The sequence below is a fragment of the Tachysurus fulvidraco genome, chromosome 9 (assembly GCF_022655615.1).
Source record: "Tachysurus fulvidraco isolate hzauxx_2018 chromosome 9, HZAU_PFXX_2.0, whole genome shotgun sequence".
Classification (NCBI taxonomy): domain Eukaryota; kingdom Metazoa; phylum Chordata; class Actinopteri; order Siluriformes; family Bagridae; genus Tachysurus; species Tachysurus fulvidraco.
Window position 1 is genome coordinate 1650929 of NC_062526.1, and position 72089 is coordinate 1723017.

The window sequence follows — 72089 nt, forward strand, 5'->3', positions numbered from 1 at the left end:
TGGAGTTTGCATGTTCTCCTCGTGCCTCGGGGGTTTCCTCCGGGTACTCCGGTTTCCTCCCCCGGTCCAAAGACATGCATGGTAGGTTGATTGGCATCTCTGGAAAATCGTCCATAGTGTGTGAGTGTGTGAGTGAATGAGAGTGTGTGTGTGTTCTGTGATGGGTTGGCACTCCGTCCAGGGTGTATCCTGCCTCGATGCCCGATGACGCCTGAGATAGGCACAGGCTCCCCGTGACCCGAGAAGTTCGGATAAGCGGTAGAAGATGAATGAATGAATGAAAGATGTCACGCGTTAAAATTCTGACCCTCATTATTCATGTTCCAAAATTATTGGAACAAACATTTGAAAGAAAAAAAAAGATTATGTGAATAACTTTGACGCTACGTAAATAACCACAATGGATATTTATTTACCCGTTAGCGTTCTCTGGACCTTAAAAACATGCATAATAAAGTGGACGGCATTCGTTTTATATAACGTGTTGATAAAGGACATAGAAAGCTACCGAGGTGATGAGGAACTTCCTCACACTGGTCTGTGAGATGATTAAGCTGTTTGCTTCAGACTTCATACACATTTCTGAGTCCTAGAGCATTAAGGGAGATAACCACATCCTCCCACTTATTTATGATGTGTCATGCATGCTTTTGGACAAACATGTCCATCTCTTACTTTATTATTTGTGCTGGGGTTAGTGAGCTGTGCCACACTTCACTGACATTTTAATCCGAGACACTGCAAAGCAAGATTTTGACACCTTGTTTTAATATTATGTGATAATGATGGTGACACGTCTGTGCGAAGACAGCCTGTGTGAGAGAGACACCTTGTTCCTACTGCATGGGCATGTCAATGTGTGCCTGAGCCTGAGGTCTGATTTTAGTTTATTTATTCTCAGTTAATGTAACCGAGGAATCGTTAGCGTTCGAGTCAAGTTCGAGACCCTGTCAAGACACCACTGAGGATCAAATGTATTGAGATCAAATCCTTTTCGACACCGATCCTTGACTCGTTCAGCTAACCCGTCTTATCCAGAACAAGTCTATTCATCAATACTGGATCAATAGGTTTTAGACGAAGGATGTCAAGGATCTAAAACTCTGTTCAGACGAAATATAGCACACAAATAAGCGTAAGGTTAAGTAAAATGTCCATCATCCGTTTTCACCAGTCGTTCGAAGACGCACAGGGTCTCGGCTGCTCGAAGGAAATTCTAGAGGAAGTTCTATCCACCACCTCGGTGCCAGATCTGTGAAAAGATGGTGGGACCAGTGGAGAAGTGCAAGATCAGAGGAACCAAGGTGCCGTGAGAGGACTCATATAAGAGCTCGAAGTAGAGGTCTTCACGGGTCCACTTAGATCCGAAAACCCGAACGGGTTCGAGTCTAAAAGTTTCACGTGTACCTCGGACACGGGTCGGGTATAATAATAGCGGCGTCGGGTCTCGGGTAATTTAAAATTATTGTGTTTTTACCGAACGGACCCAAGAAGACCCGAACTACTGTATCTCGTGTGTGTGCACCGACTCGAGTCCTTTTCCAACCTCTCGTCTGTTTGCCAAGACCGCTTGCGACATGTGGCTGGCGACGTGCGGCTGGCGGTAAACTAATTTTCGTTAAAACGGACCTGTCAATCAATTTTGAATCCACTCTGTACCGGTTACAGTAAAGTAACATTCGGGTCCAGTCGGGTTAAAAAAATTGCCGTCGGACTCGAGTCTAGTTTTTTCGGGTTTGTCTCGGGTCGGGTCTTTCTTAAAATATATATATATATATATGCACGTTGGGTTCGTGTAAAAAGTGATTCGGGTCACTTCGGGTCGGGTAGATTTCTTTAGAACCGAGAAGACTCCTAGCTCGAAGGTCAGATGGAGCTGGACCATTTTTAGCTTTGGAGGCAAGCATCAGTGTTTGAATCTAATGCATGTAGCTACTGGAAACGAGTGGACGAGTGCAGCAAGAGGGTGGTGTGGGAGAATTAGCAGGTCGAAAGTAAGTCGCAAAATAAACAGCTAAATTTCGGATAATTTGCAGAGGATGAATTAAGCTGAAGAAGAAGGAGAGCAGAGAGTCCAGTGTCAGTATGACGAGAGAACTGAACGAGCACCTGAGCAGCCTGTGTGATTAAAAACAGCTGTAATCTTCTTGCCCTTAGCTGCATCTTGATGTGTACGTTAAAGATGTTATTACTTCATGTGAAAAGATGAACTTTTTTCCCAATACAAAAAAAAATGAGACCAGTTCAAATATATAAATGCTGGTAGGTCTGGACTCGAGATCTTCAGCACCCAAAATGTTAGAGAAGATTTTCTCCTCCAATGGTCTCTTTCCACTGATCCGTCTTGTGCCTGAAAACAGCTTTGTATGGCAGACCATGTGTGTGTGTGTGTGTGCCCATAGGTTTCCATTTATGTGGAAAGAATTAGAATTAGAGTTCTTCATAAAGCATAAGGTCATAAAGTGTTAGCGGTAGTGAGGAGGTCATAAGGTCATAAAGTGTTAGCGGTAGTGAGGAGGTCATAAGGTCATAAAGTGTTAGCGGTAGTGAGGAGGTCATAAGGTCATAAAGTGTTAGCGGTAGTGAGGAGGTCATAAGGTCATAAAGTGTTAGCAGTAGTGAGGAGGTCATAAGGTCATAAAGTGTTAGCTGTAGTAAGGAGGTCATAAGGTCATAAAGTGTTAGCGGTAGTGAGGAGGTCATAAGGTCATAAAGTGTTAGCGGTAGTGAGGAGGTCATAAGGTCATAAAGTGTTAGCGGTAGTGAGGAGGTCATAAGGTCATAAAGTGTTAGCAGTAGTGAGGAGGTCATAAGGTCATAAAGTGTTAGCTGTAGTAAGGAGGTCATAAGGTCATAAAGTGTTAGCGGTAGTGAGGAGGTCATAAGGTCATAAAGTGTTAGCGGTAGTGAGGAGGTCATAAGGTCATAAAGTGTTAGCGGTAGTGAGGAGGTCATAAGGTCATAAAGTGTTAGCGGTAGTGAGGAGGTCATAAGGTCATAAAGTGTTAGCAGTAGTGAGGAGGTCATAAGGTCATAAAGTGTTAGCTGTAGTAAGGAGGTCATAAGGTCATAAAGTGTTAGCGGTAGTGAGGAGGTCATAAGGTCATAAAGTGTTAGCGGTAGTGAGGAGGTCATAAGGTCATAAAGTGTTAGCGGTAGTGAGGAGGTCATAAGGTCATAAAGTGTTAGCGGTAGTGAGGAGGTCATAAGGTCATAAAGTGTTAGCGGGTAGTGAGGAGGTCATAAGGTCATAAAGTGTTAGCGGTAGTGAGGAGGTCATAAGGTCATAAAGTGTTAGCGGTAGTGAGGAGGTCATAAGGACATAAAGAGTTAGCGGGTAGTGAGGAGGTCATAAGGTCATAAAGTGTTAGCGGTAGTGAGGAGGTCATAAGGTCATAAAGTGTTAGCGGTAGTGAGGAGGTCATAAGGTCATAAAGTGTTAGCGGTAGTGAGGAGGTCATAAGGTCATAAAGTGTTAGCGGTAGTGAGGAGGTCATAAGGTCATAAAGTGTTAGCGGTAGTAAGGAGGTCATAAGGTCATAAAGTGTTAGCGGTAGTGAGGAGGTCATAAGGTCATAAAGTGTTAGTGGTAGTGAGGAGGTCATAAGGTCATAAAGTGTTAGCAGTAGTGAGGAGGTCATAAGGTCATAAAGTGTTAGCGGTAGTGAGGAGGTCATAAGGTCAAAGTGTTAGCAGTAGTGAGGAGGTCATAAGGTCATAAAGTGTTAGGAGAAGTGAGGAGGTCATAAGGTCATAAAGTGTTAGCAGTAGTAAGGAGGTCATAAGGTCATAAAGTGTTAGGAGAAGTGAGGAGGTCATAAGGTCATAAAGTGTTAGCTGTAGTGAGGAGGTCATAAGGTCATAAAGTGTTAGCTGTAGTGAGGAGGTCATAAGGTCATAAAGTGTTAGCAGTAGTGAGGAGGTCATAAGGTCATAAAGTGTTCGCAGTAGTGAGGAGGTCATAAGGTCATAAAGTGTTAGCAGTAGTGAGGAGGTCATAAGGTCATAAAGTGTTAGCAGTAGTGAGGAGGTCATAAGGTCATAAAGTGTTCGCAGTAGTGAGGAGGTCATAAGGTCATAAAGTGTTAGCAGTAGTGAGGAGGTCATAAGGTCATAAAGTGTTAGTAGTGAGGAGGTCATAAGGTCATAAAGTGTTAGCAGTAGTGAGGAGGACTTTAAGAGGATGAAGAGTTTCTTTAACAGAGGAGAAAATGTCTGAAAGGTGAAGAAGGAGCAGAAATGTATTGTATATAATATTTAATAACGATAGTGAGTTAATAAGACGATACAGATTAGATGGTGTAGGGATTATTGCTGTGACCTCATATTAGAGATCACATCTCAGACTTTATATATATTCTGTCATTATGTCATTTAGTGAGACTCTAACATCTCTGAAACAGAGCTGAAATGCCACAGAGACAGAAACCATATCATTTGTCTCGATGACGTTTCTGCTCCGTGTCGGAGACGTTTACATTTACATTATATTTATTACATTTATAACATACAGATGTTATAACATCTCTAATCTGATCGCTCACCAGCGTAATAACTACACCATATAACCTCAAATATCTAAACATAGAGACAAAGTGAAGGTTTATAATAGACCAGATTTTAAAAGCGCTACTTTTTTTAATAAATATTAATAAATTAATAAATTGTCTTGATTTAAAGACAATCACGGTCTTTAAAGGAACGTGTCACCTAGTAACAGGCTTAAGCCCCGCCTCCTCTCTAAGATAAAAGTCGTTGTATTTTTCTTGTCTCGAGTCTGAATCACTCTGAAGATAAGATTCATAGTTAGAAATGTTTAAGCTCTGAGAATTCTTACAATCTTTATAAATACAGGCTTTTGTCTTTTTTTTTTTTTTTTTTTGTAATTGCTTTTGGATGTTTTAATGTTTTTGTAGATCATCAGTTTCTAACTGTTTTCTTTATAGTTTATCATTACAACAAAAATCTAAATTCACTCAGTGTAAATAAAACGAAATGCATGAATCCAGAAGTGGGAGTAAGTCACACGTGTGCGAGTCACAAGTAAGTCTCGAGTCATGAATGCCAAGTAATGTCAAGTCAACGTCAAGTCGAGTCGTTTTTTAATATCCGTCAAGCAAGCCTCAAGTCTCAAATTCAAGTCTGACTCGAGTCATATGACTCGAGTCCCCCATCTCTGCACGAATCAGCGAACACAAACAGACACGAACGACGACGCAGACGCTCGGATCGCAAAACCTCATTTATTTATTTATTTTTCTTCAATACAAACACCGTGTTTTACAATCACAGACACTCTCACACACAATCAGACGCCACAAAACTTTAGATCAGACACAAACAGCTGGATCACATCTGCTACCTCTCGTAATGAGGTTTAAAGCAACAGCAACACTTTAACAGACCAAATGTTTTCTTGCTGGTGCCATAGAGAAAAAAGCTGGTTTAGTCAAACGCACTGAAACCATCGTTTTCTTTTTCTTTGCTTTCCTCTTCTCTTCTAGGAAACAGGAAGCAGGAAGTAAAGGTTTCGTTACAGATCTTTTCCCGAATGTTATTAAAAAAGAAAAAAAGAAAAAAAAAACATAAAAAAAAGCTGTTGTGCTGTTTGGGGAGAAAAGCCTCTGGATACGGAAAGGTGTTATAAGAGATGTGATATGTCATAATACAAAATCTATTTAACGTTACGTACAATCACGTTTAATGTTTGTGAAATAATTTAGGTGTTGTTCTAACCTGCTCACAAACACACACACACAAACACACACACACACACACACACACACACACACACACACACCTTGTCACGTAATGCTTCAGAATTTAGTCACCGCTTTTCCTCTGACACTCGAGACACTGGAGACACTGGAGACCACTTCCATATATATTACCTGAACACCTTTGAGCGTTTTCGAACTGTTACTATGGAAACGATAAGATTGTCGACGGAGCGCTTGTCGGTCTCGACGCTCGCTCGATCCCTCCGGCCGTTCTCTCTTCGGCGAAACGGATCGATTAGAAACGACTGATGATTAGTAGGAGAAAACGAATAGTACAAATAAAATAATATCTGGACATTTGTTTGGTTCGCTTTTTTGTTTTCCAGCTGATGGATATTTTTATTTCTCTCGTTTACTTTAAAAAAAGTTTTGTCGATTTTGATTGAATTTGATTGATGTTTATAATTATAAAAGTTTTACATAGTAAAATTCCGCCGGCGTTCACGTGTTGTAGCACGTAATTAGAATTTAACGCAGAAACACAATTTAATTTGTAGCGCGTTTTCTTCGGTGTTTATTAATTTCTTAACTTTTTTATTTTATATATATATATATATATATATATATATATATATATATATATATATATATATATATATATATATATATGTTGTTTTTTTTTACACATTTTGACCGATTTAACTACTCCGAATCCAACACAGATAACTTTCTGCCAGTGAACCGGACACTTTAGTTCTAAATTCAGACTTTTTTTTTTTAACTACATAATATTTTATTAGCTATATTTCAAGAAACAAATTTGACGACGTTTGGAATAATACACAGAAAATCAAGACTAACGGCATTGAAAAACCGCTTCATTTCCATTAGGACAAGAAAGCCCTCGTTTTTAAATGCGCGTTAATCAGCAGCAATCAGCAGAAACATGTAACCTTCCTCTTATGTCCACTGATCTGATGCTTCCTTACGGTCCGATCGCTGTTTCTGAAACTAAAACAATATGACAATGAGAACAGTAATTAAATAACGGTCGCTAAATCAGCGTGATCGTCACTGTTAGGTGACTCGCATACGGCACCGAGTCTTAACTGTGACGCAAATACGTTGTACGGTTTTGTATAATTAAATAATACCATTTACACACCGGGAAAAATAAAGGTGTGGTTTATTGTTGATTACTTTCCTTAAACAGCACATGCTGAAGTACTTTATTTCCTGTTCTCGCTTAATTACGACAAAAAACACGATATGTTTCATATAAACCACGACGAGTACCGACCGTTACGCGGTGCTGACACCGGAGGCTCCTTCCATAAACGTTCAACATCTTTTTTTTTACAAAAAACTTCACCACATCAACAATAACAATCACATTTTTTAAATCCGTTTTTTAAAAACGATAACGCATCGAAACGTATTACTACGGCAGGCACTTATTTCCAGCGATTTCAGTACAGCGTAACAGATATTGCGTCATCGAGTAGGCGTGGCCTATTTGATAATCTAACCCTTACCCTAACCGTAGTTTTTGGTTGCTTATTTGTTTTCTAAAATAAATCTCTCTGTATGACTGTTTCGTCCTTCATAGTATGCTGTTGTTATTTTTTTTGAAAGAAGACGTTTTTCCAGGACCTCCGGAAACACGGCCGCTTTACGTCGTGTAACGAAACCCCTGGAATTTAGTGCCTGCCGTATTACTACATAGAGTAATAACAATACACCGAGCACAACAACACTGATCTTTATTCCATCGTGTTCCCTCTCACAATAAACCCGATGTAGTCTTGCGTAATCACAGCAGCTCTCAGGTCTTTCGCGCACTTGTATTCATTTTTCACTGCTCGCTGCTTTAATTACAAACTAATTAACGACAGTCCTGCTTTTGTCCTGAGTTTGACGGCTCCGTGCTCCACTAAACACGGCATGACATCTTCAATACTTGCAGAGAAATCAAGAGACTCGTTTCATTAAAGACAAATCTTGCTCAAAAAAAGGAGAGGGGGGAAAAATAAACCTCTTTTTATCGTGCTACATCTAAAACACGTTCATGCATATAATTAAAATTCAAAACAAATTTCATGGAATTTGTGAGAGACGATACTGCGTGACGTTGCTGCCTTCTGAACTCAGGATTAATGGGTCCTGAGCTCGGCTTAAAGTCTGTGTCACTTTTCTCCCTGAGTCTCTGAAGGTTTGCTCGGGGTTCTCTGGTTTTCTCCTACCTCCCAAAAAACATTTGTAGCTGGACTGATGACGCCCCAAAGTATCAGCATGTTTGTTGATGCCATGCAATGGACTAATGTCTCATCCAGGATGTATTTCTGCCACACCGCCACCCTGACCGAGATAACCAGACTTTTTTTTAAATTAATTAATTAATTAATTAATTAATTAATTAATTAATTAATTAATTAATTAATTAATTAATTAATTAATTAATTAATTAATTAAATAAATAAATAAATAAAAATCTTATGGTTTAAATTTGATTCTAGGAAATTCACACATACACGGCGACTGTATGATGTATTACACCCGTCGTTTACCCGCTATTACTATGGCAACCAGTAGCAGGAATGCCAACTACCGTAGTTTCATGTAAACGTACCTTTCTAAAAAGAACTCTGTTTATTTGTGGGGTTTATGAAAAAGACCTGAGTGAAGCTAACGATCAACTAACAACTAACGATTTATAACTAGCTTGGGTTTGTTTAGCGCCTTTTTTTTTGGTCCCTGCAAAATTCTATATATGAATAACTGATTGTCATAGACATTTAGTTTAAAGCAGTTTTTAAAGCATTTGTTTTACTTCATACAGAATCCACATCTTTTTATTATATAATAATTTTTATTATACAATATGTGATTTAATTAAATAAGGTGAACACAGGGGAATAAGTGAATACACAATAGATGGAAGACCTGTCCATCTCACGGCACCACAAACTCATTACCAAATTGAAGAGGTACCCGCTAGTGGGATTTCTGTGAGAACTCCAGAAAACACTGCTAAACCTCCCACAGTCACTGGGAGAACATGAACAGGAGCTTGAACTATTTTACAAAAGCCTCGAAAGCTACAACAACAAACGCGAACATTTATTAACGAGTCGAGTGCAAAACTTACGGTCGAAATCTTTAATTGCTAGCCAGCCAGGTTAGTAGTGAAAATACTCGTTTCATGCAAGTCATGCACATTACTGTTTTCCCACCTACTGTAGCAACCTGGTTTGTTAAACGCATGCATAAATGTTTCGAGTAAAAGAAAAAACTAAATAAAGATACAGAGCTGAGCAGGTGAACTGTCAGAGCCTTGATCGAGGGCACAGCTTTGGCTCCTAGCTGTCAAAAGCCATGACGCACCAAGCGGACGTCTAAAACCGCTAGGACCAAGTTCTTTGAAAAAGATGCTCTCGAACCCATTCAGAAAAGTTAGCATTTCAGCACTTCAGGTCCGAAAGTTAAAAAGGTTGATAAGCTTCTGGTTAACTGCCCAAACATCATGTTTTTAAATAAAAACCAAATGAGTCAGAAGCTTAGTGATGGTGGTGATGTTAAGCTGTAAGCTGTAGTTTGTTTGTAATCTCAAATTTAACGAACTAATCCAAAACCAGTGGAGAAATAAATACTAACAAGAGAGATGATCCCTGCTGAGTTGGTCTACAAAAATACATCAAACAGTATCGTGTGCTTACACGGAAGGAGTTAACATGCTGTGCCAGTAGGGGGCGTTGTACTGTATTTATAGGTTGTTGTTTTTTTATAGGTTTCGCAGACAAAAGAAAACATTTTCACAGAAAAAAAGACATAGTCACTAACCACACAGTGGTGTAGTCATTTCCTATATCGTTAAGTGTCATCAGATGCAGTTTGGGACGGAGCTACTCTACTGTTCTTACACTCTTACCGTATATCACGCCGGACGGTCTTTTACAAAGAGTCGACTACCAGAGACGACGCATCGCGCCGTACGGCGGGTGGAAGTTTATTGAGCTGATTTTATAACTTTTAAAAATACCGATTAGATCAATATTTATGAGACGATTCTCTTCATTCGTAATCGGGTTACGCAGGTAGCTTCAGCTACAGACGAAACGCATACAGACGAAGCGTGTCAATAATTAAAGAGGGAAAGATGTAAATAATCAGAGTTGGACTTCACATGCTTTAAAGGTTGAAGGATTTTCGATTAAATAGAAACATCTGAGGGTTTCGATAGCAGAGTTTTTGCCTTAATGTCTATAACGTGGACGGGAGAAAAAATAAAAATTTTCTTTGCTGTCATATGTTTTACTCTGTAGCATTAAAGCTAGTTAAAAATGGAAGAATAAAATAGAATAATTTGGTTTTATATGAATGAGAAAAGCATTTCTATTAATCCAGACATAGTCACTAGTTAATAGGCAATAGTTAGTGAAACGAATACTTATTGTATTAATTGGTTTAATGTAATTGTCAGGGTTGGGGGTTGGGGGTTGAGGGTCTAAGCTTGCCAGCATTTTTACTGGTGACCGTGGCTTGGTGTGTCACGGCTAAAATGCTAAAACACCACTGACCCTTGGCAATGAAGCTAAAACTCTTGCCACTAGACACATTCACGAATAGTCAGAGCACTTATTTCACAACACATTCAGCAATGCCAAAGCATTTTTTTTTTCACGTGTGTGTGCGTGTGTGTGTGTGTGTGTGTGTGTGTGTGTGTGTGTGTGTGTGTGTTTTCAGGCTTTATAGTGAATGAAACAGGATATAAAAGATAACCACAAAAGGCACATAAATGTCTATGTATACATGTATGTATATGTGTGTGTGTGTATGTATGTATATATGTATGTGTGTGTGTGTATGTATGTATGTGTCTATGTATGTGTGCATGTATGTATTAATATGTATGTATGTATGTGTGTGTATGTATATGTGTGTATGTACAGTATGTATGTATGTGTGTGTGTGTGTGTGTGTGTGTGTGTGTGTGTGTGTGTGTGTGTGTATGTATGTATGTATGTGTCTATGTATGTATATGTATGTATGTATGTGTGTGTGTGTGTGTGTGTGTGCATGTATGTATGTATGTGTGTATGTATGTATGTATGTATGTATGTATGTATGTGTGTGTGTGTGTGTGTATGTATGTATGTATGTATGTATGTGTGTGTTTGTGTGTGTGTATGTATATAATGTATGTATATGTGTGCATGTATGTATGTATATGTGTGCATGTATGTATGTATATGTGTGCATGTATGTATATACTGTATGTATGTGTGTGTATGTATATAATGTATGTATATAATGTATGTTTGAGAGTCAGAGATGCTCTCTGAAAGTATTGAAATAGCAAGGAGCAAAGAGCAAATTGCGAAGCTGACAAAAGACAGTACATCGCTAACAGGCATTGCGCGTAGCCGATACAACAATTTGGAATGTCCTGAAAAGTAAAGAAGCCACTCGTGTACTGAACACCAAACAGGTTGGCTAAGAAACACAACAGCAGCTGATGACAGAAGCCTTGAGTGAGAGCTTTGAATGTGAAGAGAAGCCCAAAGAGAGCAGTCAGTGACCACTAAACACCTCCATAGGGCAGAGGTGAAGGTCTCACAGTCCACCATTTAAACAAAGCATCCAGAGCAAAAATATAAACTCCAGATACTTCCAATACTTTTGGAGGTGTGTGTGTGTGTGTGTGTGTGTGTGTGTGTGTGTGTGTGTGTGTGTGTGTGTGTGTGTGTGTGTGTGTTCTTCAAATTCTTGCTCAAGTTCATGATCGGTTCATGATTTGTACCTGAGAACTTTTTCTTGTTTTAAAAAATTAGATACAAAGACATAGAAAATCACAGCAGTAACTAATGATCACTTAGTGCTGTCATTTCCATTGTTTGCTTTTTCAAACGATGAACAAAAGCTCTGTAATCTACATAAAATTAAATGTCAGCATTGTAATGCACCATTGAAATGTAGCAAAATAGAAAGTACCACACAAACTTCACCAATGCTCTGGTTTCCCTCTGAGATACCATCATGCTCCTGACCAGATAGTTAAACGTATATGAAGAACATCTATTAGTGTGATATATATTTAGCAGATGCCTACAATGTTATACCTTTCTCTGAGGATTCTTCTCATCACTTTGTAATGTCATTCAGAATTATCCAGCTGATTTACACCAGGATTTCTGCCATTTGGCGAACGATTATCCGCATTGTTCTTTCTGGTTGCTGAACTGTATAATTAGGCCCGTTACTGGCCCCAAGCCTGGCTCATGGTCACAGCAATGTGAGTGAGAATGTCCAGGTTCTCCATCTGCAGTCCTGTTTTATCACACAGCGCCTTTGTCATTTTGGACACCAGCGTCATCCTTGCCGTTATCACACGGCTCCACGGACCTGGCGCCGTCCTTGCCGACGTAGCCGCTGAACCTGAAGCTGTTGCCTTTTTACCGAGGTGTCCACGTTTTGTAACTGCTCGGGTTACAGATGGTGTTTGCTGATGGTCTCACAGCCGATCTGTGGTTGGTCCTGTTAATTAAATCGATCCAGTAAAGGGCCGATCTATACACGATCTTTCGCTTCGTGACCTTTAAAGGTGTAAATGTTTGTTAATCACAGAGATAACATTTAGTCATTCCAGGAATGTGGGTAGAATAGCTCACTGCCACATACAGTAGCCCCTCCGATCCAGACCGAGGTGGGAAAGAGTAAAGAAAAATTTTACTTAAGTAAATTCATAGGCATGTTATTAAAAATCTCAATTCAAAATTTGGTGGAAAACTTGAAAATATACTTCAGTGAATATTAAATACTACGTACATTTAATGGCTCGCCAGGGTTCGGATTATGTATATTTAATGAAATACTTCTTAAAATATTTTGCTAACTCTGACAAGTTATTATAGGGTTAAATAATATTATATAACCCTGTTTGAACGAACGCTTAGATCGCATTAGCGATAAAAACCACAACTATCTAGCAAATGTTGCGGACTTACAGTATGTCTAGCTTACGTCGTTCTACATGCTTCTTCACATGTGATGGCAAATTTTCATCTTCAAGCTGAATATGTCTTTTTTTTCTCCTTGGAAGGCAAAGGAGTGAATTCACTGCGATTGAATCATTGGTGCTTGATCGCAGATGCAAATTAAGCTTGTCTATTTCTTTGTGTCGCTTATGATTCCGTGCGGCCGAGCGTAATATCGATAAGTCGATATCTCGAGGCGTTTTTATGCACTACTTTAAGATCAGAATGAAAATGTCTTGAACATTTACTTCTATATTTTTAAGTAAGGGTTTAATATTTGCGATAATACTTGAGTGATGTACAAATCGAAAATCTTACTTAGGTACAGTAACGGTACCATTTCTTACGTATTATCCACCCTTGATTTCGAAGCCTGTTTGGTTTTTGGTCGCTTGATGTCTAAAACAATGTAAATTACAGGCTAAATTCTAAAATCATATCCATTAAATGCCCCATGATTGACTCTTGATTCTGCCAATGGGATTGATCCTCTATTGGTCCTCTATCTCCAGGTACGATTGGTTTGTAACCCTGGATGCATCGTGGTAATGATGGTGCACAGTTTTAGGCTTTAGTTAAAAAATAATTTATAATTTTAATTTACTGTTGCTTTAGGCTAGTCTCTACTGGTCCCAGGCCTGACTCACAGTAATGCCAATGGGACTGATCTTCTCCAGGTCTTCCATTTGCAGTCCTTTTTGACTCGCAACCCCTTTTGTCTGAATGGCCATCTCGGATCTGGCATCGTCCATGCTAGCAGAACTACTGAGCCTGCAACCGCCCCTCTTATGCTCTTCATCCATGCTGGGTCTGCAGTTTTTTAAGTTCCCATCGGTGTAAACCCTGTTTCTGGCTCCAAAGGCCAGAGTATTTGAGTTCCCCACTGTTTCTCTCTGGCCTTCCCTGCCTGGTCTGTGAACCCTTCTGCTTCCTGTAGGCAGGATAAAACAGCAGCAGCAGAACGAATGGGTCCTGCAGACAGCCTGGAAGCCTCGCTTGAAGTTTTCGTTGTAGTAGCCATAGATGATGGGGTTGACGCTGGAATTTGAGAAAGCTAGCCAGTGTGCAAATGGAAACACGTAGCCAGAGAGGAGCTCGAGTTCCTCCTGCTCCAGACCTCCGTAATCTGTCAGGAGCATGAGGATCCATAAGGGTAGCCAGGAGAGTGTAAAAAGAAGGGCCACCATAATCAACATTTTGATCACTTTGATCTTTTTGTGCGAGATCAACGGCCTGGCAGCGTTCTGACCCCCACCACTTTCTGGCTGCTCGTTCACGGAAATGACGGATGTGGTGTAGAGCTTGATGCCGATGCGCCCGTACATAAGCGTGATTATCGTGAGTGGGATCAGGTAAATGTGGGCAAACAGGATTGTGGTGTAGACTTTCCTCATGTGGGGGTCACCCCAGTTCTCAAAGCAAGACAAGAGTGGGTATGTCTGGTTGTAGTTGTTGTGCACCATAAAGTGATCCTTGACATGCTCCACAGTCAACATCACTGCAGAAGGGCACATAATCACCAATGCCAGCACCCAAATCATTGCTATTGTCACCTTGGCAACCAGCAAGGTCAGTTTAGGCTGGAAAGGGTAGACGATGCAGCGAAACCTGAAGGGAATTATAAGACACACTGATGATTAATTAGAAATGATGATGTTCTACAACATTCTTATGAATACAGACAATTCTTGTTTTCTATTGACTGTCAAGATTCTATTGACTGCAGCAATATTAAAGGAGCTGCAGGAATATCTGGAAAATACTGATCTCTCTCTGCATGTGAAGACAATCTTTCTAATTCTTCACACATGGCTGGAGTTACAAAAAAAATCCTTAGCTCGATTTTCAATCACATAAGCGATGTGGTCAAGTGTGTCCGGGTCTGTTGAGAACATCTTATAAGAACAGAACATTAACAGGACAGCTTATGACCCAAAGATCACCGTATCCATGTCGAAGCATGGATCAAAATACCAAAATAACGGTTATGTTGTTTTCTCTTTTTTCCCCCTAAAACATTTCTACTTTCATTTTTTTTCAATTTTCACAGTTCACTGTATGTTTCCAATCCACTTCTAGTTTTTCGACTTTTCCTGTTAGGGGTCGCCACCCCATTTCTTTTCCCATCCATGCCATAATAAAACAGGTTGTACCCCCCTCCAATACTACGTAATTTGCTCCCGTTCCACCCGGTCTCCTGCACACACAGTATATCTACCTTCCTTCTCTCTATTATGTCCACCAGCTCTCTACCTTTCTCTGTCGTTGTACCAACGTTGAGTCCCTATTCTCAGACCTATACTCCTCCCTTTCCACTTTATGTTCCACTACAAAGGTTTCAGAAAAAAAAAATCCTAAGATTTTTCTTTAAATTCTGCTTATTTCATTTGACATTTTATAAAACTGCACAATTGAGGGTTAAGGGCCTTGCTTGGGGGCCCAGTGGTGGCAGTTTGGTGTATTTGGGAATCTAACTCAGAACCTTTCAATTGACGGTCCACCACATTATCCACTAGACCAATGGTCCCCAAAGCCCGGGCCGCGGACCGGTACCGGCCCGTGGACCAAATGGTACCGGGCCGTCCAAGGAACATTATTTCCATTTTATTTACTGTAGTGTATTTCTCTCGGGTTTGTGCGATTTTCCATGGACGAGAGGTTAACCGGGAGCTGAGTGACGTCACCTAAAGCCGCACCAATACCGCGCATGCACAAAATATCATGATATCGGGCTGGGTTTAGGTGACGTCTGGAGCCGAGCGGCTGCAAGCGGCAGTGGCGTCGTAGCTTATAAATTTTTATAAATTTTATTATAAATTTTAATTTAATTGTATAGACACCCACCCCCACCCCCCAGCGGGCCGCGGTAAAATGATCAAAGATTGCCCGGTCCGTGGCGAAAAAAAGGTTGGGGACCACTGCACTAGACTACTATACCTTATAACCCTAACCCTAACCACCAGTCCTCGGATTTCCTGTAATCATTTTAATAAGCTGTTTTTAATAATTAAATCCTCAAGAAGGAAACAAAAGGGAACCAGACGAGTCAATTACAGACCTTGGATCATTTGACCAATACTGTAGCTTATGTACTGTATGGCCCTTACCCTTATGGATCCCCCTTGACTTACAGTAGGTCTAAATGTTTATGTAGACCAAAGTCAATTAAGATTTGTCCTTATTTTCAACCTTAATATTATTATTTTTATTTTAATATCAAGTGCTAGAACGTGTAAGAACAAACCTGTCCACAGCGATGGCGACTAGAGTGAAGACGGAGGCTGCGACGGACATTCCCTGCACTAAGCCACTCAGCTTACACACCATGTTGGAGAAGGGCCAACCTGAGGAAGAAAGAATATCAATATATAAAACCTTTTTCCCGAGAAAACAGACATCCGATCGTGACCGCGACGGAGCCGAAGGAAGAGGCACGTGCTTGTTTACATGCAGCCAGCAGACCGTGGAGACTGCAGTCTGATGTTCTTCCACTTGTCCTTTTATCACTCCTAATAAAGACACACAGCGGATGGAGACAAAACACTCAAAAATCACTTCTATGATTCACCAGCTGTGGCTCGCTCTGAACCACGTCGTCAGTAATTTCCAGTCTCGTACCAAATGGAGTGATGTTTGTGCCCTGAGAGAAACCGACATGCTGAGCGGTCGAGTTTGTTCGATATTACTTTATGGGACGGATGGAGTTTGTCACTTGGTGCTCAAAGAGAAGATTTTAACACTTAAACTTAGAAACTTCAAATATTTTCTGCTGTGTTTAAAATATTTTGCCTCCGTTACATAAGTGTCTGCAAACTAGCCTTTTCTCTCAAGTCCTAGTTCTTCTCTCTATCTCTCTCTCATTCTCTCTTTTTCTCTCTCTCTTTCTCATTCTCTCTCTCTTTCTTTCTTTCTTTCTCTCTATCTCTCTCTCATTCTCTCTTTCTTTCTCTCTCTCTCACTCTCTCTTTCTATCTCTTTCTCTCTCTCTTTCAGTCTCTCTCTATCACTCTTTATCTTTCTTTCTCTCTCTATCTCTCTCTTTCTCTCTCTTTCTTTCTCTCATCTCTCCCTCTCTCTTTCTTTCTCTCTCTCTCTTTCTCTCTCTATCATTCCCTCTCTAGTATTCTCTCTCTATCATTCTCTCACTCTCTTTCTCTCTCTCTTTCTCTCTCTCTCTTTTTCTTTCTCTCTATCTTGCTCTCTCTCTTTCTCTCACTCTCTTCCTATCTCTCTCTCTTTCTTTCTATCTCTCTCTCATTCTCTCTCTCTTTCAGTCTCTCTCTTTCTCTCTATCTCTCTCTCCCTCTCTCTTTCTCTCTCTCTATCATTCTCTCTCTCTTTCAGTCACTCTCTTTCTATCTCTCTCTCTTTCTTTCTCTATCTCTCTCTCTCTTTCTCTCTCTTTCTTTCTCTCTCCCTCTCTCTCTCTCTCTCTCTCTATCATTCTCTCTCTATCATTCTCTCACTATCATTCTCTCTCTCTCTTTCTCTCTCTCTCTGTCTCTCTCTCTTTTTCTTTCTCTCTATCTCGCTCTCTCTCTTTCTCTCACTCTCTTTCTTTCTATCTCTCTCTCATTCTCTCTCTCTTTCAGTCTCTCTCTTTCTCTCTATCTCTCTCTCCCTCTCTCTTTCTATCTCTCTCTATCACTCTCTATCACTCTCTCTCTCTCTTTCTTTCTCTCTCTTTCTATCATTCTCTCTCTCTTTCTCTCTCTCTTTCTATCATTATCTCTCTTTCTTTCTCTCTCTCTCTCTCAATCTCATTTTTTAAAATTAATTAAGTGTTAGAAAAGAAGAAAGAGAAGCTCTGACAGGAGTTTGAATGCTTATATCTACAGGGTTCATTATAATATATATATATTTCCCTGCACTCGCTGTGGGGACTGAAAAACAGATGTCCTTGATGAAATAATGAAGCTAACAGATGTATGGAAGTCATTTTTTTTCTGACATAGAAAGTAAGAACATATTTAGCTCACTATGCCTGAAGTACTCATTAAATAGATTACATAAACAGTTCCACAGAAATCCACAGCGTTCCACACATCATACAATGTAGATGCCATAAATGAAACCTTATTAACGTCATCTATCATCAAAAACCTTATATTAATGTCTGCTAGCATATTTAAGTAGAAATCACTTGAGCAATTACACATCATCATACTTAATTATCAGTTTATGTTTTATGTTCAGAGACGTGTATAAAACGTGGCGTCAACTTTACGAACTCTGTTTCCTTCGTAAAAGCTTGTCGAAATTTTGCTAGTCGGGCGTTAGCGTCGATTCTCGTAGCCGCCATAATCAGCCAGGCAGCAAGTCAAACTCTAGATAATGGTGAATATTAAACAATTAGTCCTACACATGACCAGCAATACCTACAGGGATGGAAAGATGATATTGATAGTGAAAAGACAAATCAGTGTCACTCTGAAAAAGAAATTTTAGATAATAATAAAGAGTAAGTTTTTGACACCTTAGCTATACTTTCACCTTCAGGGAAATTTTGTAGTAGATATTTTTCTAGTTGATGAACATAAAAGTAGAGCTTTTATCCTTAACTTTCTCCTAATTTTTATACAGTATTTTATAACATGCTTTATTTCCTAATTTCTATAGGTTTGTGAATTTAATTACTGTACACTGCCTTATTTATTACACTGCCACTTGTAAATAAGCTATCTATGCACTTCTGGCTAGATGCTAACTGCATTTCATTGGCTCTGTACATGTACCTTGCACAATGACGATGAAGGTGAATCTAATCTAATCTAATCTAATCTAATCTAATCTCAGTGAGATGAACTCCATCACCCAGAAAATCCACAACTTTTGAAATAACAGCTGTAGTTCCTTATCAACTCATCCACGATGTCTCAGAATAACGATTAGTCCGAACCGGAACGTGACACAACGTTCTCCGTGTCCTCAAATTTACACCATCGTTTCTTTCGCACTTTAATGTTTAATTGCTTTATAAAGTTAAAAAAAAAAAAGTTAAATCTCTCATTATCACACAATACAGTGTTAGACAAATAACAGCTAACAAAACAGGAACCCAGACAAACAAACCGAGCAGAAATTAAGACTTACATTGCACTATAATTACTATCATCTGTATTAGTGGTGTATCAAAGCGTATCAGGTTATTACCACCAAATTACTACAAGTGTGTTATTATGAGAGAAACCATAATCTATTACAGGTGAGCGCTGAGAGAAGAACGGGGTTATTTAGTAAAACAACAAAGATCACAATCGAGATTCCAGATGACTGACGATGGAGTAAGTTTTGTATTAAAACTTTGCAAACTCCAAAGAATTTCTCTGTAGTAGGTTTTTAAATCATACTAAAATTACTTTTAGTCAATGTTGGTCATCTACAAATTTGAATTTAGATTTCTTTTTAATGTAGAAATCATTAGATTAGGAACAATACACCGGGACATAAAACGTCACGTCTTCCGCCGAAGCTCGGAACTGGAAATTTCCGACTTTCAACTAGGAAAAACAAAACAAAGTGAACTTCGGTTGTCAGGGCACTGATCAAGGAGTCGGTCGTTTTAATGTCTGTTTCTCTCTCGATCACAAAATCCTTCCAGGGTACAAGTCTGTATCTTATCGTCTTAATCTCGAATCGTGAAAAATCTTCGAAATGGCGCACACAGATAAAAAAATGCTGTTTAAATGAAGTCATGCTGTTCATGCAGTTTATTTAAAGAATTAACTGAACAAAAAAATAGTAGTCAACAAGATTAATAGTCTATAAAAAATAGGTTAATTACATCACATCACTATTAAAAATTTTAATAGCGTTAATCTTGGCATCTTCGTTACTCGCAGGCTGTTTTTATTTTGGTTTAAGCGGTGGTGTGTCTGAGCATCTGAGATGAAGCGTATGATAATCTTTCAGCCTTTTTGTCCGTTCGCTCGCTGAAGCGCTTTGCCCTTGAATCGGTTTGATGAGTGGCGCTGTGTAGGATAATAGCGTAGAAATTATTCACACGCTTGTCACACAGCAGGAACCGACACCTGCAGTTTGCTGTTTCTCTCAGCCACACATCCATCCTCTTCCCCAATTTCTCACTGTATAGTTTGCCATATTTAGCGAGAGTCGACACATTTGTTCTAGAAAGCAAGCTAAAAAAAGTTTCCTTTACAGTATAACAGGTGGACGAGTCTCGATTGTAATTTAGTGTCATTTTTCTATTGTGAAATCGGTCGTTCGTTCGTACAGCCTACACATTAAACAGAAGCTAGCTAGCTTCTACGTAATTCTGGAATAATCCAAAGTAAGACTCGAGTTTGATTTTAAGTTATTTTAAAATTCAAAGCTGTTGAATTCTTGATTCTATTATTAGCCTGTTTTTTTAAGTATTTGAATACATTATCGAATGTATAGCCATAGACTAAACGTAAAAAAAAACGTTTCTGTAACATTTACTGAAGGAGTCTCTAGTTACAAAAGACGACTTCTCCCTAACCCCAACTCAAACCCTAACCCTAAGCCGGTGCTTTGGCGGTCGAATAACAAAGAACTGGTTCTAAATTAGGCTCCGAACCTGCACTCGAACTGCTTTGGTGGAAAAGGGGCATAAGAGGAAAATTAAGTGTGGATACAGCTACATCACATCACCCTGGTACGTTGTAACCCAGTGGGGTTTTGGATTTTCTTTGGATCGTGTATGGGATTATTAGCAGAATATTACCTGTGATTAGATTATCCACCAGCGTAGTCGGGATGCAGAAAACCCCCACCAGCAGGTCGCTCACCGCCAGATTAAAGATGAACAGGTTGGTGACTGTTCTCATGCGCCGGTTCTCCAACACGATGAGGCACACCAGGCCATTTCCTACCATGCAGAGCAGGAAGATGAATAGGTAGGCTATGGTCAGGCTGGCTGCCACAGGCAGAGAGTGCTGGTAGTATGGGTAGTAGGTCATGCTGGTGAGGTTGGTGGTGTTGCTGGTGGAGGTGTTTAAAAGACTTGAATTCATATAGAGTTCCGACCGGTCTGATAACACCTCGGGTTCTGTGAATGCCAAAGGCATGCTGTCCCAGATATCCAGAGAATTCATCACTGTATGTGTACGAGATGGGACCTGACAACACACACACACAGAGTACATTCAATAAAAATAAATATATATATATATATAAAACTGCACCAGTGCTATTAAGAAGTGCATCTCACACATGCTTTGGTGTGGAAATTTGTCCAGGCTGAAGTGGAGACAGACAGTTTTCTCTAAAGAACTCTGCCCTTGATGTGCTCGTGTTGTAGGGAACTTCACAGCTTTCCAATAAGAGTGAATCGGCACGTCTGTGCTTCTAGAAGACATTTGACTGAATTCGGCAAAATTTAGGATCCTTTGAAGACCACAAATTCAAACCTCAAAGGCAGAGCTTCATGTTTTTGGGGTTGTTTATTATCTAAGCAACATCCTCTTTGTCGAACAAACCCGAATACACCCCATCGTCCCTTTTCATAACCCCACAAATTGCTTTTTTACAGAATCCTCTGTACCTCTTTTAGCTAGAAATAGGCACGGTAATGAGTTTAGCTTGTTATGCAACTTACAAACAAACTCACTTTTTACTTAATATATACTTAATTATACCGTTGTTTTTGTTTGTTTAGTGAATGTTTTGTCCTTTCTCGTGGTTCACAACATTCATCATCATTCATCTTCTACCGCTTATCCGAACTGCTCGGGTCACGGGGAGCCTGTGCCTATCTCAGGTGTCATCGGGCATCGAGGCAGGATACACTTCCTGACGGAGTGCCAACCCATCACAGGGCACACACTCTCATTCACTCACTCACACACACACTACGGACAATTTTCCAGAGATGCCAATCAACCTACCATGCATGTCTTTGGTCCGGGGGAGGAAACCGGAGTACCCGGAGGAAACCCCCGAGGCACGGGGAGAACATGCAAACTCCACACACACAAGGCGGAGGTGGGAATCGAACCCCCGACCCTGGAGGTGTGAGGCGAACATGCTAACCACTAAGCCACCGTGTACCAGTTCACGACATGTTAAACAAAAAAGGTAATATTATTACGATTAATTCTATGCATTTATCTGTAAATTTGTTCTCTCCATTTTGACACTGAGAGTTTGCAACAAATAATTTACTAGGCAAGTTAAAGTGGACTTCTTGGGTTCTTTAAAAAGAAAATAAATCCAGAAAAATAAATATACGATAAGGTTCTCACGTATAACGAATTCTAAACGTTCAGAAAACAAATGTGTAACATTTCACACGAGTTTGTATGTGCGGTTATAACGATTAGCATTACCCTAGACCAGGGGTCGGCAACCTTAAACACTCAAAGAGCCATTAGGACCCGTTCCCCACAGAAAAAATACCACAGGGAGCCACATAACCCATTTGACATCTAGAATGAAGATAACACTGCATATATCGTTTTTTACCTTTATGGAAAGTATAGAAAAAACTGTAGTGTGTTGCATTTATGAAACCAATGAACTGCTACAGAGTAAACACAATTTTAATTCTGCAGGCAAACAAAAATATTTTGAACTAACCTTAAGAAAAAAGACGCTGGGTTGAAGGTTACTTTCAAATAAAATGTTTATTATTTAATTGAGTCATTCGTATTCATGACCAGGGCTCTCAAGTTTTGAAGACAGGCAAGCGTGACATCTCCAACCCTTCGCTTTTTTTCATTGGATGTTGCGTTAAATCTTACACAGATAGTGCTATTTTCTGATTGGCTGTTGTGTAGCCTCTTTTTTGATTGGCTGATAAGTGTCAGGCTCGACTAAGAACTGAGACGCGCTTGATTCCTGCCCGTTTCCATAGAGACAGCGGTGAACGCCCTGCATGACATAAAAAATTTAACTTGCCGGCTGCAGGAAACCAAAAATGTGCCTGCTTCTGTGTGTCAGATTTCGCAAGTCGGTAGTTATGACGCATATTTTGAGCGACCAAAAAATAAATAAATAAATAAAATAAACAGTTTATTTTAATGTTACAAGAGCATCATGATCTTAGAATTTAGAATTACATTTTTTTAAAAACTAACTAACAAAAATAAAAAAAAATGTAATTAAATATTTCTTTTTCAAATCTACAGGGAGCCGCAGCAGAAGGATGAAAGAGCCACTTGCGGCTCCGGAGCCGCGGGTTGCCGACCCCTGCCCTAGACCTATGTTAGAGCTAATTCTGCCTAATGTTTATATTCAAACCTAAGAAACATCAGGAAGCTGAGGAACATGCACACAAAGCCACCTCGGGCATTCTTCCCATGCTTTGACCTTACATTAGATCAGATGTGATGAATAAAACAGAGCGAATCCTGCTTGACTGACAGCGCCGTCGGCTCGAGTGAAAAACGACGCGTATGGTGGAAAAAAACTAAAAAGAAAGGATTTTAAATGTGCTCCGAAGGTCTCGTTTGTGTTCGATCTGACACTCTAGTCAGGATCTAATAAACAGTCAGAAGTGTTTAATGGTTAAAGGTTATTAAACACCGATCCCTGAATGTGAAAGCAACTGAAAGCTACAATCTTCTTCTAGAATGATAATTGGCCTATTAAGAATTTCTCTTCTTTGCAATTAATCACCTCGCTGACATTTCACACAAGACCGGATAAACAACTCGGCTGATCATTAAGATTTTTGGTGGTTCGATGGTGATTTGGAAATGTGTTCAACCTTCTTCTTTCTCTCATCCTTTTATTTTTATATTGTTTATCTTAAGAGGTGTACATAACAGATTTATGCAGGTTCACGAGCAACGACGTATTTTAAAGGCTGACACTTTCCACATCAACAATAAAACTATTATTCATTCATTCATTCATTATAGTATGTAGCCATACATCAAGTGCAACTGAACGTCTTTCCCTAGAGTATTGCAAATGCTGGCACAAAAACGCAGCTTTATTTCTGACCATCATGAATACCCCTTTTCTCATTTTTATACAATTCTCTTTTTTTCTGTCACATGGATTTTAACCTGTTGTAAATGCCAATAAATTTCAATTGAATACTTTGCATTCCAGCTCCATTGAACATTCATACATTCATTCATTCATCTTCTACCGCTTATCCGAACTTCTCGGGTCACGGGGAGCCTGTGCGTCATCTCAGGCGTCATCGGGCATCGAGGCAGGATACACCCTGGACGGAGTGCCAACACATCACAGGGCACACACACACTCTCATTCACTCACACAAACACACACTCACACACTACGGACAATTTTCCAGAGATGCCAATCAACCTACCATGCATGTCTTTGGACCGGGGAAGGAAACCGGAGTACCCCGAGGAAACCCCAGAGGCACGGGGAGAACATGCAAACTCCACACACACAAGGTGGAGGTGGGAATCGAACCCCCGACCCTGGAGATGTGAGGCAGACGTGGTAGCCACTAAGCCACCGTGCGCCCCCCTCAAGTATACAATAAAAAAACAATTAAAAATGGACGATCGGGTGAAAAAGATTCAGGCAAATAACAAAATGTACACTGTAGCACAGAGGATCAAGAGAGGTTGTTAATGTGGCACCAGAGAGGTGTCCATATCTGCCATATGTCATAAGTGAGCTTCTCAAGTGGAAGTAATATGGACATTTGAGACAACCACATTTTAACAGAAGGTACCTGAGGTGAAGACCACGATACCAATAGATATACATTTCTTTGCCAGATAAACCAAATTTAAAAACAGTTGCCTTGTGTGGAAGTCAAACACAGTCTCAATCCCACTATACAGCAGATACAATTCCAACAAGAAACAAAATTTCAACTTAAGGAGCCTTTGTAAAAAATGATGTACTTTAGTCCAAAAAGAAAAGATGTTGTCACGATACTAGAAGCAGTGAAGGAACGTTCCTTTGTGTTTCTTGCAATTAAAACAGAGATCGGTGGAGTCTTTGTAAATCTTTCTTAGACGTGAAGGTGTAAGGGAAACTGTTAAAATATCTGTAGTTCAGTCAGGACCACTTCGTAAATGAAGGTTAGCGAGCATACAGTTAGTGTTGGCGGAATGGTTCTGTTCTGGAAGAATTTTCCCATGCGCCTGTCCGTGCGCATGCATGGACGGGGCGGGGAGGCAGCGCTGGGGAATGAATTGACCCCCCATTACACCCCAGAATCAGAACCGAAATTGCGCGAGGTGCGATTATTTTTTAGTCAAGAATTTATTCGGCGCTGGCGACAGGTTCTGGCTGGAGGAGTCGGGGACGGAGGAGGGTGTTGGATCGCAGCAGCGGCGATGCGTAGGTGCGCTCGAAGGCGAGGATTTAAAGGAAGGAAATTACGGAAGTCGTGCTGGATTGGTGCGCCTTGTGGACAGATGATTAGCAGCTGATGCAGCTTACTGTGTGGCCTGCCTGAACTAACACGATGCTTGATTTCAGTCAGGACCACTTCGTAAATGAAGGTTAGCGAGCATACAGTTAGTGTTGGCGGAATGGTTCTGTTCTGGGAGAATTTTCCCACGCGCCTGTCCGTGCACATGCATGGACGGGGCGGGGAGGCAGCGCTGGGGAATGAATAGACCCCCAAAATAATTGCGACAAGCTTGTTGCTAAAACACATGTACCCCTACCCCCTTTGGCCGAAATTAATTTATTTTTGTAATTTCACGAATGGCAGCTTCGCACCGCGGCTCCCCAGCCAAGCACACGCGTCAAACGGCTTTTATTATTTATCTTTCGATGAAGTTGGTGTCCACTACCTGGTGAAGACGGCGAGGAGATGTCGCCCTGGGCTGGCTTGCGGCGTAGTCACAACAAAGTTTGTTGCTGACCAATACGCCATACGTATATCCATTAGCCATAGTGGAGACGGCAGGGGAAGCATCACCCAGGGCAAGCGCGGCGTGCAGCGGCGAGCATGTTGCGGAGCGTTTGCCGAGGCGGATCGTGAGAGGAACTGTGCATCCAGGCCGCATGTCTTTGGACCGGGGGAGGAAACCGGAGTACCCGGAGGAACCCCCCGAGGCACGGGGAGAACATGCAAACTCCGCACACACAGGGCGGAGGCCGGAGAACCCCCAACCCTGGAGGTGTGAGGCAAACGTGCAAACCACTAAGCCACCGTGCCCCCCGTTGGATCGCAGCAGCGGCGATGCGTAGGTGTGCTCGAAGGCGAGGATTTAAAGGAGGGAAATTACGGAAGTCGTGCTGGATTGGTGCGCCTTGTGGACAGCTAATTAGCAGCTGATGCAGCTTACTGTGTGGCCTGCCTGAACTAACACGATGCTTGATTTGAGTTCGTGAATCCCCAAAGATGTACATTAAGGAAGAAATTGTTACATATGGCGGACCAGTCCGTATCGGTAAATCCGTGGCCTAGGTCTTGTTCCCCCACACTTTTTTCAAGCTCTCTAAGGAGGAAGTACACGAATCAACCAAGGCATTATATATTTTAGATATTAACGCCTTAGAGAGATTGTTTTTTATTATAACTTGTTCTATGTCAGTACAGTAAGTTCACGCCTCAGCTTACCATTATCGGACAGAGGTTTTATGAAATGACGCAGCTGAAGGTATTTGAAGAAATGGGACTGTGGTATACTATATTGGTGCGATATTTCTTGGAAGGATTTTAATGCCTCGCCTGAAAAGAGATGAGATAATTGCGAGAACCCTGACTTAGACCAGACTGAAAGGCTGACATTTTGCAGAGACATACTGTAGGGAAGTCAGGATTAAAAGCAATAGGTGAGAACAGTGTGAGTTCAGCTGGAATCTTAAGATACAGTTTAACGTCTCTTCATATCCGAAGGGTGCTCGAAATGGTGAAACTTGTCGAGGCACATTTAAGCTTTTTGGTATTTGCAATAAAAGGCAGAGGAGCACAAGCCCTTGCTTCCAGATTAAGCCATCTAGACTCGGTCCTTTCATTGTACCAACTGACCATGTGCTTCACCCGTGCTGACCAGTAGTACAGACGAAAGTTCGGTAAGGCGACTCGTCCCTTATCCTTCGGTTTCGTTAATTTGTTCAAACTAATTCGGGGCATTTTATGGTTCCATATGAATTTAGAAAAGTGCTTATTGATGTCTTTGAAGAAATCATTTGGTAAATGACAAGGTAGGGATTGAAATAAATATAGACACTTTGGTAGAATATTCATTCTAATCACGTTAATCCTGCCCACAAAAGAAATAGGGAGTGTCCGCCAGGTGTCAAGGTCTTTTGTAATGGAATCCAGAAGAGGGGCATAATTTTTTTAAAATAAATCCGTAAATAGCGGTGTGACGAATATGCCGAGATATTTAAAACCAACAGTAGTCATTTTGAAGGGTGAGAGAGATGAAAGATCATTTGGAGCAGAAATTTTAAGAGAAAGCACCATGGATTTTGACAAATTAATTCTATATCCAGATAAGCTACTATATTCTGAAATACACTTTAATATTGCTGGAACGGACTTCTCTGGTTCAGAAATATACAGCAGGAAGTCATCTGCATATAAAGAAATCCGATGTTCCTCATCTCCCACCGTTATACCAGAAAGGTGTTGGCACTGCCTCATAGATTCAGCCAGTGGTTCGATTACGAAGGCGAAAAGTAGGGGTGAAAGAGGACACCCCTGCCTCGTACCTCTTTCTATGACAAAGGGTTTTGAGATCAAACCATTCGTAGTGACCGTAGCTCATGGATTAGTATAAAGCAATTTTATCAAATCGATGAATTTAGGACCTAAATTAAATTTCTTGAGAGTGGCAAAAAGAAATTCCCTTTCGACTCTATCGAAGGCTTTTTTCTGCATCCAGGGAGATAATAAGGGCTGGGAGTTTACGTGCTTGTAATGAATCTATGATGTTCAAGAGTCGGCGAATATTATCTGTGCCAAAACGTGATTTTATGAATCCCGTCTGGTCCGGCTTAATGATATATGGCAATACTGTTTCGAGACAGCGAGCAAGGACCTTAGCAAGTATTTTATAATCGGTATTCAGGAGACATATTCCCCTGTAAGGGGCACATTCTTGAGGGTCTTTTCCTTTTTTTTCGAATTAAACAAATCAATGCTGTTTTCCACGACTCGGGGGCCGCTCCATGGTCTAGTAAATCTTGGAGAGCGGGCATTAAGATAGGACAGAGTTCTGTCCAAAACTTTTTGTAAAACTCACAGGGGAATCCGTCAGGGCCTGGAGATTTGTTGGCAGTCATAGATTGGATTGCACTGAAGATTTCTTCCGGTGACAGGGGTGAATCCAAAAATACTCTATCATCTTCAGACATAGTCATAAGAGGGATTCCGTCTAAAAATTTGGTAATATCAGATCCTTTAGCCGTGACTTGCGATTTATATAATGTTTTGTAGAAATCTCTAAATAAATCGTTAATCGAGGTAGCGTCGTATGTGATTGAGCCATCTGTGGATTTCATTGACTTAATTGTTCTTTCACTTTATTTGGTGATCCAGTAATCTGTTTAATATGATTTGTGTGATCCAGATTAAGTTCAGCTCTGACTCGACATAGTTGGGCACAATTTGTCTGAGTAGGGACTGTGTAGACACTCCAATCTTTTTACTTCTCTTTCAAGTTTCTGTCTTTTTTGGACCAAGCCTGTCTGCGTGCCGAATTATAGAAGCCTTTATTATCGCCACATATGCATTACAGCACAGCGGAATTCTTTTCTTCACATTCCCCAACCCCAGAGTGCAGGGGCAGCTATGATACAGCACCCCAGGAGCAGGGAGGGTTAAGGGCCTTGCTCAATGACCCAGCAGTGGCAGCTTGGCTGTGCTGGGCCTTGAACCCTGATCCTCCGATCAACAATCCAGAGCCTTAACCAGTTGAGCCACCACTGCCCCAATATATATCTTATATATAAGATATAATATGCCCTCTAATTTTAGCCTTCGCAGTGTCCCAAATAGTTGCAGATGATACAGGTGAGTTCTCATTATCTGTCCAATAGTTTTTTTATCCATCACGAACTAATTCCCAAAATGCCAAATCGTTCAGCGTGGAGGAATTTAATCTCCAGACCTTTGTAGTCCCGTGTTCAGTAGTAGTTTCAGGAGTAGGAGTAGTTTCAGTCTCCCTTAAGGTGTGAATTGGGGGCAGGGCTTACCTATTTAAATTGAAGGTTCTCCGTGGTTTGTTTGTTAGTAGCTCTCTCTCTCTCTCTCTCTCTCTCTCTCTCTCTCTCTCTCTCTAACATTAGTGTCTAGTACTGTTTTGATATATTCTACCATACCTCAATTCTCACTCTTGTTTGACTACAAATATGTGCCTTAAACCCATCTCTGTACTCAAGGCCTACTCTCGCAGACGCTCTCATCCACAAAGCAGAGGTCACAATCCCAATAACCTCATCTACCCTCCTCTGTTATGTAAGTCTCAAACAGTAGTGGTAGGTGGGCTCTGGAATTGTCAGTCTGCGGTAAAGAAAGCTGATTTTATCTCTGCTTTAACTTCCCATTACTCCTTTGATTTTCTTGCTCTAACAGAAACCTGGATATCCCCACAGAACACTGCTACACCAGCTGCTTTATCCTCTGCCTATGCTTTCTCTCACTCACCACGAGAAACAGGCAGGGGTGGTGGTACAGGTTTATTGTTGTCAAAGAAATGGTGCTTTAAACCTCTACTCTTCTCTAATTTAACCATCTCTTCTTTTGAATTTCATGCCATTTCAGTTACCTCTCCTATCAACCTTGTTATCATTGTTGTCTACCGCCCTCCTGGTCCCCTAGGAAACTTCCTGGAAGAAATGGACTCACTGCTTAGTGCTTTCCCTTCCGATAGCTCCCCCCTGACAGTGCTTGGTGACTTCAACCTCCCCTCTGACAAGCTACATTCTTCTTCCCTCCTGTCTCTTCTCGACTCTTTCTCCCTCACACTCAACAGCTACATCCCCACACACAAAGGAGGCAATGTCCTGGACCTGGTTTTCACCCGTCCTTCTCCAGCTACAGATGTGACTGCTACCCCACTCCACGTCTCTGATCATCACCTGGTATCCTTCACCATCACTCTACCTATCTTACCTAAAACTACCTCTCACCCCCTTGCTCTTACTCGCCGCAACCTTCACTCTGTCTCACCTTCATCTGTAGCTTCTGGCACTCTTTCTTCCCTTCCTGATGCTAAGTCTTTTTCCTCACTACCCTTAGACTCAGCCACAGATACTTTCCTCTCATCTCTTTCCTCAACTATGGACTCCCTCTGCCCTATGTTCGCTAAACCCAAGAAAACTTCTTCTTCTGCTCCTTGGCTTTCAGATGTGCTGTGCAACAATCGAAGAGAGCTAAGATCATCAGAGAGAAAGTGGAAGAAATCACAACTTGATGCAGATCTTGATTTTTACAGAACACTTCTTGTCAAGTTCTCCTCAGATGTGACTTCTGCCAAGACTTCCTTCTACAAGGAAAAGCTTGAAGCTTCCTCACATGACCCTCGGAAATTCCACAACATCATCTCTTCTCTGCTCAACCCCCCGGCTCCACCTTCTTCATCCTCCCTGACTGCAGAAGACTTTGCTTCTTTCTACCAGGAGAAGATTGAGGAAATCTGCCGGACCTTCACTTCAGCCCCGACTGCACTTACATCTCAGAGTATGGATTCCCCTACACCTTCGTTGTCACATTTTTCAACTGTGGCAGCAGAAGAGATTTTACAACTCATCCAGTCCTGCAATCCTACCACCTGCCCATTGGATCCACTCCCTACCACTATGCTCCAGACCATCTCACAAGACCTCTTGCCCTTCATTTCCACTATCGTCAATAGATCCATAGCATCTGGTCAGGTACCAACTACTTTCAAGAGAGCAAGGGTTATTCCCATCCTAAAGAAACCTGCTCTGGATCCATCAGACATCAGTAACTACAGACCGGTATCACTTCTCTCATTTCTTTCAAAAATTCTTGAACGCATTGTCTATAATCAACTGTCTGTCTATCTCTCACAGAACAACCTCCAAGATCCCAAACAGTCTGGCTTTAAAGCAGCTCACTCTACAGAGACAGCCCTTTTGGATGTCTCTGAGAAGCTACATACTGCTAGATCAGCCAAACTATCATCCGTCCTTATCCTCCTTGACCTTTCAGCAGCGTTTGATACGGTCAACCACAAGACTCTCTTATCCTCCCTCAAGAGTCTTGGGATTTGCGGATCAGCTTGGGAATGGTTTGCCTCCTACCTGGAAGGACGCTCATATCAAGTAACATGGAGGGGAGTGACATCTGCTCCACGCAGACTCTCCACTGGCGTCCCACAGGGCTCAGTACTTGGTCCTCTTCTTTTCTCCTTGTATACTCACTCTCTTGGTGAAGTTATTTCATCACATGGGTTCTCTTACCACTGCTATGCTGATGATACACAACTTATCTTCTCTTTCCCACCCTCAGATGCCACAGCTTCTGCCCGGATCTCAGCATGTCTGGCAGAAATTTCATCATGGATGACTGCTCATCAGTTAAAGCTCAATCCTAGCAAAACTGAACTGCTGTTCATCCCAGGTGATTCATCCCCAGGTCACGATCTTGCTATATCCTTGCACAACGATCTGATCTCCCCTTCAGCCACAGCTCGCAACCTTGGGGTAACCATGGACAATCAACTGTCCTTTTCCTCTCATGTTGCAAATGTGACTCGCTCATGTCGGTTTCTTCTCTACAACATTAGAAGGATTCGGCCATTTTTGTCCACACAGACTGCCCAGGTACTTGTTCAGTCTCTTGTCATTTCTAGACTGGATTACTGCAATGCACTGCTGGCAGGTCTACCTATGAACGCAATCCGTCCTCTGCAAATGATCCAAAATGCAGCTGCCCGGCTTGTTTTCAACCTGCCAAAGTTCTCGCATACCACCCCGCTACTGCGATCCCTCCACTGGCTTCCGGTAGCTGCACGCATCCGGTTCAAAACACTGATGCTGGCCTACAAAGCCAAAAATGGACCAGCCCCCTCTTACCTCAAAGCCCTTATCATTCCTCGCACTGCACCCCGCAACCTCCGATCTACCAGCACTGCTCGACTGGTTCCACCATGTCTCAGGGTAAGAGGCAAGTATACTACAAGACTCTTCTCTGTACTGGCACCAAGGTGGTGGAATGAACTTCCCCTAGAGGTCCGGACAGCCGAGTCACTGGCTATTTTCAAGCGGCGGTTGAAGACCTACTTATTCAGGAAGCACTTCAACTAGCACTTCTTTCCTTATCTTTTGCATTTAAAAAAAAAAAAAAAAACACCTTTGACACTTTTTCATTGTAACTTTGAACAAATGTTTTAAACTCATGGTATCTTAAGTATGTAACCTAGTGAACCAGCATTAATGTATTCAGTGTTAGAGATTTAAGCACTTATGTACGTCGCTCTGGATAAGGGCGTCTGCCAAATGCTGTAAATGTAAATGTAAATGTAAATGTAAATGTAAATGTGTTCGATTAGCGTCATATCCAGATGGACTGGAGCATGATCGGACAGAATGGACCGATTTGACAGGCAGACACTGCGTGAAGATATTGGGTATTGAATCAGAATGGAGTCTAATCTTGAATAGGATCCGTGGGGGTCAGAGTAAAATGTGTATTCTTTACTCCCCTAAATTAAGTTAAATTCTCTCCGGACATCAATAATTCCAGACTCATTGCAAAGTTCTCTAAGGACCAGGGATGATCTAAGATTAGTGGCTGAGTCTAAAGTAGACTTATCCATTTTTTGGTCCATAACACAGTTAAAATCACCGGCGCAAACTCCCAAGCCCTTACAGTGCTGGTTAAACAAAAGTATGGTTTTAGACATGGACTCAGGTGAGTCTTCATTCGAAGTGTAAACATTCAGTATGACAATAGGTTGACCATACGCTGTACCCGTAATTAAAACATATCATCTGTCCGGGTCGTTAATCTGTTGATCTAAAATAAAGGGGAAGTGTTTACTAATTATAATAATTGTGCCCCTCTTCCTGGTATTTGCTTTACAGGATGAAAAAAATATCTGTCCTACCCAATTTTGTTTTAGTTTTAAATGTTCTGAATCAGATAAACGTGTCTCTTGGAGCATGGTAATCGTAGATTTCAATACACAAAACAAAACATACAGAACCCAAAACCCCCTCCCCCCTACCCTCCAGCCTCGTCCCTAAACGACGGGGCACAGCTATAGAAATGAAACTGTACCCGACTGGTACCGAGCATAGGTTAATAATACCCCATACCCAGTATTGATACAGAGTGGTGCCCATAGGGGGCGCGCAGGCGATAAAGAAAAGTTCAACGTCCGAGGCGTGAGCATTTAACGGATAGTGCGTGACCTCACCGAAAGCGATCTGTTAAATGCTCACGCCTCGGACGTTGAACTTTGGAGAAGGGAACTGGTCTTTATCGCCTGCGCGCCCCCTATGGGCACCACTCTGTATCAATACTGGGTATGGGGTATTATTAACCTATGCTCGGTACCAGTCGGGTAGACACTCTTTATATGCTTAAGTGATGCTTTATATTTTATAAAGCATCTATATATGCTATATGTATATGTATATGTATATCTATATATAATATGCTTTATATTTTAAGTGATGTTCAGTCCGAACATCCGAACATCACTTATCCTCTAAAGCCTTCAGAAACTCCGTGACGTCCGCTGGGGAGGAAAAAAGATGCATCTGTGTTCCGTAGTAATGGGAATTTCGGTTCTTTTCCTCGAACCGGTTCTTTCGGACAGTTTGATTTAATGAACCAGTTCAAAAATCCAGTTCACCAGTTCTTTTACGTCCTGACGTAATGACGTCATTCACAATGACGTAATGACGCAAATTCCATTATCCCGCTGGCGGCAGATATTAATACAATCAATTTAACACATTCGAAAAGTTCTTTGTAATCATAACTTTAGTTGAATACGTTTCTTATGTTTAAGTTTTGCAACTAAAACACGCAGTACAGTCATTTATGTGCAAACGTGGATGTTTTACGTGTCTTAAAGATATAAAGTTAAACTAATCTTCATCAATTTACAAAAAGCAGCATATAAAAATACAGACTAAGCTGCACAATAGTCAATAGTAAAATTAACTGACATATATTGAGTGACATATATTGATTTTTTTTTTTTATAAAAATGTTTAATAGCCTATGACTAGTTACTATGCATATCCCAATATGTATAATTTGCTCTGAAGGTTCACGCATGCGCAGCATCAACAGTATGTCGGACGCGTCCGAAACAGTTCTCAGTTCAGTGTACTGATGATTCGCTGTACTAGTTCATCGGTTCTCAGACGCGTCTGAAAGAAACAGTTCTCAGTTCAGTGTACTGGTGATTCGCTGTACCAGTTCAGTTATTCAAGCATGCGCAGTATCAACAGCTCATTGGTTCTCGGACGCGTCCCAAACAGTTCTCAGTTCAGTGTACTAATGATTCGCTGTACCAGTTCATCGGTTCTCGGACGCGTCCGAAAGAAACAGTTCTCAGTTCAGTGTACTGATGACTCGCTGTATCGGTTCAGTAATTCACGCATGCGCAGTATCAACAGCTCGCGCTCACAGTTCTCTCAGCACAACATGTCAGTTCAGTGTACAGGAGTTACATATACTCCGGGATATTAGTTTATTTAGAGTCGGACAGACTGTCAGGCATGACTGAAAGTGAGTAACTTTAGTAACTTGTGGATCAGCGCTGACTCAAGTTGCGAACTGTTTAGAACAAATCAGTCCGATTTGGTGAACCGGTTCATCCAGTTCACTAAAAAGAACTGGTTCAAAAGAACGATTCGTTCACGAACTGGCCGTCACTAGTGTTCCGTGAAGGCAGCGAAGTTTAGCAGGATAAGCGAAGCCTCTGAAAATATCACGGGCGGACAGCGTTCTCCAAACATCGTCGGACTCCCGACTTTTCCTCAGCACCTCAGCAGATACATCCTGAAAGAAACGCAGCTGCGACCCTTCATGGTTGATGTTGCGTTTTTTCCGCGCTGCTTGCAGTATTATCTCCTTATCCGCGTAACGTAAGAAGCGAACCAGAACACTTCGTGGAGCGCGGTTTGCTCCCGAGGCAGAGCCGAGAGATCTATGAGCTCTTTCGATTTCAAAATGTGGATCGGCTGTGAGGTCTAGCCACTTCGGCATCATCCTGGTAAGAAACTGTGCGATATCTTCAGATCCCTCGGCCTTCTCAGGGAGGCCGACGACTCTCAAGTTTAAACGCCTGCCTCGGTTCTCCAGGTCGTCTACTTTAGCTCGGAGTAATGCTAATTCTTTGTCTTGAGATGTGATTTTTCTCTCATGTGTTAGCATACTCTTCTCGCTTCAAGCCTCGGTTAAACGCGACTCGTTTGACGCCACCCTGCCGGATAAAGTTAGAAAGGGCTTCCTGTATTGAGGTAACTGAGGTAGAAATATTGTCCAAAACGGTTGTCAATTGTACTTATTCTACCTTCAATATTGCCCGAACTGGTTCCCAAAGAGCGGATTTCGACCAACATGGCATCCATTGGGTCTGACGAGGCCTCCTCCGGCTCAGCTTGTTTTTTCAACACTTCTGGAGGGCCGGGAGGACATGAAAAGTGGAAAATCACACGTTTCTTCGTTCTTCGACATTAATGTTCGATGCTTGAACAACACACTTCGAGCATAAAATGGATTAACCAAAGATATATAAAAAAGAAAAGGGAACCAGCTCAGAACTACCAAATTAAGTGGACATCTTCAGCGAGGTCGCACTAGCGCCCGGGGTCGTATTTTTTTAATTGATTTCCAGAATTCAATCATTTAACAATAGGTTTTCCCAGAAGGTCTTACATTCAAACGATTTCTGCACTATATTATGACATAGTTACAGGCCACAGAATACCGCCATAAAAGACAGAAATTAGTGAGAATTTTCACCTGTACAGTATCTAAAGTTATGAATGTTTAACGAATGGGAAGATCGAACGAATGTTAAAAGAAGCTACGCATGCTAACGATCCCTTATGTTTTGACGAAGCTTTATTTGAGTTCGCTGTCATTTCCTTCCTGGGATTCAAAAGATCAAAAACAAAAGGTGGCTGATTGGTTTATAGAATGTGAGATGATGTGTAACAATAAAATGAGACTCTTGACTGGCGCTGGAGCAATGCTCTTGAATTTTATGTCCTAATTACACCGACTGCCAGAGTTTCTACATATTTAAAACTACCGAGTTCAAAAGAGTGAAGAGATTCTTAAGTTGCGCCAAATTCTAATTAAGACAACATTCACAGACTCACGTTTTCACACATAATCAAGTCTTTATATCTACTGTCGTTCTTCATAACATGAAATCTGTGACTACTGGGCGGAAAGAAAAGAAAGACAAAGAGTTAAATATGTAATATTAATGTCTGCTCACATAAACCATTCCCTTTGACGTAGTCTTTTATGCAAAAGTTCTGAACAAGGACATTTTTTTTTGTTTCACAAGTTTAAAACTGATTTACATTTAAAAATGTTACTGAACTTTAGAGATTCTTCCTTTATCATTCGATGTTCCTTAAAGGTGAGGTCTCCGATTTTTGAAAGCCGATGTCGACATATAAAATCACCAAAACAAACACGCCCCTAACCCAAATGGGTCCCACCCCTGTATCGATAGCTCCGCCCACACATACATACGTAACCCAGGTGACTAACGGAAAGAAACGTGTCTTTATCATAGCTGAAGCGAAGAACAATACGATTGTAGATAAACAAACAAGCAAAAATGACACACAAGCATAATGATGTAAAGGACAAAGGCATATATTAGTTCTGTGTAACAAAGCAAAACCAACGTTACTCACCTATCGAGAAGGAAAAAAGCGCCTCGGCGTCTTAAGTAAAGTCGGCCACATATTCACAGGTCGGAGTTTCCCGAGTCGATAGCTCCTGAGCTAAACGCTGTTACTACACAAAACGCGGTTGTAGCTGCCTCTCTACATTACTACGATAGAAAAGAGGTGTTATTTGTGTAGTAACAGCGTTTAGCTCAGGAGTTATTGACTCGGGAAACTCCGACCTGTGAATATGTGGCCGACTTCCTGCTCCTTCAGTTCTCTCCAGCGCTGGAAAGCTGATCCTATATTAACACGTCCTACTTCTTGTCCTTATCGTAAGTCTTTCTTCTCTTTCTTTCTTTGTTTTTATCCTCCATGTCGATGTTAAAACCGCTTTCTGCTAATGTCACACATGTGCACCGAACACTCTCTCCGCCCATATCGACAAGCCCCGCCCCTTTCTGCTCATTGGCTACACGTTTGTTTTGTTTTTTGTTTTGATTTTTGTTTATTGTTCGGCCCGACTCGGTTTTCTGAAGCATTTCTCAAAAATCAGAGACCCCGCCTTTAAAGGTACAGTACAAGGTATGCAGCGTTCAGTAGAAAAACACTATTTTTATAGACTGGATATGCAAAGAAGAATCTCCAAAGCTTCAAATTAACCTAAAGAAATGACCCTGAATATCTAGCATGTGATTTCAATTAATGCTGAATTTTGTTTGTGGTTTAAACATCATAATTAAGTATTTAATGTCACATGCAAAGTAGGATAAGAAAATAATATTCAAGTGAGGGCTTTTTCTTTCTTTTTTGTTATCGTTTATTCTCCGTAGCCACAGAGTTTGGATCTAACAGAGATGTCCAGATGTTCTCATAAAATTAATTTTATTGATTGTAACATTACTTACTGACTAAATACAGTAAGCTAGGACAAACAACTGTCTCAGATTTGTCTCAGATAATTGGCTGTGGCATCATTAAGGGATCCAACTTGCTCTCAGCATGATAGAGCGTATGTTTTTCTGTCTCCTTAGGAAGCCAATACAGAGGAATATTGACCATTTTAATGGTACCCCATCTCCCAAAGCTTACCATCTCTGTGGATGACGTGCCCAAAGGATAGCTTTTTCGTGGCTTAGTGGTTAGCACATTCGCCTCACACTTCCAGGGTTGGGGGATCGATTCCCGCCTCCGCCTTGTGTGTGTGGAGTTTGCATGTTCTCCCCGTGCCTCGGGGGTTTCCTCCGGGAACTCCGGTTTCCTCCCCCGGTCCAAAGACATGCATAGTAGGTTGATTGGCATCTCTGGAAAATTGTCCGTAGTGTGTGAGTGTGTGTGTGAATGAGAGTGTGTGTGTGCCCTGTGATGGGTTGGCACTCCGTCCAGGGTGTATCCTGCCTCGATGAACGATGACGCCTGAGATAGGCACAGGCTCCCCGTGACCCGAGAAGTTCGGATAAGCGGTAGAAAATGAGTGAGTGTGCTTGAATGTACCCTGTACTCTGCCCCTGAATGTAACATATGGCCCCTTAATGGCCCCTGTTACAGAAAAATCCTAGAACCGCCACTGCTTTTATTTCATAAACATCAATGTTCTTTAAACAAAACAGACTCTGTTCAGTTCATATTCGATTTCCTTAATATTCATTAATACACCAATAATATAATGTGCAGTTTTCACAGTTAAAGTCTTTTCAGTTATTTAGCAGATTAACCTTCTGTATATTCATCTGAATACTTTTCTCTACAGATGCTCTTCTGATCGCCGGCCGTGAAATCGAATCGAGGCCTTTTTTTTAAAAATTATTATTATCATTATAAAAAAGCCCCAGCCGAGCTTTATTCATTTCCATTTCTTTATCATCGCACCGGGTGTTCCATCTGACACGAGACATCTGACTGCACTTAAGGTCATCAAATGATTGTGTTGTTGTTTTCTCGCTCGCTTCGATAGCAGACTTTATATAAAGAAATTTCTGTTTTTAAAACATAACATTTTTTTGTGGTGTGTGTGATTTATTCCTCTAAATATCTGTATTCGGAACATAAGATGCATTTAAGATGTGTTGCTCATGGAGAAGTGCTTGTCTTTTTTGTTAGAGCTACTTGTCTGTTTTAAAATGAATAGCGAGCTGGAGAAAAATCGATCTTGTGCAGATGCACCAGCATCCACCGGCTGCATATCCCTCTTCATAACCCCAAGCAGATTTATGCCTCTTTTCCACCGGAAAGAACCAAGTGCTGGTTCAGAGCTAGCGCTGGTGCTGGTTCAAAGTTGGTTCCACTGGCGAACCTTCTAAGAACCGGTTTGCCTTTCCACCGGCTAGAGAGCATCACAGCGCCGAGTGTGACGTCACCGTATACGTGTCACGTGTCCCAGCGACGTTAGCGCAGCAGCGGCAAACACAAATACAACAACAATGGCGGATGTTGCTTTACGGTTAATGCTCATGGCTTTGCGAACCTACAGTGGCATCCAAACGCGGCGAATAAAACGTGTACGTGCGGCTCCGTGTAATCTGTATAAACGGAGGTTGTAATCGATAAAGTACATAACGTTATTTTATCGTTAACACAGAAAAAATATTTAGCCTTAGCATGTAGCTACCTACTATCATGTGTGCTGATGATGTATCATATCCCGGTAAAGTAAAAGTGTATTAAACATTAGTATACTTAAGGTACATTATCAAATGCGCTAACAGTAGCCCCGCCCACAGCTCCTGACGCAAGCGGTTCTTAAGTCTAGACCAGCAACGTTTTGGTGCTACTTAAGAACCACTTTTCCTGGTTCGGAGACGGTGCTTTGGCGGTCGAAACAGAAAGAACTGGTTCTAAATTAGGCTCTGGCTCCCGAACCAGCACTCGAACTAAAAGGGGCATTAGAGTGACTTCTTTAGCAGATGGTGTGTTAAGTGACGCCGACCGACCCGACCACACGGTGAACGGCTCCAGGGTCGATTAATTACCATATACCGATATTTATAGTGATGTTATTTGTTATAGTGAAAGAAACAGAACCCTCTCACCTCACTTAACCAGGAACATGCTAAAGAAATCTTTTTTTTTTTTCATAATTTCTTCACACGCTAATTCTCACCCACACTCTATTATACAGTATATATAATATTTATGTGTATATTGACATGCTTGCTATGAGGATGTGCAAAGCCAGCTAAGCCTCATCTTTTCAATCTGTTGCTCATGCATATCCCATGATTGTCCAGGACCACTATGATTAGCAGTGGAGAAGGTCTATGCTCCTCCCACCCAGAGAGCACAGCTGGTTTTGCTGTCTTGGCTCCCAGCCATGGACACCTACGGCATCATCGACAATCCGGTCAACCTCGCGTGACGATATCGTTTTTTTCTGACAAACTTTTTTTTTGGCAAAACTAAAAACTAGACAAGATTGTACACATAAGGTTTTGTTTTGTTATGCATGATTTCAAGACAAAGTACACGGTGTCTCTGTAACGCACCTTCTGAAGAGTAAAAGGTCTCCAGAGCTCGGCGCTACATCGACTAATCAATAGCAATAACGACACCGTCGATACCCGAAGGCACGATTTCCGAAGGGTTCTGGCAGTCTGGCACCGTTATTATTTATAAAATACTGAAAGATGCCCAGCTTTGTGAAAGGATATCCTTGAGTGCCAGGTTTCTATACAATATAGTCTGCGATGGAATATGGTCTTGAATTTAAATCAGACAGACAATCTATTTTCTAGGATAAAGTGAGGTTTGCTGTTGGCAAATGTGTAATGAAATACTGAACGGCACAGAACTGGCCTTGTAGAACTACCATGCTCATATGAAGCAATAACCCGATGGTGTAGAGCATGATATTTACCATCCGATATTTTTAGCGTCAAAAGTCCAGGCAGCGACGGGGGCCGAGTGTCCGTCAGATGAGTTAGAAAACCAACTCTGGGATGAACATGTTGTTAAATAACGAGTGGTTTGAGGAAGTAGACATGCGTGCCTTAACCACATCGATGTTGATTGATCATTTATGCCAGAAACATGCTTTCTGAAGTAAACAGACAACTCAACATACTGTGAAATAATCGAATTGGTCAGTAATTGATGGACGGTGGGCTCTGATTTATTCATCCATTCATTCATTTTCTACCGCTTTTATCTGAACTTCTCGGGTCACGGGGAGACTGTGCCTATCTCAGGCGTCATCGGGCATCGAGGCAGAATACACCCTCTCATTCACACACACACTCACACACTACGGACAATTTTCCAGAGATGCCAATCAACCTACCATGCATGTCTTTGGACCGGGGGAGGAAACCGGAGTACCCGGAGGAAACCCCCGAGGTACGGGTAGAACATGCAATTTCCACACACACAAGGCGGAGGCGAGAATCGAACTCCCAACCCTGGAGGTGTGAGGCGAACGTGCTAACCCCTAAGCCACCGTACCCCCCACTACATGTACCATCTTATGAACATTGCTGGAAAAACTTCATTCCAATATAACATGGGATTGGATGTTTTTCCAGTAATACAGTGATCGCTCCCTTGCCTGACTTCAGAAAATCTGAGGTCAAATCTGAAGCTGCTAAGGACTCCAGACACCATTAATATAATCATCCGCTCTCAGACTTTCAAGAGGAAACACCACACCCCAGCTGAAGCTGTTCTGAAAGCAAAATCTGCTCTCAGGCTCAGAAATCCACAGGAATCCTATCATCATTTCTATATACGAAGGTTGTAATGTGGTGTACTATGGAGCGATGTACAAAAGTAGGCTCTCGACAGGTTGGGAAATTAAGGTACGTCCCACAGAAGCTGTCTGCAGAAGCTTTAATGCAACATCCAACATTAGACTGCTGAAAAAGCCTGGATTATGCGGACAGGCTATTCAGTAAGCCACTAAATCACTGTTAGATGCTGGCAAAGAGAAGAGAAGCATGATTGAGGTGTCGGAGAAATGTAATGATAGCACCTGAAGAGGAAAAAAAGAAAAGTGGGGTTCACCTGGTACATTAAACACAACTGGTGATACTGTATGCTCTCTAAAGATGTTATGGGGCTATCAACAAAACATCAGTGAATGAGGATGGCCATCATATGACCCCAATGAAACATTCATTCATTCATTCATTCACTTCCTACCGCTTATCCGAACTTCTCGGGTCACCTGTGCCTATCTCAGGCTTCATCGGGCATCGAGGCAGGATACACCCTGGACGGAGTGCCAACCCATCACAGGGCACACACACACTCTCATTCACACACACACTCACACACTACAAACAATTTTACAGAGATGCCAATCAACCTACCATGCATGTCTTTGGACCGGGGGAGGAAACCGGAGTACCCGGAGGAAACCCCCGAGGCACGGGGAGAACATGCAAACTCCACACACACAAGGCGGAGGCAGGAATCGAACCCCCAACCCTGGAGGTGTGAGGTGAATGTGCTAACCACTAAGACACCGTGGCCCCACATTTTACATGAGTTAAATAAATTAAATAAAATGGTAATATAGGAGTAATTTACAGATGTGTATATACTATGAATATAATATACAGATGGCTATTACTATAAACATAATATACACAATAGTAAACTGTTACTATAAACAGAAATCAGGTGGATTTAGACGACCGTGTAATTAAATCGAGAGTATTGTTTATCTGCAACGTACACAGTTCACATTCAGACATGAAATTGTGTGCCAGTAATTAGTGAAAGCTGCATAAATATATCAAATGATTATTACACGGAGGTGTGAACTTTCTATTAAATCCACTCGCGCTTCATGTTTGAGGACTTCGAGGACGTTCACAGGCAGAACAGGCGTTTCGTGGAAGTTTCTGTAGTACTACTCCTGTAATCTGAGCACCTTTTCATATGCTAATGTACGTCTGATTGGCCGAGATGGATCTGACACACGCTTTGTTCCCATAGCGCAGGAAGATGATTAGAAAATGAGTCTTATTTTCCCTTATTGTAGACAAGTACACTGTTTAGCAAGCAGGTTGAAATAAACTACAACTTAATTTGCAAAATAAAGGTAAACATTTCAGAAATATCCGTAATTATGCTTTCAAAGCTACAGATGGGTTTCCTTTAGATATTCTCTGATCATTTGGTGGGAAATACATAAATTTTACATTATTATACTGTAAAGTAAAGAGATCTGGGCTTAAAAGTGTCACTCGAGTTCTCTCTCGTAGGAGGAGATGAGAGAGAGAGAGATAGGATAGAGAGATATGGTTCAATATAAGAGATAGTCATGATATAGAAAATCAAAAAAAAAAAGATCTAGATATGAAGCTGATATCTAACAGATCTCGTCATTTCTCTCTAGATATCGTAATATATATCTCTCATATCGATCTCAGTCTCTTTAATTTCTCTCTCTTCCTCACTCTCTCTCTCCCTATCTGTCTCTCTCCCTCTCTTCCTTTCTCTCTTCCTCACTCTCTCCTCTCTCTCTCTCTCTCTCTCTCTCTCTCTCTCTCTCTCTCTCTCTCTCTTCCTTTCTCTCTCTTCCTCACTCTCTCTCTCCCTATCTGTCTCTCTCCCTCTCTCTCCCTCTCTCCCTCTGTCTCTGTCTCTCTCTCCCTCTCTCTCTCTCTCCCTCTCTGTCTCTCTCCCTTTCTCTCTGTCTCTTTTCCCTCTGTCTGACTGTCTGTCTGTCTCTCTTTCTCTCTCTCTCTCTCTCTCTCTCTCTCTCTCCTCCTTGCTCTCTCTCTCTCCCTGTCTCTCTCTCTCCCTCTCTCCCTCTCTTCCTTTCTCTCTCTTCCTCACTCACTCTCTCTCTCTCTCCCTTTCTCGCTCTTTCTCTTTTCCCTCTGTCTGTCTGTCTGTCTGTCTGTCTGTCTGTCTGTCTGTCTCTCTCTCTCTCTCTCTCTCTCTCTCTCTCTCTCTCTCTCTCTCTCTCTCTCTAACATTATTAAACCGTAAATGAGATCCGTGCTGAAAAGAAATGTTTGAAGTTAATTCAATTAAAAAATAAATAGATAAATAAATAAATAGAATAAATTAAATGACAGAAACAGACATTTTTTGCATGTTCGGTTTTAGCAGACAACTTTTCCATCATCACATAATAATAACATTAATAATTACAGTATAATAATACTTTGTTTTTCCAATCTTATCTGAGCAGCTGCTGAATAATCCACACTGCAATACTGATTATAGATCAGAAACAACCTGCCCATAAATATTCATCCCACACATCTAGTATACCTGGCGGGTGAAGCGTCGCTCTCTAATTCCCATCATGTTCGGGGTTTCTAATGACTACGAATATAAAAAGTGTAAAGGGGAAGAAAAAAACAGCAGTATCTCTTGTTTTAAAAAGAATTTAAAAAGAATTGCACTAACCTTAAAAAACCTCAATCTTATTTCTCTCCTGAAGCTGAAAATGCGCTGCGGTTCGGTCTTTCCGAAGCTTTCGATCATTTCTCATAAACAATCGATATTTATATAATCGATATCTCGTTCATCTCAAAAGTTATAGCTCCTTTTAAAACTTTCCAGATCTGTCTATAAAAGTTTTCCTTCGACGTCAGATATTAATATAGGAGACGGAAGGGTTCGGGGGGGGACGCTATGACTTTTATCCGACGCGACGTTTCCTGAGAACTTATAATACGCTAATTGTACAGCACGGAACACTTAATTATACCTGACTATAATTATACTTATCGCCTTAAACCGGATCATGTTCACTGTAATATATATACATCCTAATTCGGTTTAAAATCTTCATTCTTTCTCCAGTTCGAGTTTAATTACTGAGGACTAATGTACAAGGATGCGAGGTTAATTACAGGCTGAGAGACCTGATCATGAAATGTCATGCCTCCGACTGTGGTTGTCCCAGGGGGTGGCGTATCAGGTGTCAGCATCACTAGCTGACTTTTACACTGGCACCTGTTCTTCATTTCCCTTACAGCAGACTCTAAATCCCACATCTTCAGTACTTTCACATTTCTTATAGGTCATTGAAATTTAGCTTTTTTTTTCTATCACTTGTTTCTATGCCTGCTGTGTTCCGTTATTTGTCCGGCTCCATGTGTCTATACGTGGTAGGAGAAAAGACTCCACTTTGTGCAGCAATCGCATCTTTAGATGACTGAAGACTTCTCATGGATGTAAAATACTCAAGACATCCACGAACCAACTGTGGGTGGATATACATGCTAGTCAGGGTGGTGTTGTGTCTGGAGCCTCTCCTGGAAAACACAGTGGGAATAGACCCAGAATGGTGGATCGAGACCCTATCTTATAGACACTGTGTGCAAAGTTGGAATACTTTCTGGAGTGGTTGCCACTGGTGGAGAGGCTATACCAGGAGCACCATGCATACGGAGGGAATAAACCTCAGGAGCACCATACATATGGAGGGAATAAACCTCATGAGCACAATGCATACGGAGGGAATAAACCTCATGAGCACAATGCATATGGAGGGAATAAACCTCATGAGCATAATGCATAAGGAGGGAATAAACCTCAGGAGCACCATGCATACATAGGGAATAAACCTCATGAGCATAATGCATACGGAGGGAATAAATCTCAGGAGCATCATGCATACATAGGGAATAAACCTCATGAGCATAATGCATACGGAGGGAATAAATCTCAGGAGCATCATGCATACATAGGGAATAAACCTCAGGAGCACCATGCATAAGGAGGGAATAAACCTCAGGAGCACCATGCATACGGAGGGAATAAACCTTATCACAGGAGCAATAGGAATAACCAGACACATTGAGCTTGAACTTGGACACAGCTGTGAGTGGCTTCGATTTTTTTCATTTGGATGTTTATTGAAAACACAAATGTGAAAGCTGCAAGCTGAAAAGCTCCAGTGGGTGAATGAAGAGGGAGACAAATAACAGAAGCACAAACATTTATTGGAATTTGTGTCACTCCCCCCCCCCTCTTTCCCCCTCCCCCCTCTCTCCCTCTCTCTCTCCCCTCTCTCCCCCCCCCCTCTTCCCCTATAATAAGTGCCACCTGGATTTTTCATATATCAAACTTTGTTCATCAATATTTGTAGTTGTTTAACTACACACACGACACTGCGCTTATTTTAAAAAAAGTCATCTAATTCTTTTGAAGCCTCCTTCAGATTTAATCTGATTTTGATGGCCAATTATTTTTTTGAGGGGAAAAAGATCACTACTGCCCCTTTTCCACCGGAAAGAACCAGGCGCTGGTTCAGAGCTAGAGCTGGTGCTGGTTCAAAGTTGGTTCCACTGGCGAACCTTCTAAGAACCGGTTTGCCTTTCCACCGGCTAGAGAGCATCACAGCGCCTAATGTGTGACGTCACTGTATACGTGTCACGTGTCCCAGCAACGTTAGCGCAGCAGCGACAAACACAAACACAAAAACAATGGCGGATGTTGCTTTACTGTTAATGCTCATGGCTTTGTGAACCTACATCGGCATCCAAACGCGCCGAATAAAACGTGTACGTGCGGCTCCGTGTAATCTGTATAAACGGAGGTTGTGATCGATAAAGTACATAACGTTATTTTATCGTTAACACAAAAAAAAAGTTAGCCTTAGCATGTAGCTACCTACTATCATGTGTGCTGATAATGTATCATATCACGGTAAAGTAAAAGTGTATTAAACATCAGTATACCTACGGTACATTATCAAAGGCGCTAAGAGTAACCCCGCCCCCAGGCGCTAACAGTAGCCCCGCCCCCAGGCGCTAACAGTAGCCCCGCCCCCAGCTCCTGACACAAGCGGTTCTTAAGTCTAGACCAGCAACGTTTTGGTGCTACTTAAGAACCACTTTTCCTGGTTCGGAGCCAGTGCTTTGGCGGTCGAAACAGAAAGAACTGGTTGTAAATAAGGCTCCGAACCTGCAATCGAACTGCCTCGAGTCGTGGCCTAATGGTTAGAGAGTCTGACTCGTAACCTAAGGTTGTGGGTTCGAGTCTCGGGCTGGCCACGACTGAGGTGCCCTTGAGCAAGGCACCGAACCCCCCCAACTGCTCCCTGGGCGCTGCAGCATAAATGGCTGCCCACTGCTCCGGGTGTGTGTTCATGGTGTGTGTGTGTGTGTGTGTGTGTGTGTGTGTGTGTGTGCGCGCACTTTGGATGGGTTAAATGCAGAGAACGAATTCTGAGTACGGGTCACCGTACTTAGCCGTACGTCACATCACTATCACTATAGTACTGTAAATCTACAAAAAGGTAAAATAATAAAGCATTTCTAAATAATTCAAACTAACCTTTAGGAAAGAGCAAAACAAGAAATGCCAAAATGTGGAATTCAGTTTACATGAGATTTTAAATTATACACAATATTTCAGGTGAATGTTCTGAAATGTCAAGTGAATTTAGAATATTCAAGCAAACGAAAGAACGCCGTGTTCGTGGCTGTTCACACCGGCACAACTGACGTTGCCTTGGAGCCGAAGGAAAAGTTAAAAATATATATTTCAAACACATGGTGTTCAATTTCGAGATGGACACGTTAGAAAGGTTCTGTGGTGGTTCTCAGCAGGTGCCTCAGAGTACAAGTTTATTAATAAATGGAAAAACTTCAGACAATGATCAATATTTCAATTCCAATACCAAGCTATAGACAGTTCAGTTTGGTTCACTTTAGTGCACAAAGTATAGACAGTGACACAAACATTCATCCATTCATTTATTCATTCATTCATCTTCTACCGCTTATCCGAACTTCTCGGGTCACGGGGAGCCTGTGCCTATCTCAGGCGTCATCGGGCATCGAGGCAGGATACACCCTGGACGGAGTGCCAACCCATCACAGGGCACACACACTCTCATTCACTCACATTCTCACACTAGAGCCCTGCGTGGGAATGTTTTTATAAACCCGTACCCGCCCGCTCCCGCAGGACCGCCCGCAAGCTGCGTGTTCCACTCCCGCAAGTGCTTTATTGGAGAATGAAAGCTTGCTTTGACCCCTGAGAACTGTGCAGGTATGTCACCTCGGGCCAGACGTGCCAGATTTATGTCTGTTGTAAATTAACACTTTTGCACATTTATTGCAACTTACGAAGTTTAACTCTTTCCAATTTATTTCAGTGACAAGTGAGAATTGTGTCCAGATGTCTGACTTGCCTTGCATTGCTTTTGTCAAGTAAGCAGCCTTTAATCTTCTTCTCAACGTCATGTGTTGACTCCATTGTTATTATTAGGCTACACGCCAAATCCCACCTGGTCCCGCGGATCTCACGCTAAATTTTCTGACCGCCCAGTCCCGCCCGGGGCAAAGGTGAAACCGCCCGCTCCCACGAGATTTGCGTTGAGTCCCGCAGGAGCCCAATCCCAATGCAGCCCTCTAACTCACACACTACGGACAATTTCCAGAGATGCCAATCAACCTACCATGCATGTCTTTGGACCGGGGGAGGAAACCGGAGTACCCGGAGGAAACCCCCGAGGCACGGGGAGAACATGCAAACTCCACACACACAAGGCGGAGGTGGGAATCGAACCCCCAACCCTGGAGGTGTGAGGCGAACGTGCTAACCACTAAGCCACCGTACCCCCCTGACACAAACATAAGGGGTATAATTTAGATTAAACCCTAAAAAAAAGGCCTTGAATTTCTCTATTTGAAGGTGAAGCTTCTATACCCACGATGAACATTTCTAACTTTCGTCAAAGATTCTTTAATATTCTCCTTCTGAACATTTTTATTTCCCAATTTGCTCACCTTTGAATTCACAACCACCTACAAAACTCCCCATCGTATGACTAATACTAACCTGGCAATGTGAAGGCTATCACTTGGTTCCTGTGAGAGATCAGAAATAGCCAGCCAACTGCACTGATTGGCTGGTGGTGCTGTGATTGACTGGGGAGAGAAATGTGGGGGAAATTGGATACCTCTCCAAATAACATAGGCGATTTTGCCGTCTTGGCTGTTAGCCACGGAGAGCTGTGACATCATCAGACATCCTGTACGTCTGAAGGTAAATCATTTGTTTCACTTGGATCTTGTCTCTTGTTGGTGTGGAGTGAGCTCTACTGATGTCGCATGCGAGTGGACACCATTTACATTTACACCATGTGGCAGACGCCCAGAGCGGCTTACATTTATTTATACTCATTTTATCCAACTGAGCAGAAGACGATTAAGTGAAAATAGCTGACTTGTGGTTCGAACCCACCAGCTTTTAATCAGTGGTCCAACACCTTAAACACTAAGCTAGGGCATCGCACAAGCATTTTAGCCCCGAAAAGAGAGAGCAGTAGCCCAAAAGTGGACAATAGCACACGAGTAAGTGCAATTAAGTACAATTTGGAAAAAATTGCTACGATAGATATAGAGAGAAGAGCAGAGAGAGAGGGATGAGAGAGAGAGAGAAGAGAGCGGGAGGAGGGATAGGATTGAGGGGAAAAAGAGATGGAGGGGAGGGAGAGAGGAGAGAGAAGAGGGAGAGAGAGTAGAAAGAAAAAGGGAGGGAGAGAGAGAAGAGGGAGAGAGAGAGAAAAAAGAGGAGAGAGAGAGCGAGAGAGGGAGGGAGAGAGATAGAAAGAGGAGAAGATAGAGAGAGGAGAGAGAGAGAAGAGAGAGGCGAGAAAAAAGAGAGGGAGGAGAGGAGAGGGAGAGAGATAGAGAGGAGAGAGAGGAGAGGAGGATAGAGAGAGAGAGAGAAGGAAGAAGGAGAGAGGAGAGATGGAGAAGGAGAAGAGAGAAGAGGAGAGCGTTTCTGCGAGAGAGTCGAACGATAGAGGAGAGCTAGAGCTATAGAGAGCCTCTGAGATAGCGACTACCAACGGCTCTCGTTACGATCCCGCGGGATCTCTCTCTCTTTCTTCTTTCTATCTATCTCCCTCCCCCCCCACCCCCCCACTCTCTCTCTCTCTCTCTCTCTCTCTCACCCTCTCTCTCTCTGTCTTTCTCTCTCTGTGCGTCTCTCTGTCGGTCTTCCCCCCTCTTTCTTTCTCTCTCTCTCTCTTTCTTTCTCTCTCTTTCTATCTCTCTTTTTACTGCTTTATACATCATCCAACATCAAACTAAGAATATTCTCCACTTACGCAGCATGTTTTGCACAGTAGTTGTGTCACACCCATTCATAGAAAATGGTCACCTGTCGCTCGTCAGTGTGAACAACACCTCGACATTATGTGGAAAAGAAAACTGTTTTCAAACTGCTTTCAGCTCGTTCTGAAAAGAACCTAAGAGTATTAGGCAAATCTGTACATCATAAATTCTGCACATGGCTGACCGACATCTTAGCTGGCTATTTCAAGGCATTTTATACCAGGTGAGTTGCAAGACATAGAAATAAATAAATAAATAAATAAATAAATAAATAAATAAATAAATAAATAAATAAACCAAGGTCATCGAAGTTCACAGGAATTGTTTTGAGAGTGAATAAATGCTCTGTATTTAACTATTCATGAATTCATGCATATAAATTACAAGAGCTAAGAGAATTAATTTTGAAGCCATGTTTAAATCCCAGGCGGTCTATAGAGTACTTTATTATAAGCCAAAGGGAATATTTGTCTATACACCTGATCAGCTGACTATGGAATTCCCTTGCTATTATTTCTATCGCTTATCCGAACTTCTCGGGTCACGGGGAGCCCGGAGGAAACCCCCGAGGCACAGGGAGAACATGCAAACTCCACACACACAAGGTGGAGACGGGAATCGAACCCCCGACATGGAGGCGTGTGGCGAACATGCTATTGTGTGTTGGAAAATTGTTAAAAATCTGGTATACATTTTATCACATTACAGAATTGTTGGTAAGAATTTTCAGTAGGTAAAAATGTTTATGTTTATGTTCTGTAAAGCTGCTTTGAGACAAAGCCCATTGTAAAAAGCACTATACAAATAAACTTGAATTGAATTGAAAAAAAAAGTAAAAATGTTTGATCAATACTTAATTATCTACGAGATAATTCAGGGTCTTTAAAGTAGCATTCTCTAATGCAAAGATAAATAGGCAAGAAACCGTAGGAGCAAGAAACTGCAAAGAAACTGTATTTTATCTATTGTCTTAAGCCTTATCTTTTTTGTTTCTAAATTTTTGTCATCATTCTGCTTGCTTACATGGTTTTGTTTCTCAAACTTCTTTTTTTCAATAATTTCCCTACCGGATGTGGAAGGTTTTAAATGTAAAGGTCCCAATGTGAATATTCCTTATGCTCAGGCACATTCAAACCTTTTATATATTTAAAAAAAAAAAGTTCAAAATTGGATATAATTCAGCTGCATGCTTTTCACATCGCAATAACGTTCACATTCATACTAAGGGCCTTTTTACACCCGGTCACTTTGTGTGTTGTCTCTGATCCGATAGCTGTCTGATCTGTTAAAACTGTCCCATTTACATCAGGCCACATAAACGCGTCTCGGCGAATCGGATATCGATCCCATCTTTCTGCTCCCGCCCAAAATGCTAATATATTTGACCTCATTTCCGGGGTAATTGTAACAGAACACACTTTGGTGTACGCGGTTTTCAGAACGCGATCGAAAAGAAGACATAAAAACTGGTTACGACGTTTATGCTACAAAAAACAGTGTTTACTGTTTGCTGCGTTTTCGCTGGCGGCAGCAGCGCGTTTTAAGCCCAGACGAGACGCTTGGGTGAAAGATCACCTGCGAGTGACGTAGCTCCGTTTGGGAGGAGTATAGCGCTGACGTATGTGGCTCGAACAACCACATTCATTTACACCTGTCCAGTTTCATCTGAAACGCGTCCCAGACCACCTCCTGAAGGGGTTTGTACCATCGGGGTTATATCCGTCTCCAAAACGTTTCGGAGGATATTTAGGCCTGGTCTTTTTACCGTCGGGTAGATATCGGATCACAGAAAACACAGGAAGTGACCAGGGGTAAAAAGCCCCTTTGTTACTGACCAACTCCTCATATTACACATTTGTTTCCTTTTACCTGTCAAACTTTTATTGTTAAGGTTACATTTAAAACCCCTTTATGCCTTGGCCCCCTTTTGCAGGTTTTTCGCCTACATGACCTACCCAACAAAAAGTGGTACAGCTCCCACATACTTTGACACACAGGGGTGAGCCTGGTCTCATTGGAAAGAAGAGATTCAGATTGATTCTAGTCCTTACTGGCACAAAGTTACAGAAGCTAGAATGGAAGGTTTTCATTTCCACCTGGGTTGTTTACCTGATAAACTGATTAATCTTATTTTTCTGGAACATGTTAGGGACCAAATAACAACTGAGGGTCATAGCCACATGTCTTGGCTTTCACCAAAAAAATTTTCAAGTCAAAAGACGAAAATTTGGCTTCAATAAAAATACTTTTCTACGGCCCTGGTCGTCTGGTCCAGCGTTTTTGTGTACTTGTTTACTGTATAACTTTGAATTAAAAGGCTGCATGCTCAGTTTAAAAGGCCTAAAACAAGCAGAGACTCTCTGTCTATCACTCTGGTGTGAAAACAGGCCTGTAACCTGACACTCTGAGCTGTGAGAGGGACAAAAAGTCAGGGATTACGCAAGAATTCTTCTGCGCAGCTTGTTCACGCAGATCCTGGGAGCAGAGAGGGGGGTTGCAGCATATTGTTGGAATCGTCTGCTTATTGGCTAAAGAGCTGTAGAGGTCCCGGCCCATTTCATTGCTATTGGAAGGAGTAATTGTCAGTCAAAGGCGGGTTCCCAAAAATGATGTCATGACATCATTGGCTTCCCAGCCGTCTATCTCTGCAATACAAGCACCGATTGGCTCAAGTGAGGGCTTGTTTGATTCGTTAGGTCCTGGGCTATAAATATGACGTAAATTTATAATTTTTGAATACCCCAATGAGAAGTTAGAGCGGCAAAACGAGATGATGGCGCACTTCTGTTTCCAGTTTTCGGAACACAAACGGAATATTTGCGGCGCGACCAAAGCGTTTAGGATTAAAAGGCTTACAGATTTCGGTTCCTTGTACCTGTGTGGATTTTTGTGGATTATTTGTTTTGGAATATATTACCCCAGTGAAGAAAGGGACGCGTCTAAAGGTAAGGGAAAAACGGGTCTAGCGCCACCTAGGTCAGTTTTGTCAAATTTTTTTCTAATAGTATGAAGGCTGTGAATCATATTATGCTTTGTGTGTGGGCTTAAAAAAATATTGAGAGTATAAACTTTACTAGGTAAATAGGTTTTTTTCGTGTTTTTAGAGGATTTGATGCTTTAAAGATGAAATGAAGCTTGTTTCTGGGTCATCCCCTAGTGGTCACTTTGACTTCAACCCGTAAGAGGTTTTGATTATCACTCTGAAATGTTTATTATATAAAGGACACAATATCGTTCTTCCATACTCCCATAGCTACATGACACGCTGTCTAAATCGAATTATCATATCGATTTAATGGGTCTATATGATTGTTTTTTTTTCTTTGTCCATATGCTGGTCCATTTCTTTTTTTTTTTTAATAACTACTTTAAAAATCCTGCTGTTCTCGTGTACCCATACCGTATCAAGCACTAATACTGCTTGTAGCAAGAAACACACCTAAGGATATAATACTAATTCTTAAAACTAGCAAGTAAAAGGTGTACAGTTAAAGTTATTGGTGTACAGTATCTTAATCTAGCCCCTAAATACACCACTAGGTGTTGCTTAAAGGTTTGAGGCAAACACTATTAGCAAGCCAAGACACCTGAGGGCAAGATACCCAATCAGATAAGTAAATCATATAGTCTGACTTTTCACAGTAACAAATAGAGAAGCTATTCTGAACAGAACTACAATATATTTTTAATATATTACAAAATATTCCATCAATTCATGGAAACTAACACTCTAGAGCAGACCTGGGCAAACTACAGCCTGCGGGCCACATCCGAAAATTCGCCCACTGAAAATTTTTGGCTGAAATACCTAAATCACCGAAACACAATTGTAATGACGCAATTAAAAAGTGCAGCCAGCACTGGAGTGGACTTATTCCAATATCTCAGAGAATCTCAGATAGCGATTCGCAAAACATGCAATGCTGAAATCTCAAGAGGGGGGTGTGGGGGTGTATCTGCAAGGAGTATCTCCACGTCGGGTTTAATTTATCACCTGAAATCCAAACATCCCGATTGCCATTCTAAATATGAGAAGAATGCGGCACAGAAAAGAAAAGTCAATCCGAGCACGCCCACTCCGTCTGTAGCGGTGATGGTGCCAAGGCAAAAGGCATAACACAAAAATGATGGAATTTATTGCCTTAGATCAGTGGTCGCCATCTACAAGGAATGCTTCAAAGATCAACCCGTCGATCGCGATCGACGGGTTGATCTTTGAAACATTCCTTGTAGATCCCGAAAAATAATAATTATTATAATATAATATTATTTATTACACGGCTCTTCTTAATGCTGTAGCTCAGTGGTCCCCAACCTTTTTTTCGCCGCAGACCGGTCATTGTTTGATCATTTTACCGCAGCCCGCTGGGGGTGGGTGGTGGCGGCTATGCAATTAAATTAAAATTAATAATTTTAATTTAATTGTATTTAAACATGCCTTTTTAACTCACTACAACGTTAAATCAATGAGAACCCTGAGCTTGTTTCTTTACAACGAGACGGTTCCATCTGGGGTAACAGGAGACAATGACACCCGACGTGTGTTGCTGATGTCCAGTTTATTCCGGTGTTTTGTTTCGGTTGCCGTCACTGCAGAAATCCCCGCTTCACACAGACAGCATGTCGGAAATGATGATAGGGACTTAAGTGCTGTGGTGACAATCTCAGGGTATTCCGCCATGACTTTAATCCAGAACACCGGCAGAGTTTCTAACTTTCTAACGACGTCTGTTTCGTGCTCGTTTTTGCTAATTTGTGGGTTAAATTTGAGCAAACACAATATACACGTACACCAAGCACTGTTAAACATGACAAAGTACCGGTGAACAGAGAGAAGAGCGATACACACCTTCTCTCTCCACCAAAGCTACAACACCACTGCCGCTCGCAGCCGCTCAGCACCAGACGTCACCTAAACCCGGCCCGATACCATGATATTTTGCGCATGCGCGGTATTGGTGCGGCTATAGGTGACGTCTCTCAGCTCCCGGTTGGATGTGCATCCCAGTATCCCAGAAATACACCACAGTAAATAAAATGGAAATAATTTAATGTTCCTTGGGTGGCCTGGTACCATTCGGTCCACGGACCGGTACCGGTCCGCGGCCCGGGGGTTGGGGACCACTGCAGAACGTTTAGCAGAATTAAGTTCAAGTAATCGTCGGTGTGGCTCTCTGACACGATTCAGGTTTCTCATGTGGCCCCTTGTAAAAATTAATTGCCCACCCCTTGCTCTAGTGTAAAGGAGTCTTATCAACAAAGAGCTCTTTTTTTTTTTTTTAAGATCGAGCATCCCTTCTCTGGAATTTAGAATTTAAGGAAGTCTTGTAATCCTGTTCAAGATAGATGTGATTTAACCCTGATATCGTTCAAGGACAGGCCTTGTTGGGTTTCCCTAAAATAAAACATAGTTTTATTCGAAATGAGAAATCTATTTATGCTATTCACTTAAGAACAATGAAAAACTTGCATGAGAACTAAAAACAGTTACTGTAAGACAAATATCACTTCAAGGCTACTACAGTATATGGGTTTCAAGGCTTACCGCAAATTTACATGATGTACTCCTAGAAACAGTTAAAGTACGGTACCAAGCGTGACACAAAAGTCAAATCCTTTGATCTTATCCACAAATGAGATGTTGCGAGTGGCTCAGACGGCACTGTTCAGTGCTGCTAATCAAGCAATATAGACTTGTATAACAACAACACAGGTATTCCAGGAAATGCATTCTGAAATGCTAATTACTGTGGTATGAGCTCATAGTTAAACACGTATCAACAATCTATCTAGATAAATGGTACAATTTCGACATGCCTTACATGCACATGTAATTATAACTCTTGTTAACCCTGTGGGAAATAATGGAATGGAAGTATCCAAGGAAGAGAACATTTAGGCTAGAAGACATGGTATTCCGCGAATGTCACTATTATTCATGCCACTGAATGCAGTTGTTCAGGTTTGGCTTTTGAAAATCACAGCTTCTCCTGGGTTTGTTCAACATGGTACTCATTTCATACACCTATTTCATAGTAGCTTAGCTGATCAGTTAAGAAATTAAAGGTGCGGTGCATGATGTTTGAAAGCCAATGTTGACATTTGAAATCACCAAAACAAACAAAATGGGTGTCACCCCTGTTTTGATAGCTCCGCCCCACACATATATACACAACCAGGCAACTATTATGGCGGAACCTGCTGGGGGCAGCTGGCCGAGGGGATATTTTTATCAATAAATGAACTCAATAAGTAATACTAATGTGTTTTTGTAGTACTGTGTGTTGTAGCATTAAAGGTTTAGCTCCGTTTCTTGCAGAAGACGACGTTCAACACCTAGGACCCGAGGCAGAGGTAACGGCAGGTATCCGCCTTGTCAATGTTTCAATCGCTTTCGGCTAATCTCACACATGCGCACTGAACGCTCTCTCCGCGGCATATCGACAAGACATGTCCCTTTCCGCTCATCGGCTACACGTTTGTTTCGTTTGTCAAAACAATGAATGCTAGTATCATGTAATGGAATTCACAAAACAACAACCAGAAATATCAGAACTTGAGATTAAGATTAAAAGGTCTTATTGATGTCAGACCAATTTATGGAAGAATGGAAGGTCCAACAATAATTACAATAAACATTTGATTGTATTACCCAATACAGCATTGTATGTTTTTAACTAGAACACATTTCTGCATCATGGACCCTATTAACATTTTAACCATGGGTACATTCGTACAAAGTTTTTACACGGTTTGAGGTGTATTTTGTTTTACGCTAGGTTTTAGCCAAGGTTGTGTAGACATTTATCAAGAAAGCTAAAATATATACTTACAAACTGGAGGTAGTGTGGTCAAATATAAGCAAACCGTTTCTCTAATCGATAATAAAAAGTGTATCGGCTCCAGGCTTTAGAGATCTGGCACGAAGCACAGTAGACTTTACATATCAGGGATCCCCTAGGACTATGAGTGAGAACCAGTCCAACGCTGAGAAAACAAGGAGGAACAGCGCAAACAAACTAATGCTTGTCAATACCAAACAGAAAGTGTATGTCCCAAATGTACTGTATACTGTTTGTAATTGGATTTTTTACTATTTGAACAAACAAGTAACAGTTGTGGGGGTCACGGGGCGATGGGTTGGCACTCCGTCCAGGGTGTATCCTGCCTCGATGACGCCTGAGATAGGCAAAGGCTCCCCGTGACCCGAGAAGTTCGGATAAGCGGTAGAAAATGAATGAATGAATGAAAGTAACAGTTGTTGATTAAACTGTTCAAAACATTGTGTACAGACACTCTTACTGTATATTAAATGCTTATAAATGGTTATGAATGCTTGACCCGATTCAAATCGGGAGTGAAGGGTTTATAATAGGATTATGTCATGTATATCTGTGCTACATAACTATTATTCATTCTAGGTAGATTAAAATGCTTTTTTTTGGTAACATTACCTCAGATTATTGTTTACAACTGTAGGCTGCTTTAAGAGTTGGTGTTGAGTAGAAGAAAATATGCTCTACTATGTAAAATAATAGTTAATAAATAGACTGAAACCACAAAGACAGCAACGTCTGTTTCTGTAGCCCAGTTATTTATTTTCCAACTTGGGATAAAAATAAATCATCCCAGCATGGAGGGTCGATATAGTCGACCCCAACTCACTGGTTAAAACCCATACTGTGTCAGTCAATATTGTGATTTCTAGAGTGTAGTGAATAGATTTTACAGAGTAATTAAATAAATAAAAATAACATCTAGTATAGATAAAGACAGCGAGAATTTGTAGACGCACACGTGCCTTTTGGTGTTCGCTCTATCTAATCATCCCTACGAGGTATACCTCAAGTATCATCCTTCATCCCATCATCCCTCATATGCCAATGAGGCAAAGTCACACTAGACACACTGTATTCCTCATAGCTTTGATATCTCTAAACAAAAATGGCAATCCGATCAAAATATATTATATGATGTTATCCGGATGTATCGAGGAACCAGAAATTTTTTCCACCTGAACAATTCATCCAGTTCTCTAGCTATAATTGTTGCTTATTATATAATAATAATAATAATAATAATAATAATATATGATACATTTTGTAATATTCCAATCATTCTTACAGCTGGTTGATTGCCATACAGTTGGTACCTCCCTCCCTCCCTCCCTCCCTCCCTCCCTCCCATTCCAACGTTGAATGGAATGGTCCGTCTCCATGAACAGCATTTTTAAGCGCCAAATGCTCAGTGTGCTGTGGTACCTGTTGTGTGTGAAGTTAGCATCGCTTGCTAATTTTCACACATTATAATTGTTTCTCTGTGCGAAAGTGGTTATATTTCACCTCGATTAAAAATCACGACACGTTCTTAAATCCGAAGTCAGAAAAGTTTATTTAGAGTGAGAGAAATTAAATTAGCATTTTGCTAACGTCTCTCTGTCTCTCTCTCTTGCTCTGTCTGTCTCTCTTCTCCCTCTCTTTCTCTCTCTCTCCTCTCTTTCTCTCTCACTCTGTCTGTCTCTCTCTCTCTTTTTCCCTCTCTCTCTCTGTCTGTCTCTCTTCTCTCTCTGTGTCTCTCTCTTTTTTCTCTCTCTCTCTCTTCTCTCTCCCTCTCTCCCTCCCTCTCTCTCTCTCCTCTCTCCCTCTCTCTGTCTGTCTGTCTCTCTTCTCTCTCCTTTTCTCTCTCTCCTTTTCTCTCTCTCTTCCTCTCTCTCTCTCTCTCTCTCTCTCTCTCTCTAGCTAACTAAAGAGATGAGTATTTGCTCAGGGTCTATAATGAGCCTTTACCCCAAATCTCCTCAGTTATTTCCTCATTCTTGTGTTAATAATGATGAGGATTATTATTCATATTTATCATGTTTACATTTGAGGTAAATTCCATGTTAGCTGTCACTCTGTAACACACAACATAAACGTTTCCTCATGTTAAGATGTTCCTACTTACCTTTAGTTAAAGCAAACACATGTAGAACTTTCCAGAGTTGCGGTGTCTTTGTTTTGTCGTCTTTTCGAGCAGAAACGTAGAAAATCAGTCATTTTTTTTTAGTCCTTGTGGCTCACGAGATCTCTATCGCTGGCTGCTTGTTGTGGATTTCATCTTCCTCAACGCGTCTCTATGACTGTGACTACGCATGATTCCTCAGGTCAGTCTTTAGATTCTCCTCTCTCCCTCTTTCTCTCTCTCTCTCTCTCTCTCTCTCTCTCTCTTCCCAGCTGTTTCTCTCTCTCTTCTCTCTCTTCTCTCTCTATCTCTCTCCCCCTCTTCTCTCTCTTTCTCCCTTCCCCTCATCTCTCTCTCTCTCTCTCCCTCTTCTCTCTCTCTCTCTCCCTCTTCTCTCTCTCTCTCTCTCTTCTATCTCTCCCTCTTCTCTCTCTCTCTCTCTCTCTCTCTCTCCTCCTCCTCCTCCTCCCCATCTCTCCGTCACACTACACACACAAACACACACACACACCACACTCACTTGCCTGACTGCAAACACACACATGCACAGTTACAATACCCATGAACAAAATGACCGTTTTTTGTTTTTTTTTAAATAATGATAGAAAATCAAAGCCTAACTGCACCCCTGAGCCAAGAAAATCCACCACCGATGACTTCCAGATTGATTTTTAAAATGAATCTAATCTTCACCGGCAGCCAGGATTTAATTTATTAAACGCTATTTGTTTAGTCTTGTTCAAATGTCTTTCATCGTCATCCGAGTATCTCCGTGTTACGCACTTTATCTTCCTTGTGGTGATGTGATGTTGGATTCAGAGAGTATTATGGGAATCTTTCCACAAAGCATTTTCTCACAAAAACACATCCTGGATGCTACACCTGTGAGGTGGTGGAGAGACTGGTGGAGGAGAATATTAAAGAAACCTACATGGGTTTGGAGAGAACATCTGTGAAATACAACTCGAGCTCTTGATCGTATCAGCCTTCTCTATTACCCCTAATACCATTTGACCTTCTGCTGAAAGGGGTTCATTGGGATTGAGCACTTTCCTCTTTAAAGAAAATGAGGCAGCGGTACTTTAGTCTTTAGTCCAGTGCACTTACCTCCTTATCTCTACTAAAACAAATCAGTTTTCAGGGCTTTGCCTTTCATGCCATCGACACCATTGTCATCTCTTGATCACTTGCGTCAATGTTTTCAATAATTCCATGCTAGACTTTGCTTTGAATTGAGACTTGAACATTATTGGAACATTACTAATGCTTATAAAGTAATTCATGATGTAATGTCAACACCACAGACAAACCCGATGACATTTCAGTACACACAATTAACGCATGTGAAGTTTTCCATTGATCCTTTAACCTTTAATAGAAAAATAAAGATGAGTGCTTTAAAACGACACGAAACGATACAGTAATCCCTCGCCACTTCGCGGTTCAAGTTTCGCGGCCTCGCGCATCGCTGATTTTTCAAAAATATTCATGGAAAAATTGAAATAAAAACGGTTTCCCAGGATGCCAGACAAAGAGAGAAACTTTCTCAGAGGCTTTGTACATACCCACGGGCACTCAGACGAGGCACGTGATTGGTTCCTGGCACGAGATCTGAGCTGATTGGCTGCGCATCATCGCATCCTCTCCCAGCTTCTTCCCTTGTCGTATCTCGCCACTCTCGTTCACGCTGTCGACCGTGTCTCGCGTATCGTGTTCGAAATTAACTTTTCGTTAAGCCCTTACGATGCCTCCTAAGCGCCGTGGCCCTGAGAAACATTCCTCTAGTGAGCCCAAGAGGAAGAGGACGATGATGACCATCAGTGAAAAGGTCTTTTCACCTTTCTCGTGGGGTTCCAGTCCCCGTTAACCGCGATAAACGAAGGGATCACTGTATTGAGTAAAAGGTGGTAAAATGTCCTCATGTTATTTTCCTTTTACAAGGTTAGACAGTTTTTTTTTCTACTGAGACAACAAAATGGCATCTGAAATTATTTCATCATTTCCATTTGGAGGGATAATGGAAAAATACAATGCATGAAACCTCTGAATGGATTTTTAACATCTGGATGTACTGTGAAACCCGCCAACGAATGTTGATGAATCACTCTTTAAAGAAGAAGAGATTGTAATTTTAACCAGCAGATAATTTTGCTGCTTTCCTTGGGCTTAATGTTGTGTTACAGATTCATGCTAAAGACATGAATGACAGTGCCAAAAATCTGTCAAACCTTGGGCTTAGAGTCTGTTATCAGGGCTTATATCTTGGCAAGGTTTAAGAATAAATGTTTCATGGGGGGGGGGGGCACGGTGGCTTAGTGGTTAGCACGTTCACCTCACACCTCCAGGGTCGGGGGTTCGATTCCCGCCTCCGCCTTGTATGTGTAGAGTTTGCATGTTCTCCCCGTGCCTCGGGGGTTTCCTTCGGGTACTCCGGTTTCCTCCCCCGGTCCAAAGACATGCATGGTAGGTTGATTGGCATCTCTGGAAAATTGTCCGTAGTGTGTGAGTGTGTGTGTGTGTGAATGAGAGTGTGTGTGTGCCCTGCGATGGGTTGGCACTCCGTCCAGGGTGTATCCTGCCTCGATAAACGATGACGCCTGAGATAGGCACAGGCTCCCCGTGACCCGAGAAGTTCGGATAAGCGGTAGAAAATGAATGAATGAATGAATGAATGTTTCATTGGGGTCATATGATGGCCATCCTCATTCACTGATGTTTTGTTGATAGCCCCATAACATCTTTAGAGAGCATACAGTATCACCAGTTGTGTTTAATGTACCAGGTGAACCCCACTTTTCTTTTTTTCCTCTTCAGGTGCTATCATTACATTTCTCCGACACCTCAATCATGCTTCTCTTCTCTTTGCCAGCATCTAACAGTGATTTAGTGGCTTACTGAATAGCCTGTCCGCATAATCCAGGCTTTTTCAGCAGTCTAATGTTGGATGTTGCATTAAAGCTTCTGCAGACAGCTTCTGTGGGATGTACCTTATTTTCCCAACCTGTCGAGAGCCTACTTTTGTACATCGCTCCATAGTACACCACATTACAACCTTCGTATATAGAAATGATGGTAGGATTCCTGTGGATTTCTGAGCCTGAGAGCAGATTTTGCTTTCAGAACAGCTTCAGCTGGGGTGTGGTGTTTCCTCTTGAAAGTCTGAGAGCGGATGATTATATTAATGGTGTCTGGAGTCCTTAGCGGCTTCAAATTTGACCTCAGATTTTCTGAAGTCAGGCAAGGGAGCGATCACTGGATTACTGGAAAAAACATCCAATCCCATGTTATATTGGAATGAAGTTTTTCCAGCAATGTTCATAAGATGGTACATGTAGTGGGGGGTACGGTGGCTTAGGGGTTGGCACGTTCGCCTCACACCTCCAGGGTCAGGGGTTCGATTCCCGCCTCCGCCTTGTGTGTGTGGAGTTTGCATGTTCTCCCCGTGCCTTGGGGGTTTCCTCCGGGTACTCCGGTTTCCTCCCCCGGTCCAAAGACATGCATGGTAGGTTGATTGGCATCTCTGGAAAATTGTCCGTAGTGCTTGTGTGTGTGAGTGAATGAGAGTGTGTGTGTGCCCTGTGATGGGTTGGCACTCCGTCCAGGGTGTATCCTGCCTCGATGCCCGATGACGCCTGAGATAGGCACAGGCTCCCCGTGACGTTCGGATAAGCGGTAGGAAATGAATGAATGTATGTCAGAGTAGTCACACTATTCATATAGGCACCAACAGAGGGGTAAAGGGTGACCAGATCTCGGATGCTCTTCTCCTGCCACCCATCTAATTGTAGATGGTCCATCCTGCTGTCATTTCTACATCCAAAGGTTGCACGTTGATCTGCTGCTATATGATTGTGCATTCTAAGCATCTCGAAAATCCTGGTACACCAGCTTTCTTCAGGTATGTTGTATACACAGGTGCTCTGTTTCAGATAAGTTGCCAACCTTTATTCATTCTTCACCCTCAACATTCAGAACACTTTTTTTTTTTGCTGAAACGATTCAAGGATAAAATATTTTACCAGCAGCTTTCTCTATAAGCAAGTACATCTTGAGTTGTTTCTATTTCAGTCACCTGTTGCCTTGTAGAGAAAGTGAAATGTTCATGTTATATTTCAACCTTGATACAGTACCAATACCCTTATGCTTAACTGGTCTGCTTTGTTGGTCTCATCATCATCATCACTATCATCATCATCATCATCTCCTGGCTCGTGCTTGTGAAGCCTTCAAATTTCAATACAAGATAAAAACAGAAGAAATTAGATGGGTGTGTGCATGTGTCGGTTAAATTGGCCATTTCAATATAAAATAAAGAGTTAAACATGTTCATACTTTCCGTGTCAAAATTTTAATGACTGCAGCTAAATAGAAGTAAATTCATAATACGACACCATCATATTGTCATTGAATTAGGGATGAAGGTATATTTTTCAGAAAGTGCTTGGATCAGATTCTGGCACTAATTAAATATTTTATATATAAAGTTCCAATATATACAAAGCTCTATTTTTTAGAAACAGAATTTTAAACAGAACACTAATTTAAAGGTGGGGTCTCCGATTTTTGAAAGCCGATGTCGACATATAAAATCACCAAAACAAACACGCCCCTAACCCAAACGGGTCCCACCCCTGTACTGATAGCTCCGCCCACACATACATACGTAACCCGGGCGACTAACGGAAAGAAACGTGTCTTTATCACAGCTGAAGGGAAGAACAATACGATTGTAGATAAACAAACAAGCAAAAATGACACACAAGCATAATGATGTAAAGGACAAAGGCATATATTAGTTCTGTGTAACAAAGCAAAACCAACGTTACTCACCTATCGAGAAGGAAAAAAGCGCCTCGGCGTCTTAAGTAAAGTCGGCCACATATTCACAGGTCAGAGTTTCCCGAGTCGATAACTCCTGAGCTAAACGCTGTTACTACACAAAACGCGGTTGTAGCTGCCTCTCTACATTACTACGATAGAAAAGAGGTGTTATTTGTGTAGTAACAGCGTTTAGCTCAGGAGTTATTGACTCGGGAAACTCCAACCTGTGAATATGTGGCCAACTTCCTGCTCCTTCAGTTCTCTCCAGCGCTGGAAAGCTGATCCTATATTAACACGTCCTACTTCTTGTCCTTATCGTAAGTCTTTCTTCTCTTTCTTTCTTTGTTTTTATCCTCCATGTCAATGTTAAAACCGCTTTCTGCTAATGTCACACACGCACACCGAACACTCTCTCCGCCCATATCGACAAGCCCCGCCCCTTTCTGCTCATTGGCTACACGTTTGTTTTTTTTGTTTTTTTATTTATTATTCGGCCCGACTTGGTTTTCTGAAGCATTTCTCAAAAATCGGAGACCCCGCCTTTAAAATTCATAGTTTGCTATGCTCCCAAATGCAAACTTTAGAGAATGAATATAATGAAATGCAATGATATAGTAAATATTGTTGCCAGAAAAATAAATAAATAAATAAATCAAATCTTATTTAGACAGATATTGGAGTTGGATTTGTTACTAAACTGTAAGTCAACACAATACAAATCATACAAAATAATGCTTGTTTCATCACAGAAGCATCTGCGTGTTCAAATACGGCAGCTGCTTCACAGTGACTGAGTTTTATTTCTACTTGTTTTTGTAATGATTGCTGTTTTTGATTCATTTACTTCACCGGATCATTTACACAGTCATTTGTTTATTATTGATTGTGGCCAGTTCTCGGTAACTTTTTTGCCATTGTGACCAAACACACAGACTGTTTTGAAGCTCCTTAGTGGATTTTGCAGCTTCTCAAGATAGATGGACAGCTTAGCATGGCTTCAAACCTCAGTTCACAGGGTTAAAGGCTGTACGTTCTTGTCCTGTGTGAGATAGATGTTGACTGAATATTATGTTGGGGCCAATCATGACCTCTTGTGGCCAAAAATGGAACTCTGTCACATTGTTACATGCATTTGATTAAGACTAAATGATTTATTATGATTTGCACGTGTGAGAGATCAATTTTTTTTCCGTGCTCGAAATTTACCTTCTAAAACATTGCTGTTAGGGATTTAAATCATAAATAAACCTTAAAAGTTACAGCTTAGAGGAGAGGGAGAAAATTATTACAGGATTTCCAACATTTCATTCATTCATTCATTCATTTTCTACCGCTTATCCGAACTTCTCGGGTCACGGGGAGCCTGTGCCTATCTCGGGCGTCATCGGGCATCGAGGCAGGATACACCCTGGACAGAGTGCCAACCCATCGCAGGGCACACACACACTCTCATTCACTCACACACTACGGACAATTTTCCAGAGATGCCAATCAACCTACCATGCATGTCTTTGGACCGAAGAAGGAAACCAGAGTACCCGGAGGAAACCCCCGAGGCACGGGGAGAACATGCAAACTCCACACACACACAAGGCGAAGGTGGGATTCGAACCCCCGACCTGGAGGCGTGAGGCGAACGTTCTAACCGCTACGCCACCGTGCCTCCACGCAAAATATTAGTATACAAGTTTCCCATAAAATAATTTTTTTCATTTCACCAGCCTAGGGCTCTTATATTTAATACTTTATGCATGTAGCCTTCCCGCCTACTGACACACCGGAGGATATGTGATTAATATTTATTCTCTGCTTACTGGGATTTTCTAATTAATGCAATGTCTTTGAGGCATATTTTACATTGGTGCCTATTAAGTAGTTCTGGAAATGTCCATCTTCATCCAAGATTCATCTTGTTTGTCACAGAGATTATGTACTCCATCCATCACACTGTTGCACTCAAAATGTCCTTCAGTGATGTGTAATGCCCAAAATAATGATGCACTCCAGCTTGCCTTCTTCTCATAGTGCGATGCCGTGCCATCTTTTCCCCAGGAAAGCGACGCACTGTATATTTATATTTATAATCACACCCCCAGTGTCACCCAGATGAGGATGAGGTTCCCCTTTGTGTCTGGTTCCTCTCAAGGTTTCTTCCTTTACCATCTAAGGGAGTTTTTCCTCCCCACAGTCACCTGAGTCACCTCAGACTTGCTCATTGGGGATAAATACATACACATTTAAATATCTCTAATATTAATCTTGAATTTTGTGTTCTATTAATCTTAATATTATACTTTATATTAAACTTTTGTTCTACGTCTATGTTCTGTAAAGCTGCTCTGAAACGATGTCAATTTTTAAAAGCTCTATACAAATAAACTTGAATTGAATTGAATATCTGCACCAGGAGCCGTATCATGACTCCTAAGACATTGAAATATACAAAGCAATAATATTGCTGTACTAAAACATAAAGGCTTCTTCCTCTAAACGGTCGTATGTACCTGCCAAACTCACCTGTCTATAAAACTCCCAGCAGGGAAGACTGTTCCATTCTGTGCATGTAAAATCTGACTCCATAATGAACTATACAAAGTCTAACAGGCGTGTGCTTGCCTTTTGTTTGTTGTGCATGGAAATGCAAGAATAGTTACAGGATAATTAATACTCTCTCACAGAATAATCACTCTGTCGCCATCACGCGGCTGCCCATGGTAGTACACCTTACTAAGCAGTACTACCATGGGCAGCCGCGTGATGGCGACAGAGTTCAGACAGGAATCGAAGAAGATAATATGAAGTGGCAAACAAAACAGTTTATATATATTATCAAGATAGTAAATATAAATAACTTTGCAATTTTTATCTGAAACTGAGTTTTATTTTTAATGAAAATACAACACATCTAAGCCATTTGCAAAGGTAATCAATTTGTAATCGATCAACTTTAATACATTTAATACAAATATTTAAGTAAACTTTAAGTAAAAACAGGGATGCCTAAAAAATGTATTCGTCTAAAATTGTCGGTATGTGGTAGCTTAGTAGTTAAGGTGTTGGGCTGTCAATTGGAAGGTTGTGAGTTCGATCCCAGGTTGCCACCGAGCTGCCACTGTTGGGCCCCTGAGCGAGGCCCTTAACCTTCAATTGTACAAAGATGAGATAATGTAAGTCTCTCTGGTTGAGGGCGTCTGCTAAATGCTGTAAATGTAAGCGATTTTACCTGAAAATATTATTCTGTCTTTGCGGTATTAGAAAGAGATCAATATTATGTCTAGCTAATGATGGTACCTAGTGGAATAGAACCTAGTCATACCTGCCATTACCAAAGTTAGACAGCAGCTAGATGCATTTTAGCGGCATAGATACCTCATTTCATGAGTTTTGCTTACTTGAATGCGTATACAGTGAAGTCGCTTATCCGTATTGAGATGCACACAGACAACTAGGGTGAACTAGCTACATGGTGTAGCACAAAAATGTTGTAGCCGATGCTAAATAAATTGGAAAATAGTATTTTTGTATATTCTAGAAGCATGAATCAATGGATGCTTTTAAATGAATAGTAATTGAACCCATTCAATTCGAACTACATAGTCAGTGGCTTGATATAAGTGACCTTTTAAGATTTGTAACCTGGCCTAAATAATTATAATAATTATTATTATTTTTATTATTTTTAATGTAATTAGTAAATACTGATGACCACTTGGGTGCATCTGATCTTTGTGTACGTCAATATCATGCTAATGCAGGAATAAATTCTTCAGGACATGGCAGTTATTTGATTTTAATATCTTAATCTATGGTTCGTTTATGCTTGACTGTATGATGTCCCTTTTTTTGTGCTAAAAATCATTTGGAAATTTTATTTTTATAAAAATATATTTGAAAAATACAGAACTTTTTGGCACTGTTTTAAGCATAGAGAATAAAATTAGTCCTGTGTCCTTGTAACCTGATGAGTTTGCCTTTAGTTCGTACTACATAAACCAGCCTACGATTCTATACAGCTGAATAGATTAAGTCTAACCAAGTATCAACCCCTGGTAGCGTGGTAGTGTAGGGATTTCAAATTAAAGGTGGGGTCTCCGATTTTTGAAAGCCAAAGTCGACATTTGAAATCACCGAAACAAACACGCCCCTAACCCAAATGGGTCCCACCCCTGTATCGATAGCTCCACCCACACATACATATATACGTAATCCAGGCGACTAACAGAAAGAAACCCCAGATAGCAATTACGTTTGGGCCACATGTGGGTATTATTTGGCACATATGGCCTAGGTGTGGCATGGCTGAACAAATATGGGCCAAATTGTTGCCAAATTTGTTTTGCCATAACTTTAAAATCGGCGGGAAATGCTCTCTTGGTTCACAACTCATTTTGAGGTATATGGCCCAGATAACAACGAACACATGAGAACCATATGTGGTTGAGCTATGGCACACAGTGAAAAACACGAACTTGTGGTAAACATTTGGCTTATACATGGAAAAACACAAAAATCCTGAAATCAAGGTCGGTAGACATCTGCCGTTCCACACCTCAGGTTGCTATGCATCTTCCCTCCAATTGGTGGACTGAGACTACGGCGCGAATTCAAGTCTCGGGCAGTGGGCGGCATTTCTGCTTTCCTCACGACTATGTAGGCTACGTTCAGGTAAGTGATTGACATTTTAAAGTCATATAATTGAAATATGCAGCATTATGTGTCAATATTGCATGTTATTAAGTGTTTAGTTATTAGTTTAAATGAGGAAGGGGTCAAATTAGCTAATATTTTCCTCAATATTTTAACAACAGTTTAATGTACGCTAGGACTCCGCTGGTTTGCCGTTTTAAATTCCAATGGTTTTTTCTATAAATCAACAGTATGTACACAAAGTACTGTATGTTATGTGCAGGGGCGGCTCTAGACCTTTTTTAGGGTAGCTTCAGCCCCCTGTCTGTGATCTCAGCCACCCTAAAACTAAAAGTATAATTTTTACTTTCATAAATAAACAATAAAAGACTTGTGTATAAGGACAGTATGTCCAGCTATAGACAGGCTCTAAAAGCTGATGGGCTGAGCACCGGAGCAAACTCATAGAAAATAACCAGAACAATCCCAGGTTTTTATTTAGCACAGTGGCTAGTTTAACAAAAAAACAGAAATCTGAACACACTATTCCATCACATTTCAGTAGTGAGGACTTTATGAGATTCTTCACTGATAAAATCGAAAGTATCAGGAATAAAATAGGTGACGCTCAACATATGAGAGCAACCAGTGACACAATCTCACCTAAGGCTTTACACAGCTTTACAAGTACAGGACAGGAAGAGTTAGATAAACTTATTACTACAGCTAAATCAACAACATGTTCACTAGACCCCATCCCAACTAAACTACTGAAAGTAGTGTTACATAAAGCTGGTGAGCCTCTTCTTAATATCATTAACTCCTCGTTATCTTTAGGTTACGTCCCAAAGTCTTTTAAGTTGGCAGTCATTAGGCCACTCATCAAAAAACCTAACTTAGACCCTAATGAACTATCAAATTACAGACCTATCTCACACCTTCCGTTTATGTCTAAAATACTTGAAAAGGTTGTGTCTGTTCAACTGAGCTCCTTCTTACAGGAGCTCTTACATCTTACATCCTTGAAGAGTTTCAGTCAGGTTTCAGGCCCCATCATAGCACAGAAACTGCACTTGTTAAAGTTACAAACGACTTGTTCTTAGCTTCGGACCGAGACTGTATGTCACTATTAGTTCTACTTGACCTTAGTGCTGCATTCGACACTATAGACCACAACATTCTTCTAGAACGCTTACAAAATTACACAGGTATTCATGGTCAGGCTTTAAGCTGGTTTAGATCCTACCTGTCTGACCGATACCATTTTGAGAATTAAATGGTGAATCCTCCAGTTTATTACCAGTCAATTATGGGGTCACTCAAGGATCAGTTCTAGGACCTCTGCTTTTCTCTATATACATGCTTCCATTAGGGAACATTATTAGAAGACATGGGATTAGTTTCCATTGTTATGCTGATGACACACAGTTATATATCTCATCAAAACCAGATGAAATAGCCACAGTGTCCAAATTAACTCGATGCCTTAGAGAGATAAATGACTGGATGAGCTGCAACTTTCTATTGCTAAACTCTGATAAGACAGAAATATTACTCATAGGTCCAAAAACCAGTGCACATAAACTCTCACAACTTAACTCCCATTTTAGAGGGATGTACTGTTACTAGTAGCTTGACAGTGAAAGACCTGGTGTTTATTAGACAGCAACTTGTCTTTTAAAAATCATATCGCCCATACTACCAAAACAGCCTTCTTCCTCCTTAGAAATATCACCAAGCTGAGAAACATTCTGTCTGTATCTGATGCTGAGAAGCTAGTTCATGCCTTCATGACCTCTAGACTGGACTATTGTAATGCATTACTAGGTGGTTGTCCTGCATCTTTAATAAAAAGGCTACAGTTAGTCCAAAATGCAGCTGCCAGAGTTCTCACTAGGACAAGAAAGTATGACCATATAACCCCAATGTTATCATCTCTACACTGGCTACCTGTTAAGTTTAGAACTGATTACAAACTGCTGCTACTTACGTACAAGGCTCTTAATGGTTTAGCTCCCATGTATCTAACTAGTCTTCTAACACGTTACAATCCTTCATGCTCTCACGCTCTTGGTGCCTATAGCGTTAAGTAACTGTTCGTCGCAGCCCATTGGTTTTGCTCTCGTTTAAAGCTACCTGCAGCACTATGGTTTAAGCTTTTAACCTGATCGTTATAACCAGATTGGGAATCGTAAAATTCGACACAATCAACATAGATGGTTGTATCTATGTACACCCCTGTATTGATAGCTCCGCCCACACATACATACGTAACCCAGGCGACTAACAGAAAGAAACGTGTCTTTATCACAGCTGAAGGGAAGAACAATACGATTGTAGATAAACAAACAAGCAAAAATGCCACACAAGCATAATCATGTAAAGGACAAAGGCATATATTAGTTCTGTGTAACAAAGCAAAACCAACGTTACTCACCTATCGAGAAGGAAAAAAGCGCCTCGGCGTCTTAAGTAAAGTCGGCCACATATTCACAGGTCGGAGTTTCCCGAGTCGATAACTCCTGAGCTAAACGCTGTTACTACACAAAACGCGGTTGTAGCTGCCTCTCTACATTACTACGATAGAAAAGAGGTGTTATTTGTGTAGTAACAGCGTTTAGCTCAGGAGTTATTGACTCGGGAATCTCCAACCTGTGAATATGTGGCCGACTTCCTGCTCCTTCAGTTCTCTCCAGCGCTGGAAAGCTGATCCTATATTAACACGTCCTACTTCTTGTCCTTATCGTAAGTCTTTCTTCTCTTTCTTTGTTTTTATCCTCCATGTCGATGTTAAAACCGCTTTCTGCTAATGTCACACATGCGCACTGAACACTCTCTCCGCCCATATTGACAAGCCCCGCCCCTTTCTGCTCATTGGCTACACTTTTGTTTTGATTTTTGTTTTGATTTTTGTTTATTATTCGGCCCGACTCGGTTTTCTGAAGCATTTCTCAAAAATCGGAGACCCCGTCTTTAAGTTCAGTTAAAAAGAAAACGTTCACAAAACTAGATGGCCAATTAGACCAAGCATTTGATTAGATGCACATACAGAAGTCCACTATAAAGGTATTCATGAGATAAACATTTTTATGCGACCGGTGAAATTTCTCTTTGTGGGTATAGGCAAAAATTTTGTGAATCAAATTCAGATTCTTTGTTTTTATTTTTCAAATACAGATCAAGTTTGAATTTGCTTCTTGCATCTTAAACAGGGATGTTTGTTTGTTTGTACTACCGATGTGATGATGAACACATCCCTTGTTCGCCGCCTGTCGAATGATTAACTAGTTACTATCATAACTACCAGTTATGGTTTACCTCTAAGTCTATAAATTAACATTCAATGTTGTTTAGTGTTGACATGAGGACAGTGTTTAGGTGGTTTCAGAAGTTCGAATGTAAAATATCTTATCTACATTATAAATACATCTATTCTATTTAAATCTATTGTTTTTATTCAACTTTTAAGGCACGTTCAAAACAGTTCACAAAATCACTAAATGTTGTACTGTGTCTGGTTGCTTATGTGGCAAATAAAACTGGGATTTCATTCATTTTCTACCGCTTATACAAACTTCTCGGGTCACGGGGAGCCTGTATGGAGTGCCAACCCATCACAGGGCACACACACACTCATTCACTCACACTCACACACACACACACTACGGACAATTTTCCAGAGATGCCAATGTCTTTGGACCGGGGAGGAAACCGGAGTACCCGGAGGAAACCCCCGAGGCACGGGGAGAACATGCAAACTCCACACACAAGGCGGAGGTGGGAATCGAACCCCCAACCCTGGAGGTGTGAGGCAAACGTGCTAACCGCTAAGCCACCGTGCCCCCATTGGCATTTCAGTTCAATAAAATATAAACACACACTGTGAGAAATTATAAGGTGATTTGTCATAAGGCTAGCCAGAGTCGGTGTTGAAGTGGTAGCTTAGTGTTTAAGGTGTTGGACTACCGATCAGAAGGTTGTTTGTTTGAATCCTTAACCCTTAGTTGCTCAGCTGTATAAATAAGATAAATGTAAGTGGCTCTGGATAAGGCTGTCTGCCAAATGCCACACGATTTGTAAGTAAGAAAGCATGAGCATATTATAAAACAATATGAGAAGGCAAAGTTATTTTTATTTCTTTCTTTCTTTCTTTTTTTTTTTTTTACTTTTAAAGAACATAA

At 41.3% G+C, this 72089-nt stretch overlaps 2 protein-coding genes across 6 annotated transcripts in view; both read right to left on the reverse strand.

The window, feature by feature from the left end:
* Nucleotides 1-10938: 10938 nt before the first annotated feature.
* npffr1l2 (neuropeptide FF receptor 1 like 2) lies at nucleotides 10939-58734 on the reverse strand. The gene is made up of 4 exons (XM_027168737.2): nucleotides 58465-58734; nucleotides 20463-20856; nucleotides 15999-16098; nucleotides 10939-14362 (listed from the first exon to the last, which is right to left on the reverse strand). The coding sequence occupies exons 2-4, from the start codon at nucleotides 20830-20832 to the stop codon at nucleotides 13378-13380; spliced, it is 1455 nt and encodes a 484-aa protein (XP_027024538.1). The 5' UTR covers nucleotides 20833-20856; nucleotides 58465-58734; the 3' UTR covers nucleotides 10939-13377.
* Nucleotides 58735-72020: 13286 nt separating this feature from the next.
* Nucleotides 72021-72089, reverse strand: part of tet3 (tet methylcytosine dioxygenase 3) — a 57480-nt gene continuing 57411 nt past the window's right edge. For all 5 annotated transcript variants that reach the window (XM_047818055.1, XM_047818054.1, XM_027168832.2 and 2 more), the window contains one exon: nucleotides 72021-72089. This exon is cut by the window's right edge and continues 4645 nt beyond it. The gene's annotated coding sequence lies outside the window, so the exon portion shown is untranslated.

Bases quoted from the DNA above. Each gene is read 5' to 3' on its own strand.
- npffr1l2 (XM_027168737.2), bottom strand. From the start codon at position 20,832: ATGAATTCTCTGGATATCTGGGACAGCATGCCTTTGGCATTCACAGAA. The intron at 16,099-20,462 runs GTAATATTCTGC...TTTCTTCCTCAG, and splicing joins GGTGGATAATCTAATCACAG to GTTGGCCCTTCTCCAACATG. The intron at 14,363-15,998 runs GTTTGTTCTTAC...AATTCCCTTCAG, and splicing joins GTCGCCATCGCTGTGGACAG to GTTTCGCTGCATCGTCTACC.